General features: G+C 34.6%; 8 protein-coding genes across 14 annotated transcripts; 2 read left to right on the top strand and 6 right to left on the bottom strand.

Annotated features, from left to right (window-relative positions):
• Positions 1-15,868: 15,868 nt before the first annotated feature.
• Positions 15,869-20,458, bottom strand: LOC116113510 (probable GABA transporter 2). Of its 3 annotated transcripts, XM_031399663.1 has the most exons (9): positions 20,351-20,458; positions 20,159-20,245; positions 19,766-19,988; positions 19,449-19,679; positions 18,160-18,257; positions 17,383-17,569; positions 16,948-17,078; positions 16,543-16,779; positions 15,869-16,450 (listed from the first exon to the last, which is right to left on the bottom strand). In XM_031399663.1, the coding sequence occupies exons 3-9, from the start codon at positions 19,848-19,850 to the stop codon at positions 16,061-16,063; spliced, it is 1,359 nt and encodes a 452-aa protein (XP_031255523.1). In that variant the 5' UTR covers positions 19,851-19,988; positions 20,159-20,245; positions 20,351-20,458; the 3' UTR covers positions 15,869-16,060. The 3 variants fall into 3 exon arrangements, with proteins under 3 accessions (XP_031255523.1, XP_031255522.1, XP_031255524.1); XM_031399662.1 differs by lacking the exon at positions 20,351-20,458 and having other exon boundaries at positions 20,159-20,337; XM_031399664.1 differs by lacking the exons at positions 20,159-20,245; positions 20,351-20,458 and having other exon boundaries at positions 19,766-20,138.
• Positions 20,459-22,007: 1,549 nt separating this feature from the next.
• On the bottom strand, positions 22,008-24,383 carry LOC116113514 (high mobility group B protein 6). The gene is made up of 7 exons (XM_031399666.1): positions 23,872-24,383; positions 23,126-23,511; positions 22,866-23,037; positions 22,599-22,769; positions 22,421-22,506; positions 22,251-22,335; positions 22,008-22,155 (listed from the first exon to the last, which is right to left on the bottom strand). The coding sequence occupies exons 1-7, from the start codon at positions 24,340-24,342 to the stop codon at positions 22,027-22,029; spliced, it is 1,500 nt and encodes a 499-aa protein (XP_031255526.1). The 5' UTR covers positions 24,343-24,383; the 3' UTR covers positions 22,008-22,026.
• Positions 24,384-24,669: 286 nt separating this feature from the next.
• Positions 24,670-28,102, bottom strand: LOC116113468 (protein trichome birefringence-like 23). 2 transcript variants are annotated; one of them, XM_031399626.1, is made up of 4 exons: positions 27,598-28,102; positions 27,461-27,491; positions 26,747-27,038; positions 24,670-25,710 (listed from the first exon to the last, which is right to left on the bottom strand). In XM_031399626.1, exons 1-4 carry the CDS (start codon positions 27,845-27,847, stop codon positions 24,928-24,930), a joined length of 1,356 nt encoding a protein of 451 aa, XP_031255486.1. In that variant the 5' UTR covers positions 27,848-28,102; the 3' UTR covers positions 24,670-24,927. The 2 variants fall into 2 exon arrangements, with proteins under 2 accessions (XP_031255486.1, XP_031255487.1); XM_031399627.1 differs by having other exon boundaries at positions 24,671-25,710; positions 26,747-27,036; positions 27,438-27,491.
• Positions 28,103-29,927: 1,825 nt separating this feature from the next.
• Positions 29,928-34,782, bottom strand: LOC116113512 (protein ENHANCED DISEASE RESISTANCE 4-like). The gene is made up of 5 exons (XM_031399665.1): positions 33,905-34,782; positions 31,239-33,630; positions 30,866-30,926; positions 30,553-30,776; positions 29,928-30,222 (listed from the first exon to the last, which is right to left on the bottom strand). The coding sequence occupies exons 1-5, from the start codon at positions 34,017-34,019 to the stop codon at positions 30,168-30,170; spliced, it is 2,847 nt and encodes a 948-aa protein (XP_031255525.1). The 5' UTR covers positions 34,020-34,782; the 3' UTR covers positions 29,928-30,167.
• A 6,151-nt stretch (positions 34,783-40,933) lies between these two features.
• Positions 40,934-49,183, top strand: LOC116113500 (mitochondrial adenine nucleotide transporter ADNT1-like). 2 transcript variants are annotated; one of them, XM_031399653.1, is made up of 10 exons: positions 40,934-41,220; positions 41,576-41,624; positions 41,709-41,876; positions 44,198-44,207; positions 46,714-46,728; positions 46,938-46,988; positions 47,538-47,650; positions 47,783-47,896; positions 48,186-48,527; positions 48,731-49,183. In XM_031399653.1, the coding sequence occupies exons 1-10, from the start codon at positions 41,060-41,062 to the stop codon at positions 48,812-48,814; spliced, it is 1,107 nt and encodes a 368-aa protein (XP_031255513.1). In that variant the 5' UTR covers positions 40,934-41,059; the 3' UTR covers positions 48,815-49,183. The 2 variants fall into 2 exon arrangements, with proteins under 2 accessions (XP_031255513.1, XP_031255512.1); XM_031399652.1 differs by lacking the exons at positions 40,934-41,220; positions 41,576-41,624; positions 41,709-41,876; positions 44,198-44,207 and adding exons at positions 45,807-46,092; positions 46,448-46,496 and having other exon boundaries at positions 46,581-46,744; positions 46,951-46,988.
• A 1,539-nt stretch (positions 49,184-50,722) lies between these two features.
• LOC116113516 (mitochondrial adenine nucleotide transporter ADNT1-like) lies at positions 50,723-54,080 on the top strand. The gene is made up of 8 exons (XM_031399668.1): positions 50,723-51,011; positions 51,367-51,415; positions 51,500-51,663; positions 51,870-51,907; positions 52,457-52,569; positions 52,702-52,815; positions 53,105-53,446; positions 53,650-54,080. Exons 1-8 carry the CDS (start codon positions 50,851-50,853, stop codon positions 53,731-53,733), a joined length of 1,065 nt encoding a protein of 354 aa, XP_031255528.1. The 5' UTR covers positions 50,723-50,850; the 3' UTR covers positions 53,734-54,080.
• Positions 54,081-55,880: 1,800 nt separating this feature from the next.
• LOC116113495 (COP1-interactive protein 1) lies at positions 55,881-62,009 on the bottom strand. Of its 3 annotated transcripts, XM_031399648.1 has the most exons (5): positions 61,868-62,009; positions 61,435-61,498; positions 59,767-59,956; positions 58,752-59,513; positions 55,881-58,520 (listed from the first exon to the last, which is right to left on the bottom strand). In XM_031399648.1, exons 3-5 carry the CDS (start codon positions 59,858-59,860, stop codon positions 56,146-56,148), a joined length of 3,231 nt encoding a protein of 1,076 aa, XP_031255508.1. In that variant the 5' UTR covers positions 59,861-59,956; positions 61,435-61,498; positions 61,868-62,009; the 3' UTR covers positions 55,881-56,145. The 3 variants fall into 3 exon arrangements, with proteins under 3 accessions (XP_031255508.1, XP_031255506.1, XP_031255507.1); XM_031399646.1 differs by having other exon boundaries at positions 55,881-59,513; XM_031399647.1 differs by lacking the exons at positions 61,435-61,498; positions 61,868-62,009 and adding an exon at positions 60,233-60,430 and having other exon boundaries at positions 55,881-59,513.
• Positions 62,010-63,408: 1,399 nt separating this feature from the next.
• On the bottom strand, positions 63,409-66,470 carry LOC116113501 (COP1-interactive protein 1-like). Its single transcript, XM_031399654.1, has 2 exons — positions 66,350-66,470; positions 63,409-65,492 (listed from the first exon to the last, which is right to left on the bottom strand). Exons 1-2 carry the CDS (start codon positions 66,468-66,470, stop codon positions 63,409-63,411), a joined length of 2,205 nt encoding a protein of 734 aa, XP_031255514.1.
• Positions 66,471-69,521: the final 3,051 nt, after the last annotated feature.

The raw sequence follows: 69,521 nt of genomic DNA, 5'->3' as shown, positions 1-69,521 counted from the left end.
TTTGACCTCAGGTTGAGGTCGTTTTGCTCATTGAGCTCGTTTTGACCTCTCAGGTCGAGGTCGTTTTGATCTCTCAGGTTGAGGTCGTTTTAACCTCTTAGATTGAGGTCGTTTTGCTCATTGAGCTCGTTTTGACCTCTCAGGTCGAGGTCGTTTTGACCTTTCTAGGTCGAGCTCGTTCTGACCTTTCAGGTCGAGGTCGTTTTGACCTCTCAAGTTGAGGTCGTTTTACTAATTGAGCTCGTTTTGACCTCTCAGGTTAAGGTCATTTTGCTCCCAAGTTGAGCTCGTTATAACCTTTCGGGTCGTTTTCCTAATAGATTTCTAGTCGATTTCCTAACAGATTTCTGGTCGATTTCCTAACAGATTTCTAGTCGTTTTTCTAACAGATTTCAGGACGAGCTCCTAACAGATTTCTGGTCGTTTTCCTAACAGATTTCTGGTCGTTTTCCTACCAGATTTCAGATCGTTTTCCTAATGGATTTCAGTTCGAGACTGCAGCAATTCAGATCAAAGACTTAGTTTCTGAAGCGCGATTACACACTTCAAAAACTGAGGGGCTTCTGTTATGCCTAAAAAGTCACGCCTATGTCAGCTCATTTAATGTCTTCTTGTACCAGCTGCCAAGCCAATATCTCCAAAGATATTCTCACCAACTATATCTCCTTTCAAGAAATGAATGGACGAGAGTCTTCCATGTGTCAAGGCAACTTGCAAAACACTCATTACATTGAGTGTTTGGGTGAATAAATGGGCATTTCTCTTCACGAAGAAGGGAGGCTGGAGGCTGGGCTGAGATTGGAGCTTCATTTTCATTCTCTCTCTGTAAACACTGTATTTCTTCATCTTTGTATGCCTTATGGGCAAAATCATAGAAATAGTCAGAGATCAATAAAATAACAGTGGATGTAGGAGTCGCTTGTTGCATTCGAACCACTATAAAAACCCCTCTTGCCAATCTTTTATTTATTTTTCTGTAAAATATATAATCTCAGCTCCATATTCATATCTCATGGATCCATCACATGTGTCTCCTGAATCAGCTCAGTGTTTCTTATGTACGAGTTATTGGCGTCTAAAATCAAGCGTCAACAGTTTCAAAACGCTGCTTTCTCACCAACCATTATGTTTCGTTAGGCAAATCCGTTTTGAAGAAGGGTAAGATGGGCTATTTACTAAATCCCCAAAAATCAAAATTTAAAAATTGAAATTGCACCTGAATGGTTGTCACGTGTCCCACTAAAGTATTTATAAAAAAAGAAGGGAGAAGCCTTTTAAGCCCTAGCTGACCCTACTAAATCTATAGCCTCCTCTTCTTCTCGCCAATACCAACCATCATCATCAACCAAAAAATCGCCAACAATTATGACCTAATTGAAATATATGTTTGCCTCCCTATCAAATCTTTGGTCAAATTTAAAGCTGTATCCAAACATTGGATTTCCTTAATCTCCAACCCCAACTTCTCCCTCTGCCTAAACTTTATTCCTAGATCTATCTTTGCCCTCATTTTGCTTTTAAAAGATAGTCCTAAAAAATTGTGTCAAAAATTTTACGCTGTAGGTTGAACATGTGATATGAGAACAAAATGCTTTAGCTGCAAATAAATTCATTGAGCTATTTTCTGAGTTAATAGCGGCCAGACTTACCATCGTTGCAAATGGAAAGCTGGTGTGATATTTGCCTCCCCAAGGTCCTCAGAAATTCTAGAAATAGTGGCAATGGCCAATGAGGAATATTTTTGAGAAAAAATTATGAGAAAGATTTTGTATCTGCAACCTAATTCTGGAGTAAATCCCATGGTAATCAAACATTTATGACTTTGCAATTTGTAGATATCTCATTTTTTTAGATATACATTCCCACTATCATAGAGCTTCTCATCAAACATGTTATCAAGATAGAGATGGTACATGCAGGAACATTTTGCATATTATGCTACGTTTGGTGTGTCACAGTATCTTTTCATATGACTTAATAGTGCTTGGTTTTGCTTACAGTTAATCGAGAAACTATGTCAGAACCCCTACTGGAGAAGTGAAGTTAAAAGTGATGAAACAAATAGGAAAAGAACGTCAGATTGACTGGTACACTTGAAACCTTGGTTTGGAAAATTATGTCTCTTGTTTTGTTTTGTTTTGTGTTGTTTTTTTTTTTTTTTTTTTTTCTTGAAGCACCTATAAATACTCCTTCCTTAATATTTGATTTTGGATTGCAGATACGCTCTGATAGGACAAATGAGTGCAAAGAATGATGTTTATAGCTTTGGTCTTGTCCTGCTGGAACTCTTAACTGGGCGAAAACCTGTTGATCATACTCTGTCGCGTAAGCAGCAGAGCCTTGTGACATGAGTATGAACTTCATCTTTGTTCTTTTCTACCATTAACTTGTTTTGGAACATACATATTTTTTCTATTTTGTTATTCTCTGTACTGATAGATAACAAATTCATATATGTGTAAGCTTCATTCAAGTTGATTTTTATGCAATTCTGGATTGTTTTAGGCAACTCCAAAACTAACTGAAGATAAGGTGAAGCAATTCGTTGACCTTAAGTTAAATGGAGAATAGCCTCCTAAGACAGTTGCAAAGGTACTGAAGATGGTAACTTCGGCTGAAAATAATACATCAAATTCGAGCTTTCTTGGTGGAAGAGCAAAGGATTGTGAAGAAGGTTTTGAAGATCTAGAAAGCAAAGGAAAATCAAGCTTCAAGGAGCTACAAAGCAGGACGGTGAAAGCAAAACTTTTTGGATTTTAAGAAATGAATGAGAAACCGGAGAAACTTCTTTCTTTGTATTGAATTCCCTATTTTTATTGGGTTTGAATTGATAAAATTAGTTGTACATATGCATTGTAATTTTACAATCTTTCTGGATTCTTATTTAAGAATATAGTAATGTTGATACTTAGTTTTATTTGGATTTAAATTGACAAAATTTAAATATAAATGCGTTGCAACAACTATAGGGATAAATTGGTAATTTTATAGGTTTCAAATTTTTAAAAATCTAATTGTAACTTCATTGATTTAAAACATTATTTTTAATAAAAAAATGGAGGGACAAATTGGTAATTTGCATTTTCATATATAGTTAAGGGCATATTAATAATTTTGTATTTAAGAGTTGATATATTGGTAATTGACTCTGTTAACATGACATAAAATAATAAAAAAAATTATTAAATCAAATAATAAAGGGTATTTTCGTCTTTACAATCAAATAGTAATAGATTTTGCTAACAGAACATAACGGTGGGTGGGAAAGTGTCATTTTGAAACTTCACGGGTAGAAAATTGTCGTTTCACCAAACTTTGGTGGGAACATGTCGTTCTCCCTTAAAAAAATAAAATAAAATAAAATAGATAACTTCAAAAATATTTTAGGTTAACCATATCTAATTTGATTTATTAGTCATAAAGTCTACACTTATAAATCGTGCAAGTTAGGGGTGAGCGGTTCCGGGTACTCTGCATTTTTCAGGGGAACCAGAACCGAAACCGCACAGTGCAGGTTCCCAAAAAAAGGAACCAGAACCACACAGTGCAGGTTCCCAAAAAAAGGAACCGGAACCACACAGTGCAGGATCTTAAATTCAAGGAACCGGAACCTATTCCGGTTCCTTTCCCGGGTACCCTATAAAAAATAATTACCCCTATTAGTTTAAAAAATGACAAAAATACCTTAAAAGTTTATAAATAAACCCCTAACAAATTTTGACTACTCATTCATTTGTGTCCAATGTAACTCATAAATCCTCTAATCTCTAGGCAACACTTGAATTCAATCAATTCATCACAATTCACATAAAATTTCTCAATCAAAACCAAGACACAAACAATTATTCATCTGTAAATTGTTAATTTAATGTTATAAATTGTTAATGTTTATCATGTAATATAATAATATTGTAATTAATTAAGTAATTATTTAATTAAAATGTAATATTATAATTAATTAAGTAACCATAATATACATGTATAATATAATTTTATAATTAATTAAATTTCTAATTATTTAATTAAATATTGTACTGATGTTTATAATATAATGTTATAATTAATTACGTAATCATATTATAAATTTATAATGTAATGTTACAATTAATTAGATTTTTTAACCATTTAATTAAGTAATGTACTAATGACTAATGTAGTAAATTAATAATGTTTATAATGTAATATTATAAATTTATAACTAATTAAGTAATCATTTAACTATGTAATGTTATAATTAATTAAATGATCATAATATAATGTAATGTAATAATGTTATAATTAATTACGTAATAATTTAATTAAGTAATCATTTGTTTATAATGTAATGTTACAATTAATAAGTAATCTAATTAAGTAATCGTACTATAAATTTATAATGTAATGTTAATATGTTATAATTAATTAAATTTCTAATCATTTAATTAAGTATTGTGCTAATGTTTATGTAGTAAATTACTAATGTTTATAATATAATGTCATAATATATTAAGTAATCATTTAATTATATAATGTTATAATTAATTATATGATCATACTATAATGTAATGTTATAATGAATTAAGTAATCATACTATAAATCCATAATTTAATATTGTAATTAATTATATTTCTAATAATATAATTAATATACTAATGTTTATAATGGAATGTTATAATTGATTAAGTAATCATACTATAATTCTATAATGTAATGTTATAATTAATTAAATTTTTAATTATTTAATTAAGTAATGTAATAATGTAGCAAATTATTAATGTTTATAATGTAATGTTATAAATTTACAACTAATTAAGTAATCATTTAACTATGTAATGCTATAATTAATTAAGTGATCATAATATAATGTAATGTAATAATGTTATAATTTAATTAAGTAATTATTTAACTATAATATAATGCTTAATTAATTAAATTTTTAATCATTTAATTAAGTAATCATTTGTTTATAATGCAATGTTATAATTAATGTGTATAATATAATGTAATAATTAATTAAATAATCATGTAATTATATAATGATATAATTAATTATGTAATCATACTATAATGAATTAAGTAATCATAATATAAATCTTTGATATAATATTATAATTAATTTGTTTATAATAGAATGTTATAATTAATTAAGTAATAATTTAATTATAATGTAATGTTATAATTAATTAAGTGATCGTACTCCAAATTTATAATGTAATGTTATAATTAATTAAATTTCTAATCATTTAATTAAGTATTGTGCTAATGTTTATTTAGTAAATTAGTAATTACTAATGTTTATAATATAATGTCATAATCAATTAAGTAATTATTTAATTATGTAATGTTATAATTAATTATGTGATCATACTATAATATAATGTTATAGTAAATTACTATAAATCTTTAATGTAATATTATAATTAATTAAATTTTTAATCATTTAATTAAGAAATGTAATAATATAGTAAATTACTAATGTTTATAATGTAATGTTATAAATTCATAACTAATTAAGTAATCATTTAACTATATAATGCTATAATTAATTAAGTGATCATAATATAATGTAATGTAATGTAATAATGTAATAATTTAATTAAATAATCATTTGTTTATAATGTAATATTATAATTAATGTTTATAATATAATGTTATGATTAATTAAATAATCATCTAATTATGTAATGTTATAATTAATTATGTAATCATATTATAATAAAATGTTACAATGATTTAAGTAATCATACTATATGTCTTTAATATAATATTATAATTAATTTGTTTATAATAGAATGTTATAATTAATTAAGTAATCATTTAATTAATGTTACAATTAATTAAATAATTGTACTGTAAATTTATAATATAATGTTATAATTAATTAAATATCTAATAATTTAATTAAGTATTGAGCTATTGTTTATGTAGTAAATTAGTAATTACTAATGTTTATAATATAATATCATAATCAATTAAGTAATCATTTAATTATGTAAAGTTATAATTAATTATGTGATCATACTATAATGTAATGTTACAATGAATTAAGTAATCATATTATAAATCTTTAATGTAATATTATAATTAATTAAATTTTTAATCATTTAATTAAGTATTGTGCTCATGTTTGTAATGAAATGTTATAATTAATTAAGTAATTAACTAATTATACTATAAATCTATAATGTAATGCTATAATTAATTAAATTTATAATTATTTAATTAAGTAATGTACTTAATATTATAAGTCAATTAATTAAGTAGTAATCAATTAATGTAATGCTATAATTAATTATACTATAAATCAATTGAGTAATCATTTAACTATAATGTAATATTATAATTGATTAATTATGATATTTAACTAGTAATTAAATTTATTAATGTTTATCAATTTATCATATATAATTAATTAATTGCTAATTTATTATAGATATACGTAGAACTTGATAATTGAAGTAAATAACTAAATATATTATTACTCAATCAAATATACTATTTTATTAAAAAATGATTATTTTAATAACATTAAAACACTTTTAATTGGATCATAATTCTAATTATACACTTAATTAATCAAAACTTTAATATTAATATATTATAATATATTAAAGTTTTTAATATGGTGTAGTTTATATGTAATTAGTATCATTGTATATTTATTTAATTAGGTTATTCTAAAATTTTAACTTTTTCTATTTTAAATTTTTTATATGTAAAATAATGAAACCCCTCATTATTCACAAATATTTCATTGGAGCTCAGGTTCCAAAACATGTTCCAAATCGGATACCCGCTACAAGTTCCAAGCAAGTTCCAAACCGGGTACCCGTTTCAGGTTCTTTTTCCAGGTTCTGGTTCCTCCACACATAAGAACCGGAACCGAAACCGCACAATGTCGGTTCCAATAAGATGGAACCAGAACATACCCGCACAATATCAGTTCCAGGTAGGTTCCGGTTCTACCCGTAGGTTCCGATTCTACCCGCTACCCGTGCTCACCCCTACAAGTAATGAAGTATGAGTATACAGATATTAAACCTTAGAGAATTACTAATTACCAACTATCAAAATAAACTAAATCGAAACTTTAAGAAATGAACCAAACTAAAATTGACAAATTAAAAGAAAACCAAAAACTAAACGGAAGCAGAATTTAAATAAAACGTTGGTTGTAAGGCAATATGACTAAACCTATGACACAGATTTTACACCAATTTACTCTTATGTATTAACAATTATTTCTGACATCATGAAGTTTTTTCTAAAGACCAAACTCCATAGAATTCCAATAACTTTTCTCAAATAATTATCGGATTAACCCTTTATTACCAACCCAAGAGATCTCTAAATTGGATTTAAATCTTAGAGATCATTACGTTCTATGAAGTTTATCAAAGTCTCATAGATCGTGATTACATATCTCTAACGGTCGCTTAATCTATGATTTTACTACATTAGACTAACTAAATTTCATCTCTTGATCTCAACATAGTCTATTGAATCATTCATCTCTCAGGCCTAAAAGAATTGAAACGTTAAGAACCATAATAAAACTTAGAAAAGATATGCTTAACAATAATTAATCAACACGTATTCATAAAATTGGGCTACATCTTAGCCCTAGTGAATATTATTTAGCTCGTTACTGTCATGAGAGAAACAACTATTATCAAAATAACAAACATAGGTTCAAGAAAGGATATTAAGAAAACTTCCCTAGATGGTGAACCAAAACCCCAAGAGTTGTTTTAATCTCCAAATAGCGACTAGCCCTCTCTCTATTTTTCTCTCCTCTAAATATAGCTAAAGACTTCTATTTATAGTGCTAGGGTTTTAGAGTGTAACAAGATAACTTTTAGTCCATAATAAAACAAGGAAATTCGGACTAGGGCTTAACACAACCCATAAAGGACAAGCGATGTCTACAAAGAAAATCTTTGCTGCGACGAAAGGTCAACCATGAAATTTGCTCACGACGTAAAACACACTCGTTGCAACAACAAAATTCTCCTAAGTTTGAACTCTTGAGATAGCATCAACGCTTGGGACATCCGTCTTTTAAAACTTTATCTTTATGTTTTCTAGATTTAGCTGAGAAGTGTTAATTAGAGAATTTTTTCTGTGACACTTGTGTTTTTCTAAACAAACTAAAATTGTTTATCCAGCTTCCAATTCTTTCAGTATGAAAAATTTTGATTTGATACATTCAGATATACGAGGTCCTTCCCCAGCTGTTTCTATTTCTGGATTCAGATGATTTGTTACTTTTATTGATGATTATAGAAGAGTTACATGGAGTTATTTGCTAAAACAAAAAAGTGACGTTTTTTATTGTTTAAAAATAAATAAATTTGGTTCGAACCTAATTTATTGCTACTATTAAGGTACTTAGATATGATAATAGTCGAGAATATCTTGCTCATAAATTTCAAACATTTTTAAAGGAGCAAGGCATTCTCCACCGAACTAGTTGTGTGGATACTCCTGCTCAAAATGGGGCAGCTAAAAGAAAAAACGGACACATTCTTGAAGTGGCTTGAGCTCTTTTATTTCAAATGAACATTCCCGAATTTTACCTCACTTTTGCTTACCTTATTAATCGTATGTCTTCAAAGGTTCTATACAATAAAAGTCCTATTAAAATGTTGATAGGACAACATTTTTTTCCCTCTACCATTGGAAATTTTTAGGTGTGCATGTTTTGATTGGAATCATCAAGTTCATTGCAAACTTGAGCCAAAAAGTTTAAAATGTATTTTCTTGGGATATTCAGCTACCCAGAAAGGTTATTAGTGTTATCATCCTCCTTCAAAAAAACTTTTACTTCCAAAGATGTGATTTTCAATGAGTTTGAGGCTTACTATAATGACATTGGTAACAAACAATCAAACAATGTCCAGCCAACTTTATTTTTTGAACCTTTTCCCCACATCTCATTGTCATCCCAAGATGATCATATAGGAAAGGAAACTAAAAGAGAAAATGAGTTGCCCAAAGAAAACCTCCCATCCCTTTACTCTCGCAGAGAAAAGGTTGTGTCTAATGATTCTAACAGTGAAGACCCTCACAAGGCTACTGATGCTAACTCAGAGTCTCTAGAGCCAAGTTTTGTGGAAGATCTTGTTACTGATCCCACTTTAAATCTTCCCATCGCAATCCGAAAAGGTATTAGATTGTGTACTTAACACCCTTTGTCTCATGTTGTTTCTTATTCTTCTTTATCTCCATCATATCATGCCTTTGTATCTTTGTTGGATTTTGTGTATATACCTAATTCTTGGCAGGACGCCCTTAAACATAAGCATCGATACTAGGCAATGTTGGAAGAGATTAGAGATTTAAAAAGGAATCAGACTTGGGAACTAGCGTCTCCCTCCCCGGGGAATTTTCCCAATTGGGTGCAGATGGGTCTATATAGTAAAACAGAGTGCATATGGGACTGTGGATAGTTATAAAGCCAGACTTATCACCAGGGGCTTCACTCAGACATATGGCATTGATCATCAAGAGACATTCGCACCTATTGCAAAGATGAATACTATCAGAGTCCTTATTTCGTGTGTTGTAAACCATGGGTGGGAGCTTCAACAATTATATGTGAAGAATGCATTTCTCCACGGAGATTTAGAATAAGAAGTGTATGTGGATATACCTCTTGGTTTTACTGATAGTTCCACAACAGGCAAAGTGTGTTGACTTCATCGCTCTTTACATGGTCTAAAACAGTCTCCTAGGGCTTGGTTTGAAAGATTTTCTAAGGCTATGAAAATTCAAGGGTACAAGCAGAGCAATGTTGATCACACTCTATTTATCAAGCAGAATGGCATTTTTCCACTTTTCTTATTGTATATGTGGATGACATTGAGCTAATAGGAAATGATGTAGTAGAAATAACTCGGTTGAAGAGTGCCCTTGCCAAGGAGTTTGAAACTAAAGATCTCGAACAATTGAGATATTTCTTGGGCATAAAGGTAGCTCATTCGTCTAAAGGTTTGTTCTTATCCCAACAGAAGTATGTGTTTGATCTTTTGTCTGAAACAGGTGTGCTTGGGTGTAAACCCATTGACACTCCTTTAGATGCAAATATCTAGATTCGGGCCAAGGAAGGGGAACTAGTGAATCGTGAGCAATATCATAGATTAGTTAGGAAACTAATATATCTTTCTCATACTCGTCCTGACATTACTTACGATGTGAGCCTTGTAAGTCAATACATGCTCGATCCATATACAATTCACTTTGATGTTGTGACTTAGAATTCTTCGTTATTTGAAAAGGGCACTAGGTAAAAGGATTTTATTGAAGAAGCATGAGCACTTGAAGGTATACTGATTAGGTTGAGAGTATTGATGATAGACGATCTACTTTTGGATACTGCTCATTTGTTGGCGATAATCTCGTCACTTGGAGAAGTAAGAAATAGGATGTAGTTCCTCGATCAAGTGCAGAAGTAGAGTTTAGGGCGATATCTCAAGGGATGTGTGAACTTTTGTGGCTTCATAGTCTTCTTAGTGATCTTGGATTTCCTATTAAAAAATCAATGATGTTTAATTCAAATAGTAAGTCAGCAATTAGTATAGCTCACAATCCATTCCAGCATGGTCATACTAAGCACGTGGAGATAAATTGTCACTTCATCAAAAAGAAGATAGAAAGGGGTCTTGTCTGTACCCCATTTGTTACTTCTCCAGAGCAAACAACAGATATCCTTACAAAGGCAAGTTGGGCATGTACGATATACACACGCCAACTTGAAGAGGGGCGTTGGAATATATGATATGTTTTGTATTTGGCTGGAATCTTTTATTTTTAGTAGTGACTAAAATCAATCACATGATTATGGGGATTGATTGAAATCAATCACATGGTAATGGGGATTGACCCATGATTGGGGGGATTGATTGATTCCCTACGTATCTTGGGGGATTTAATTGATCTCTTATAGGCTATATATAATGAAATAAATCAGTCATTAAATACACAAGACAAAATTCATTTCATTTCAAACTCTCTCTTTTTCTTCCTTACAATTTCCTGTTTAATTGGAGAACCAAAACCCCAAGAATTGTTGTTTCAATCTCCAAATAGCGGCTAGTCTTCTCTCTCTTTTCCCCTTTACAAATATCTAAAGACCTCTATGTATAGTACTAGGGTTCTATTCAAAATAAAATAAGAAAATTCGGATAAAAGCTTAATACAATCCAAGTAGGACCAAGAATCCAGCCTTCGTCGTAGTGAAGATTTTCTATGCCGCAACGAACACTCAATAATATTTCGTGCTCGCCGACCCAAAACATGACCACCGTGGTGACAAAAATCTTTGTTTATGCGAAAGGAGATTTCCAAAAGCGAGCACAATCTCTTCAGAATCTGATGAAGTCAATAACAAACAAATTGTAGCCCTCTAAATCAACTCTCCAATGGAACAAGAATCATCCAAATCCCAGATCTACAACTCAAGATATCGTCAAAGTATTGACACATGTTCCTCGCTCAAGCTTACTTGAAACGCGCTAACTTTTTCGTTTCAAATCCGATTTATGTACCGTTCGTTCGCCGTCATCACGATCTTCATCACCATCGTTTTTCTTCATCTGAATATTCCTTTTAACCATTTATGGCTTGAAAATACTCAAAACACACTAGTGATCTCATAAAAGATATTTATGAAATAATTAAGTCAAATCTCACAATTTAAACCAATCTTCGAGAGTTGACCTTTTGACTCAAGAACAAAAATGGCACTGTCGTTTGCTTCTCGACCGGACACAAAGAAGCGTTTGTGAGGAGGATGTGTTATTGTTTAACGACATATATGTATTTTTTTTTTTTTAATTCTTAAAAAAGGAAGGACTAGGGCTGTAATCGAGCCGAGCCGAGTTTTTGGTTAAACAAGCTCGACTTGATTATAGAAAGGGCAAGTTCGAGTTTAGGTTGAGCCACTCGAGCCTTCTATTTTTTGGCTTGGCTCGAACTGGATTAGTGATGGGGTTTAAATGACCTTGAATGCGAGCTCAAAAAAACATGTTTTCTCAGATGCAGACAGCCTATTCCCCACTTACTCACTCACGCCTCTGACACACTCGAGAATTAAGAACTTTGTCATCATATTTCATCATTCTTTTATCTCTTTCTTAGTTCTCTCCCCCCATTACATTGAAAAAATAAGCCTCTTTGAGTCTTTTCTCTCTTTCTCAATTCTGAACCCCCATGACGGCAATACGAACATCTCTCCTCACTTTCACACTCTTTACTCTCGTTTTCTCATGCATACAAGGTACTTTCTACTTTCTTTCTCTCTCTCTCTCTCTCTTGTGGGTGTGTGTGTTTATTCAAATGTGGTTATTTTTTTTTTTCCATTTTTTGTTTAATACTTTGAGTTTCAGCCATTGTACTTACTCTATACAACAAATGCACACACCCCATGTGGCTAAGGATCCAGCCGAGCACCAGCAATCCACTTCTCACTCACGGCGACTTCAAGCTCCCACCCAACAAGGCCTACACTCTCTGCCTCCCGCCTCTCTAGTCAAGCCGTTTTGGCTTGCGATTTAGGGACAAGAGAAGTTATGGAATTGGTGATTTTTGCATTTTAGGGATTGAGTAAACGACTTTTCCCCACCCAAATAAAGGTCTAATGACACTTTTCCACCACTTTTAAAATGCCACTTTTGCTACCCAAATTACCCAAATGTATTGTAAAGATGAAAATACCCCATCGATGGTAAACCCTCAGTCGACGGCCATTGCAAATCAAAGTTTCATAGCCTAAATTCTGGTCAATTCCGGCACTAGAAATTGACCCCGTCACCACTATTCAACTCAACGGCATCCCCCACCAAAACCCATTTCACCCTCACCCACACCCACCCTTACACCCATAATCATCCCATCTTCTTCTTTTTAATCTCCCCTCCTCCCAACACAACTGCCTTCTTTGCGACAGAGAAAAGTTAACTGTGTGGGGATTTTTAACAAATAGGTGGTGTGTAGGGCTGCATTGGGGGGTGAACATCGGTGACCAGTATGGTTAATCCAACCAGAATAAACACAAGAGCACTCCAAATAAACAACCAAACAACACCTAAACTTCAAAACAAACTCTAGACTGCTCCATCAACATCAAAAAAACAAACCACAACAAGAAAATCCAAAAAAAAAAAAAACACAAAACAAAAACCACGGCGCTGCAAGTGGTAATCGGCGAGCAGGGGTGTTCGATGCGTGGATGGATTTTGAAGAGCAAGTGATGGGGTTGTTGATGATGATCTCAATGTTGATTTTTAACGCCAAACACGTTCGCTATTATACGAAAGAATGAAAGCTCAAAAAATGAAAAGTGCGATGGATGAGGTTGTTTTCGGTTCACTAAAAAATGACGATCTTTGCAGTTTAAAAAAAAAAAAAAAAAAAAAAAAAAAAAACATGGCTGCTATTATACCAATTGGTTTGAAGTTTTGTTTTCCGGTGATTGAATTTTTTTGGCCGTTTTCCTACAGCCGACGACAAACAAATTTTGTTCTGCCGATGACATCAGAATCAGGTGTCCTTTTTTAATTGACCGTCTTACGCTTATTTATAATGAATTTTTGACCGTCCTACCCTTTTTCAGAAGGAAATTTACTTAATAGAATTATGTTATGTGTATCAAAATTGTATTTTAAAAGTCTATGAGTTGGAAAATGTCATTAGACCATTATTTGGGTGGAAAAAAATCTTTTACTCTTTTGGGGGCGTTTGGTTGGGGGTTATGTGGGATTACTGAGGTTAAGTCATCTTATATTACTTGATTACCATGTTTGGTTTGTCAAGTAATATAAGATTCCGGTAATCTTCAAATACCAATAATGGCTACTGTTGATAATATTGGAGGTAATTCGATTACCTCCATTTTCTTAGGTATTATAAGATTACTTGAGTAATCTTTTTTTTTATTACAATTCTATCCCTTATTAATAAAATTTTAGGACAATAATGCCCTTATTTTTAAATTTATTTACATGAATCTTGTTTTTATTATTTCACCCCAATTAATCAATTTTTTGGACAAAATTGCCCTTGAAATCAAAACAAATTTTAGCTTACCCAAGTCACCACCCCCACCCACTTGCTACCGCCAGCCAAACCACCGTCAACCGTCGCGGGAAGTCGTCGGAAGTCACCTGGAGTCATCGTGAGCAATCTGGCCATTTCCAGCAAGATATGCTTCCGATATGGCCTTTTCGGCCATCAATATGGCCAAAAACGACCATATCGGCGCCTCTCGGTCACAATGGGCTGCTCACGGCGACTTTCGGAGATGGTTTGCAGTGGCGACAGCAAGGTGGTGGGGGGGAGTTTGTTATAAATTAAAGTTTTATATAAGTGGGGTGTTTTAGCTAAATTTGAAATATTGGGGGTTAAAAGAAACTATTTAAAAATTAGTAATAAAATAATATTATATTAATATTTAAAAAGAGGGCAATTTAGTAATTTAAATAATATACCCACCAATTTATTCCTCCTAACCAAACATATTAATATAACATACCTACCATTCCAACTAACCAAACACATTTTCTTAAAGATTTCCAGTAATCTTCAAGGTAATATAAGATTCCAATAATCCAACATTCTTAGTAATCTAACATTCTCTGAATCAAACGCACCCTAGGGGTTTAGGGATTTATGGCAATGAATATCGTGTTTTATCAATTTTAAGAATGGGTTGATTTGTTATTTTTACAAATATATTAAAATGCCGTTTTAATTCCCTATAGTTTCTAAAAGTATCTAAAACAATCCTTTGTTTGCAAACTAGCTTTGGCTCGCGAGCCTATTGAGCCAAATCGAATATTGATCGAACCTAGCTCAATTACTATCACAAGTCGAGTCAACTCGACTAGTCATTAGACAAGTCAAGCCTTTGTTGAGCCCAGTTGAGCCAGCTTGCGAGCTGCTCAACTAGGCTGACAACCCTAGGAAGGACCTCTTGGAGCCGTTGAAGCGCAGCCACAATAGGTAGCCGCTAGCCGCTTTGAATGTTGTTCACTAGAGTATGTATAACAATGAACACGTTCTTTTGTCTTTGTTACTGGATTTGAGCTGAGATAAAATAGAATGTAATGCAACAGTTATGTAGGATTGGCTTTGGAAAAACAGTGGGAAAGGAATGATGAGTATATGAAACCGAAAAGATACTTGAATGACTTGAGAAAGATTTTGGATTTGGAAGTATCATTTTGTGAAGTGAGATTACCTCATTACCCTTTGGATGTGATTGTTGGACTGAGCCTCTTTATCAATATATAAGATGTAACAAAATAAAAATAAATATAACATAGATGTGTTCACACGATTTCAGTTTGTGCATAGTTTGAAATGGTGCCGGTGGAGAGTCCTATAAATGCGGAAACAGAATATAGATAAGAGAGAATCAAGTTCACATTTGTTAGGAAATTAGTTGCTGTCAATAACTAAATCAAAAAGAACATTGAGAGCTTTCTTTTTGCTTGATTTGGGAGACCTTGGTCACCTGAAGAGCATGCAAAACTCAAGGCTTATATTGAAGAATATGGTATGAATTAATTTGTTGACTTCTTGTGGATCTTTTTGTATATTTGATCTCTTGGTATGCGTAATTTAATCCACAGGGCTCAAGAGATGTGGAAAGAGTTGCAGAATGAGATGGTTAAATTACCAGAGGCCTAACATCAAGCATGGTGGATTCTCTGAAGAAGAAAGACAGTACATCATTTGCAATCTTTACATCAGTATTGGCAGCAGGTTGAACATGAAACATTTTTAAGAATACATTTTATGGAGAGTCTCAATATGCATAGTATAAGAATTTGGTAAGACACCAGATTAATAGTATAAGAAATCGACCAATTTGGAAGACAAACATATTAGACAATATCAGTGCAGCCAGCTTAGAAGTGGATCTTGCAACTGAAAATTCTTGTTATTAATAATTAAAAATTGTTAGTCTGCAGTTTCTCATTCTTAATTGCACTAATCAAAACGTGTAGTTTTGATTCACAACAAAGGTAAACTTTCTCTGAGGATACTCGTACGCTCAGAGATTTTCATTTATGTTCAGTCCACAACATCACTACTAAAGAGCTTAAACTTGTTAGCATCGAGAATCAACTTCCTTACAGAGGAGAATGTACCCATCAATCCTGCACCTGTGAAAACAACCATGATAGTAATATTGATCCAGTAGATAAGGGATGATTTGGGAGGTTTAAAGCTCATGTTGTAAAGAAGCATTGGCAGGATGAAGTCTAGGGGGATAAATCCAATTGCTCCTACCACTCCATTAATGTCTCCAAAAAATGGAAGCATTGCTGCCATAAATCCACAGAATATCATGTACAACGTCCGAAGAATGATCCTAGGGATAAGGTTTCTTTTTGAAAACATCCCTTGTTTTACATCAGCTGATTTCTTCTCCATGATCTCAAAAGCTACTTGAGAATAAACCTGCTCACATTGTAGAAAGATTACCTCAGTTAACCAGAAAATGGAATTCAGCCTCTCTAAAGTTTGATTGCACAGTATATCTGTGAGCTTACCAAGCCAATGGCAAATAATTGAAGAAGAACAAACAAAACTGCGAGACCAACAACCAATGTTGGAGCGTAGAAAGGTCCAATATCAGGCAGCAGGCTCTTGAGAATGTTTGAATCAGCTTTGTTAACAAACGCCCAATACCCAGAAGCTGCAGCCGAATAGAAAGTAACAAAAATGACACTAAAGCACATTAGAAGACCTTTTAGCATCTTCCCAGTAGCGGGTGGAGCCAGAGTTGCCTGTATTGATAGAATGCCGAAGTTAAAATCAAGAAGCTTACAGCAATTAGCAAACATTGCTTGCATGGCTCTTCTGTGCAGTTAAATCAATTTGTCATAGTCTGGTGTACCCTATCATCATTGCTAGGCATTAAAAAGAAAACCAAAATAGATATTCCGTGAAGTTACCTGTATTTCTGGTAGTATGCCATTTCCAAAAATGGCAGCTATTATGGAGATGGAAGTGAAGGCACTAAAAAGCCTAGATGACTTTGAAGATTCCAGGGAATAGTCCTTTGACGGAGCATTTTTGGAGAAACCTGTTGGACACGTAAAATTTAGAAACATATTTAGAACATCAGCCAAATAAACCACCCAATTGGGATTTTATATATTGATTCTTGTTCCATGCACCCACAACAAGAATTTTGGACGCATTTCACCTAATTAAAGTCCACTGATCATTTTCTTTTCCATTGTTTTATACGCAAATTTCATTGCCAAATTAATTCTGTAATAATGAGTAAAGTAAAAATGTTGCATTTATTAACAGAACTTTCTTCATAACATGAAAAGATACATACATAAAATACGGAATGAAATACTGGTCAATGATTTCTATACCTGCTTTAATACAAGCACCAACTACGAGGAAGGAATAGCCCAAGCTTAGAAGAAGAGAAGCAAGGTTGATGTGTCTGAGTGAGTGGAAAGTGGGAAGCTGAGAGAGTACTATCATAACAATTGTCACCATTGCTACGAACTCGTACAGTTTCAAAGTCCCATTGGGGGAAAGGTCCGAGTACATTATCTAGTCACAGCCCAAAAGGCAAAATTAACAAAGAAACAAAGATGGATAAGCACCAAAAGATTAAAACATTGTATTTTGATATGCTAATATTGTACACAATATTGTTAGCAAACTCTTGCGTGTCCAATGTGCATTCTTAAAAGCAGTTTCGTAAAGCAAAGGTCATATATCATCGAACCAAAGGTCCAAAACAAAAATAGAACTGAATGGGACCTCTAGTCTTCTTAGAGGTAGTTGAAAGAATTGACAATACGAAAATGTATCATTATCTTTTGAGAAATATGGCTACATTGGACCCACTCATCTCCTATCAAATTAAGCAACAACTTAAACTGTTCACATTTCATATAAATCTTATATTAATGCTATACATATACAAATGTTTATATATGATATATTTTTTATCACATTATTCATTTTTTTTAGGTAGAACTCAAACTCAATTCAACCATGCACCCCTCTATCCATCCAGCCACAAATGGGTGGTCACATTATTCATCTTTATGAGATACCTATTCTAGATTTTATACGTATTCCATATTTTGTTATTCATTATCGAATTTGTACTTCTATCCATGAATTAGAAATACCTGGAGGCACTCCGATGCAAGCAAAATTGCTCCTATTCCAACTCCAGTATTGATGGCTGTTTGAATAAGTATCACGAAATAAAACATCCATCCAGATCCTGCAAGACAACACACCAGGGCAAAGGAGGCGCCAGCTTAGTTACACCGTGTGCAGCAAATTGTCCACTAGTTTGGTGAACTTAATTACAATATCTCTCTTATTTAGGCCGAACAAGGTTTACCAAAACAACAAGTTGGTATCTAAAAAGTTTTAAAACGATAAATAGGTACCTTTTGTCATGTTCTGCCAGTAATTTTCGTTAGATAATAGTGAAAAGACTAAAATGCCCTTGAAAGTTTAATATTTTAGTTTTTTATAAATTTAAAAATTTCTAAAAAACCCCCTAGGTTTGCTAATTTGACTAAAAATCCCAATATATAAAAATTTTATAAAATAACAAAAACACCCCCACCACCCGCAGTGCCAGATTCCGGCCACCACCGTCGGAATCTGGCCGAAAAATTGTGTTATGACACAGACCTGTCGGATCTGTGTCGTAACGCATCGACCTGGCATTTTTTGGCCAGATTCGTGACCATGCCAGATCTACGCGTCACGACACAAATCCGATGGGTCTGTGTCATAACGCAATTTTTTCGGCCAGATTCCGGCGGTGGTGGTCGAAATCTGGCACTACAGGTGACGGGAGTGTTTTTGTTATTTTATAAAATTTTTATATATTTGGGTTTTTAGTCAAATTAGCAAACCTGGGGGATTTTTTAGAAATTTTTAAATTTATAAAAAACTAAAATATTAAACGTTTAAGGGTATTTTAGTCTTTTTACTATTATCTAATAAAAATTATTAATAGAACATGACAAAAGATACCTATTTGTTATTTTAAAACTTTTTAAGTACCAATCCTCGTTTCGATAAACCTTGATTATGTGTAACTCGTTCTCTCCTCCTTTTTAATGAATAAAGATAAATTGATGCAGTCCATTGGGTCCTGACATCTTGGCACGTGTCAAAAGCATAATCATCTCATAATATTCCTTCAACGAGTACCCGTATTTACTGTGCATTTTTTCAATAGTAAAATTGACTAGTCAGCTTTAAGTAATTAAGCTTCATAAATTCCGGAAACTACACTCTGGCCCAGTTCTTTTTTTTTTTTTTTTTTTTTTTTTGAAAAAAACGACCACCAACCATAATAAACATTTGCAGACACATAAAACGTTTCGCTATTTCCAAAAGCAGGCGCAGTAGTATGGTTTGACAACAATAACGATAAAGTCGAGAGAGATACCTAAAACGTCGGCAGCCAGCTCGCGGAATCTGATGTGGCGACGACCAGCTTTCTCACAGTGGTCTAGCACCTTTGACATCAGATAGTAAGAGTAAAACGTCACCAACCCCATCGCCGTCAAACACATAAACCCCAGGCCCCATCCAAGCCCCCTGAACACATACGGTAACGTCAATATTGTCGGTCCCACTATCGCCGTAGTCAGATGAAACCCCGCGTGCCACCACTCCCCTATTTTAAAATTAAAAACAGAGCACTTATTTTTATAAGCCGAAAACGACGAAGAGTATTTTTTAAGAAATTGTCAGAGAGTTGACCTTTTGCCTCGAGAACAAAAACGGCACCGGCGTCTGCGTCTCGGCCGGACCCGGGGAAGGGCTCCGCGTGAGGAGGATGTACCATTGTTCAAGGATGTATATGTATTTTTTTTCAATACATAACAAGGAGAGAATTAACAAGAAGCTTCTTGGAGCCGTCGGCGAAGCGCAGCACCAATAGCTTAGCTAGCCGCTCGCCTGCTTTGCATGTGGCTCACTGAGACTATATATATAATAACGAACACATTAGTTTGTCTTAGGTTATTGGATTAGAGCTGAGATAATAATAGAATGCAACAGTTTTACAGGATCGGCTTTGGAGAAACAGAGGAGAACGATGAGTATGAGAAACCAAAAGGATCATAAAAGACTTGAGAAAGATATTGGTTTTACCTTAATATCCTTTTTGATGTGATTGTTGGATTGATCCTCTTTACTAATGAAATAATCATTGATATGATACGGTGGCGGTGGGGAGCCCTATAAATGCGCAAACAGAATAGAATAAGAGAGGGAATCAAATTCTCCTTTGTTAAGAAAAATTAGTTCTGTCAATAACTAAGTCAAGAAAAATCTTGAGATTACTTTCTTTTTGCTTGATTTCGGATATATTTTGATTCCTTCTGTCCCTTCCAGTTCACTAACTTTTTGTTTTGTTGCATATTGTGGGCGTTGCTCACACGAAATTTTGAGAAAATAGCGTGCCGTGTTTAGGATGCGCATCTAACTGAAATGATAAGAGTGTATTGAATTAGAATTTTAGGAAGTGACAAAAGTTGGTGCACATCCTGCCAATATTACTAGAATTTTTTGTGGCTCAAATTCCATTCAAAAAGCAATCAAATACAAAGTAATGGGTGTCTTTGTTTTAATATTTTGGATAGTATTTTTTATATTTTTAGAGTTGGGTGGAAATAACGAGGTAAGATTTAAAAATTATTAAAATATTTTCCTAGGTTCGTTAAATAACTGAACACCCCTATAATAAAAACATTAAAAATTATAAAAACACCCCCACCCACCCATTATTCTATCAGTCGGCCGCCACCGTCGGAGGGTGGCCGAAGTCATCGTATCAGCACACGATCAGTTGGATCTGGCTGATCGTGCACTGAAATGGCATTTTTCAACCAAATCTACCCTGGATCTGGCCGATTGTGTGCTGAAATGGCATTTTTCAACCAAATCTACCCTGGATCTGGCCGAAAAAAGCAAGATCTACGATCAGATCTGATCATGTTTGGTCGTCAACAATGGTCAAAGATATGGTCGTCGTTGATGGTCAACAACGACCAAAGATCTGGCCGTCAAATGGTCAAATCTTTAGCCATGGATCTGGCCGAAAAATGATAGATTGGTGCACTACCATCGGAGGGTGGCCGAAGTCTGGCTGAAAAATGATAGATCAGTGCACTACCGCCAGAGGGTGGCCGAAGTCACCATATCGGCACACGGTCAACTGGATCTGGCTGGTCGTACGCCGACCAGACGGCCAAAGATATGGTCGTCGTTGATGGTCAACACCGGCCAAAGATCTGGCCGTCAATGGTCAAATCTTTTGCTGTGGATCTAGCCTTTTCCGACTGGCCAAAGATATGGTCGTTGTAACAACGGCCAAAGATATGGTCGTTGTAACAACGGCCAAAGATCTTTGGCCGTCAATAGTCAGATCTTTGATCGTGGATCTGGCCAAAAAATAATAAATCAGTGCACTACCAGCCATATCCAGTCAGCAGTAGTGCGCCATCATACCAAATTCTGGCCACCTTCTGACGATGGTGGTCAGAATTTGGCAAATGTGCGAGGGTGTTTTGCAATTTCTAAAAAAAAAATTTCTGAGGATGTTTTGTCAATTTCTAAACTTTTTTTTTTTTCTGAGGGTGTTTAGTTTAAAAATTAATAAACTTAAGGGGTTTAAAATATAATTGAAGAAAATATAATAGTATTTTCAGAATAAGAAAACAAAAACAAACTGGTATTTTGAAAATAGTATAAATAGGATAGTTAAAAATATTTAAACAAACAAACCCGACAACATTAGTTGCTTTAAAATTGGTGCACATCCTGCCAATAATACTAGAATTTTTGGTCGCCCAAATTTCATCGCAAAGTTAATCCATTCAAAAAGCAATCAAATACAAAGTTAGATAGCAATAGACACTAGCCTATGCCATCAAACTGATGGCCAGCTCCTACCACAAGTGTGTGAACAGTTGATTGAAAATTAACATAGTTTTATTTCTTTTTTTAAAAAAAGCTTTTCATTGCTGTGCTTTGTCATCCATGGCTGCAACAACAGACTTGTTGTACTCTTCCAATTCCTTCTTGTATGCTTCCATTGCCACAGCTGCCTTAGCATTCCACACTTGCTTCTCTTCTTCATTGAGTTCCTGTCACCCAAAAAAAAAAAAAAGCATGTCAAAAACAATATAGGAGATAATTCAATACAAACTGCTCTACCTAAGAGGGGTATACAAAATTATACCTTCCATTTCACTGCAATCAGTGCGTTAACGGTAGAGTTGTTAGTCCCTGGCCGCTCTTGCAACAAAGCTTGCCTTGCTTCTTTGCTGCATCAACACAAAAGCACAACTAAGCAATGCTCCCATAATACAGCATTAAGTAACTTAGAAAAACTTACTGCTGAACATTTACCTGAACAAAAGGAATGAGGAAGCAGGCTTCTTAGGCTTGTTAGGATCAGTGTTCTGCTTCTTCTTTTGGCGCTTCTCTTTGGTTTTCTGAACATAATGAGTATAGTAATCGGTTAGCTGCAATGAAATTACAGAAACGAGAATAATCAATTACAGTTTGTAATAACGCAATGACAAACCTTTATTATGTTTTCAGTTTTCTCTTTCTTCTTAAGCATTTGTAAGGCTTCCTGTTTATGAAGTTTCATCAGCTCCTCCTCTTCCTTTTTGAGATTGTTAGCTTCCTCATCCTTCACTTGTTTGTAGGCCTCCATTTCTTGAGCATATTTCTCCTTGTTCTTCTTTGCCAACTGTTAGTTTCAAAAGAACACAAAATATCAGGCTAAAAAGCAGAGCTTTGTTAAGAAAGAACCAAAGAATTGTTTTTATGTGCCTATGAAGCGAACCTCCTCATAAGGCCCTCTTTCTTTTTCAGTCATGTTCTTCCATTCTTCGCCGGTTATCTTAGCCACCTCCAAAACATTCTTGTTCTCAGCTAGAAGAGCTGCCCTCCTCTCATTTGTGAAGAGGAAAAATGCAGTCATAGGATGCTTTGGTTTTAATGGATCCTTCTCTTTCCTTCAAACAAACAATTCCAAAAAGAAATAAAAATTAGAAATGTAAGGGTATACTACAGATAGACTGAGAGGGAGCGGGGGATATTTACTTTGTCTTCTTGTTCTCCTTTTCTGCTTCCTGTTTGAACTGAAGATACTGATCAAGCAGCTCCATAGCTGTTTTCTGTTTCTGGTCCTCCTCTAAGAGCTTCATTGCTTCACTTTCACGCTTCCCCTTGGCCATTACCTGCAGATAGGCTTCCTTCTCGGCCTGATATATCTCCTCATAAGGCTTCTTCTCTTCTGCACTAACATTCTTCCATTTGGCTCCCAAAATGTTTGAGATCTCTTTAAATTCCGCCTCTGGGTTCTCTTTCTTCACCTCTTTCCATTGATCTTTGCACCACAGAATGTAAGGAGGAGATGGCCTTTTCTTTTCAGGACATCCCTTCTTCTTGTCCTTCTTGTCTTGTTCCTTGTTTATAATAGGAAAAACCTGAAGAAACAGTTTTCAGAATTAAACCTTTGAATAACCTAAAAGAACCAGTCAAGACAGCTTCAATTACATCACATATTCGAGGTTCCAAAGATTAGTTTAACTTAAGCTCTACATAGACATTACAGATAAGAGCAATTCGCTCTCCAAATTAGTCAAACCCTAACCAAATCACCAGTTACTCCCCCATTTTTTACCAATTTCTTGAACCCTAAACAGAAAATAAATGAACCATAAATTAAAAGGACACCAGACATAAATCAGGTTAATCATCAGTCAAAACAGTAAAATCTATTCACCCTCAAATATAACCTTTTTGTTGGCAAACAAACAGAGAGAAAAGGAAACCAAGAAACATACCATGTTGGGCTTGAACTCCTTCATTTTCTGCAATTTCTTCAACTCCATCTGAAGCTTCTCCTGCTCTTTTTCCTTCACATCAAGCTCCTCGTCCTTCATCTTCAGCATCTCATCCTTCTCCTTCAACAGTTCCTCGGTCTTCTCCTTTTCTATTTTCATCTTCTCAAGCATTTCTTGCAAATCTTGCAAATCTTTCTCAAAAGAATCTTGATTTTTTGTTGTCTTCTTTGCTCTTCCCTTGGCAGCTGCTTTTTTGGGCTCAGAGCGAGGCTGAGAAAGGCTCTCATGGTTCTCCTTTGAAGGGTCAGTCTCTGGGGATGGGACCGGCATCGTAGATTGAGAGAGGGTTTGTGCGATGATGTTGGCTTCATTAGTGGAAGGATTTTTCTGTTTCAAAGCTTTTCTACTGTTGTTTCTTGCTTTCTTAGGGACGTTGTCGGTGGCCATAGGAGCAGTAGCAACACTAGCCATGGCTTCAGATTTGCAGAAAGAAAAACGAAATAGAAGCTTAAACGATTTGAATAGGTTTCATCATCAAAGAAGAAGGCTTGCTTTATATATAGCAGGGGAGCCAAGACTCTGCAACGGTCAGAATTTTCAAATTTCAAATGAATTCTTAAGATTTAATAGACTTTTGAAATCCGGTTAAAATTTAAAAAGAAATGACCGTTGCTGGTTTCCAGTCCTACCGTCATTTTTTTTTTTTTTTCCTTTTATTACCATAAATGGGCTACGAATCATTGAACTCCCGATATGTCAAAAAATAATAAATAAATAAATAAATAAAATAATGTTCAATTCAATAGCTATTATGTTCCCAGAAAATGTACTATGAAGAATAAATTTCAAGAATTAAAATCAACTATTTCTACTCACAGAATTCAACTAATCTCGGTACAGATGACATGGCATTTATACATACAAAAATAGTGAAGAGAAAAACAAAAAAAAAAAATTCATCATCCATATGCTTTTCATCACCGGACATCATTAACGTTCTTAAGGTTAATGCTTCTTTCAAATGAAGAAGGCAGATTCCAATCATCTAAATTCCAGTTAATTTTCTAATGTATTAACCATCATCTCCATAATCAAATCATTCCAAGCATCTAATGGTCCAGGTAAGCACCAATGCAAGCAATCATTCTGAACGGTAGCATTTTTATCCTCAGCAAATGGATGAAAACTTCGGTATGGACCTGGGTGTCCATCAGGCCTCAGTAACAAAAGATTAGTGAAGTCGAGAAGTTTGAATTTTACCCCATTTTCAACTGCTTTTGCAGCTGTATCCTGAAATGCTGCTAATTCGATGTTGCGCAGAATCCTGTGCAAGTCCTTTATTTCAATCTCACCTTCGTTAACTGGCGATGTTTTCTTACAAGTACCCCCATTATGCCATTCCCCATTTTCAAAGTGATCCGGTGTGCTTGTCCTGAAAAAAACCAACCCTTTGTGTTTGGAAGTTGCTATGAAATCCATAACATGATAGAGGGTTTTATTATAAGCATAATCAAACCCCAACTCTGTCAGGTTCCTTTTAGGGCAGTAATGGCAGCCCACCACTGTATCATTCTCATAGTAGATTGCAGACTTGAGAAACCATTTCCCAGTCGAAATTATCATGTAGTCGATGTTAAAGTACTGTTCAGTCCATTTTTTATCAAGCTTGTCTAGATGAAGCTCAACCTCAGATGTTGAAACACCGTTAATGTCTTCAAAAATTGCAGCTTTAGCAAGGAAGGGGGACCAGACCACTAACAAGGAGAAGTTGTAAGAGGGGAACTGCCATGTTTTAGATTTGAATTCCTCATCATGATAAACTTCAACAGCTTTTTCAACCTGAAGATGATAAGAGTTCAACCTAGTAAGTTTTCTTTATAGGTAAAAGTAATAAACTTGGGACATGGTCGTTAAGAGTGTAATCAAAATATTATCCAATCACCGCAAGAGAGCATAATTAATCAAAACCAACAACAATCAACATTAATTCAAGTTGCACAACTCACCAGGGAAAACAACTAAGTCTCAAAGACATTAACTGACAAGTTATATTATTCATTATACAATCGCAACATCACTTGGGTCAATATCATTTGTGAAGTTAGCATGAACAATATCATAGACCTTCCGTATTGACAAAGCAATGTATCATTTCATTACAAATTGAACAATCAGTCAATGAACCCCTATATTTACTTGTTTCAATCACAAAGCAGGACAAACTGGAGACTAGCAAGGTTTTACAATAAGATATTATGGACAAATATGCAGATTAAAACATGGTGACACACCTGAGCTAACAATGGCACACGCCCAAACACTGGCTAGATAGCACCAGATCAACTACTTACTTTATTATACACTTTTATTTATGCTCATTCAAAAGATAAATAGGAATTTGGAACAACTGAAGATCAATCATACAACATCAAATTATATGGTGGAATCAACAGCAACTCGTTAAAACTGAAAAACATAACAGTTGAAGAAATTCTTTATGATAGCTTACGTGGTGAAAAGACATTGAAAGAACAGAGTCTCCTAATACCAATAATATTAATACATAAGGGCTTTTCCAGAAGCTCTTTGCTATATTGGGGTATCTCAACAACTCCATTACAAAACTTTCATGAAGATCACAATAGGGAAAAACCATTAAACAGGTCATTCACATCACAATTATATAAATGTGCTCTATGTTGGATTAGAGAAATAAACATTTAGGCATCACAAATTTAATAGCTCATCTAAGTAAAGAATTAATTCCATCATAAAGTACTAAGCAATGGAAGGAAAAAAGCCAAGCTTGGCTCTTGTTCAACCATCCAAAGCCAACATTCAAATTTGCTAAAACAATCTTATATCTGCCACGTACCGTTGAGAGCATACACAGCAATGACTGCACATGATTACGAGAAATTGAATCACCAATCAAAGCCCATGTTTTATTCCTCATCATGCTGAGAAGTTTCTCTGCATTAAACTGGGGCAACTGGCAGTTTCGTGGCTTCCACCGCCAATATAGATACCCTGTATCAGGCCTCCCATTTCTCATACAATTCTGGTGACCCTCAATGAAGGCACAGCTCGCATTGGTATAAACAGGTCCTGATTGGTCCGGAATCCAATCCCCAGTGAAAATATCACACTTTTCTTCTCCGCTATCTGGTAACAACCACCAATCACTTCAATCAAATCAGAAACTCACAACATGCGTATAAGTCTCAAAAAACTAAACAAAAATAAAAGATTCTAGTACCAAGCAGAAGGGCCACTAAATAAGAATAAATGGCAATGGATAAATACAAAATGCCATATCACAAAAATTTGCACAACTACCAATCTTCATGAGTATCACGTTTAAAACAAATAAACAGAGAAACCCATCCCAATTATCAGAATTACAATCACAAAATAATTATTGGTTTGGAGATATCATAATAGTAGTATCACTCCCAGCTGAGTTAATGACCTGGAGCATTGCAATACTACAATAAAGCAGAATATAAAAATGTAAAAATATCAAAAACCCAACCCCAACAAACCAAATTTGATTAATTCATTACCTTTTTGAGGCGTATCATTCTCTTTTTGAGGCGTATCATTCTCATCATCCGGCTCTGAAGCATTGAAACATCAACAAAAGAGACAGCTCATTAATTGTTATCATGCACGCTATATTGAAATAAAAACAAAATCCCAATTCAAAGAAGCCAATATAGTTACCTTTTTCAGGCTCCAGATTCTGATCTTCATATTCTGAAACATCAATAGTAAAATTATCGGGTGGTGTTGCTTCTGCCACATCAGTTTTAGCAACAACGGGCGTGGTCTCTAGATCAGGCGATGAAAACTCTTGGGAGCTAAAAAATAAAAACCTAAAAGCTAGACCCATCAGGAGAATGGCAACCGCTAATTTTAAAAGCAGCTGGTTGTATTTGTTAACAGACGGACATAGCTTCCAATTCAACTTCATTTTCCAGTGATTCAACAAACTCTTTCTCTTCTCTAAATCAATCTATCCCACTTAAAGCAAGTTTTTGAAACTAAATTGGGCTCACACTATAACTTACTGAATCTGGGCACTGAATTAAATCTTGGTATTTGCATACAAAACTGTAGAAAAAATTGACAAAAGTAGATCAAAGTGACTGACATTGAATTCTTCCAATAAATGTGAGTGTCTGCTTCTTGCAAGAAGGCGAGTGTTAAATCTGTCTCTGTTCGGCCATCGATGTAGTGTTTCACCTTTTTTTTTTTCTTTTTAAGTTTTAGTTTGTTTATTTTATTGGTTTTGGTATGCCGACAGGTGTGCTCTTGATTGGTTAATCATTTTCATAATCATAGGTTAATTAACGTAGATTTACCCATTTTTATATCAATTAAAGTAGTAATTAATAATTATAATGATTACGTAGCATATCAAATAATATAACAGTTAGTATGTAACTATGTATCAAACTTTTTTAGGGGGTGGGGGGAGGGATAATAGACACAGAGAAAATAACACGCGCGATTTATTTTAATTCATCCAATATGGGTTACGAGTCAATATTGTTGCAATATTTCCTCGCCTCTCTCGTTTACAATGAATGAATTGTCCTATGATTTACTATCACACTCATAACAAGAGAAAAATATGTTTAAGTGACAAAACCTAATTTTACAAGGATTCTTATTCCTAAACCCAACCCAATAAGGAATTAATAACTTAAAGAAATCTTACAACGGCTATACATGGAAAATGCCCAAACAGCCTACAACGGGACCCCTGAATGCATCTATATAACCCAATAATGCTGAAGTAGTTGATAACTCCAACAATCTGGCTCTTTGAGCCAGTTTTTGCGTACCTCAACTAATATCCAAGGTCTATTGAATACCCTACAAATTCAATGGGTTAGATAGGTCACGAAATAGAGACAGCAACGAGAACAAAACAACAATAAAGCAAATCACAAATAATAAACACAGAGAAAATAACACATGCGATTTACTTTGGTTCATCCAATATGGGTTACGTCTAGCCGAGTCAATATTATTGCAATATTTTCTCGCATCTCTCGTTTACAATAAATGAATGAATTGTCCTATGATTTGCTATCACACTCATAACAAGAGAAAAATATGTTTATATACTAGGTTTAAGTGACAAAACCTAGTTTTACAAGGATTTCTATTTCTAAGCCCAACCCAATAAGGAATTAATAACTTAAAGAAATCTTATAACGGCTATACATGGAAAAAGCTCAAACCGGCTACAGCGGTCAGCAGGACCCCTGAATGCGTCTGTGTAACCCAATAATACTGAGGTCTATTACATACCCTACCAATTCAATGGATTAGATCGGTCACAATTTTGATCGATAATCACTTTGTGGACTCTAGATAACCTATCCAGATAGTTAAAATCTTATTGTCGGACTACAGGACTAGGGGTTAACATACATTAAACTAATACTACTGATAAATTACAACTCTTTGCAAACAAACACAAATCTAAATTTGCGCCAAGATTGTGAATTTTCCTGTCAACTTTTGCGTAGTTGGCTGATAATGACACAATCTACAAAACTTCCCCTTTATAGAACTGCGATAGCACAACAAAGAATCAATCACCCTTTCGAAATTGACCCCTTGTCTTCCCACAGAAAAAAAAAAATGCAGCAATCAAATAACTGTATTGAGAAATGAGAATGTTGACCTACTCAAACAATCAATCTCTTGTTCTATTTTGTTTCTAATAGCTTTCTTTCAAGTTCTTTCTCATGTTTATGTTTTTTAAATGCAATATGGTAAGACTTTGTTTGTCCTATTATCTGGTTATTTATTTTAGTGATGTAAGATGAGCCACCAACCTCATGTTTGTTTCCTTGTCACTGTATTTCAGTAATTAGAGTCTCAAGCCACAGTTCCTCTCTGGCTCTCACCATTTTTAACTTCGATTAAAGAATTCAAGTCAATGTCTATTGTGCAAGTTCAGGCTACTTAGTTGAGTTGTCACCACGGAATTAAACAATCAACACAAATTAACTAGTACCAATCTGCCATTCTCATATCAAATTTAGGCAAGCACAAAATGGATCCGAAAGGTAAGTATTGTCTGGAGATAACATCGATCACAAGTATCCACAAATCTATAAACAAGCATGTATACTACTCATTGAGCTTTTTCGGTTACAAATACATGAAACGAAAGATATGGACATAGTACATACTGATAATGTGCAGGGGAATTGCCCCATTGTTTACATTATTACAAGAAACAGACGCTACAAAAGCTTTGTATAGCTGAATTACAAGGTCACTTTGGGAACACGCATGCCGAATCCACGCTTTATCTTCTCAACTCTGTTCACAAGTGCCAACGTTAAACAACTTATCAGTGAGAAAACAAGTATGGTGGTTTTGAAAGTAAATTTTACAACCTAACGCATATCTATCCATGAAAATATGCGGTCACTAGAATATTACTCAAAACGAAATGAAAATTACTGAACTGTAAGTCAGCTGGCTAATTGGATTTATCTAATTACGCTAATATATGATTTTCTAAAAACTGGGAACCTAAAATGTTGATATGTTTTTCATAGATTCAGTACTCGTAAGATTTTGTTGCATACTTCCTAACAAAGTTTCAAGGGCATATTATAATCACTTGTTAATGATCGCAAGACTTACGTTGGAGCGAGTTTGCCAAGGTTATCTAATTCTTTACCAGAGTCCTCATCCACAACTCTCCCAGAAAACTCAACAATGTAACTCTTATCTCTCGTAATTGGTAGTCCTCTGCTAGCAAGTAGGTCCAAATCTGTCTGATGAAGCTCTCTACCATTTACAAATACACCTGTGTTTCCAGCAGCACAATTTTCTGGCATGGGGTAATCGAATTCTTCGATAAATGGCTGCAGAACAACAGGAACATTTATGCATATATAGACGTGACATTGTTACTAAATAAAAAATTATAAACCAAGAATTCAATTGATCTCACAATAAGTATGCCCGAGCAAGGTTGGCCCACCACACCCCAGAAACCAACTCGAAAATCATACCTAATGAATGCAGATAGGAATTATAAGAACAACCATATAATTTAATCAAAAGAAAACTAAGAGAATATCACACATACATTCTTTGACAGCATCATAAACGCAGTTACTCAGAATGATCATAAATCTTCTGATTATGCCTTAATTAGACAACCAATTTTGAATATACACATGCTTCATTTTTGAGTAAAGAAGTAATTCACTCCTAATTGCACTGTGTATTCACCTTACACTGAAGATATATACTAATAAAGTTAAGCACACTGAAAAATATATTTAAGGAATTAAAAACATTATGTGACCCAATAAACTCACCAGTAATCTCCAGGTTCAATCGGACCAGCAAGCTTTTCAGCTTTCTTAACCAAACGATTTGGTATAAGCTGCCCATTAACTGAAACATTAGGTCTTTCATTCCCACTGTTTTGATTAGATCTTGAGAAATCTCTAAAGCTTTTCTTGATAAGACCTATCAAGAAGGTTTTTTGCCCCTTCTTGTTTCTGGGTTGGTCTTCTTCTCTGCTTACATCAGAGTCATGAGACACATATTCGTTGAAAGATACTTGCACCTTAGTTTCCATTGCTGCATCGTTCTCACCAGAATGTTGGCAGGAAACATTGTTAAGGATAACTTTCTCTTGATCTAACCGTTTACTCCTGTTTCCCCTCCCAGTATTGCTCACTGAACGGATAGAAAAGAAATCATCAAGATGATCACTGAAATTTGAACCCGCAATTGTTGGCGAGATGTTCTCTTTGGAAGGCAGCTCATAAGAATTGGAAACATCTCTGTGGACAATTACACTATCTGGGCTCTTCGCTTCCTCAGTAGAAATAGAAGATGAAGATGAACAGCCTTGCAGTTTCTCAGATTCACCCAAGTTCAACATTGGGCCTCCTGATTGGAAATTCTGTTTGGTATCAGCAGAGTGAAAATAAGAACCAGCATTATCAAAATCAACAGAGCAGGAGTTCATGCCATCAGCATTTGAGTAACCATAAGAAATTATGTTTCTGTTAAATAGGCCACAAGGACCATCATCAGCTTTGCCAGATATCCGCTCAGTTTTGGTAGCAACAGAAATTATGAGACTCTTGTTCTTCTTTTCACTTGAGTAGATAGTTGAGCAACAACCACATTGTATTTTCTGCATATTATTTGCCATTTTCATGACTTTCCTTGGCAATTTTAGCAGCTCTAAACAATTAGAGCATGTTATAAATGGAGCACCACCTGCTATGGGACGAGAAAGCCGCCTATTCCCATGGGCTGCCACCACTCTTCTTGGACGACTGTGATAAAAACCTTCAACATCTGAATCAATGTCAGCTGGCCATCTTGTGTGGGACTGAGGATCTTGAGAGTGCAATGGAGGAGGATTGGCACCTAGAGGATCATAATTCCTTGGACCAAGTGTAACAGATCTGATATGATGGTAGGAATTGGATCTCCTTTGGTCCTTTACAAACCTTCTATTGCTAAAACTAGAGCCAGTGGCTTTTGGAGGAACTTGCCAATTTTCGTTGCAGCAGTGTAAACATGAGCATGCAGGCTGATGAAAAAATGGTTCCTGTGAATGGGATACGAGAACATCATGATTGAAATCCATGTACCGCCCTGAAATGTAGTCAGGAGGTAGTTGTTGCGGGTATTGGAGGGATGTTTGATTGGGCGGCCACCGGAGCATTTGTGACTGAAAATAATTCTCATAGTTGGACCCTGGGATCATAGTTGGGGCATGCCTCGGAGGAGCATAGAAGTTATGCAAATCCAAGTCATGATCATTCATAAAAGGAGCAGGTCCACGGCTATGTCTGAAATTAGGCGGTCTTGGGACATGGTTACCCCTGGCAAATGGTTGAGTTGAAACATTAAGAGCAGCACGCCTACAATTAGACTCAGGAGGAGCCATTTTCTTGTCATCTAGAATTGTTTCTTTTGGTTTATCCTCTAATCTACTGATTTGTTCCTTCAACTCATTCAACTTCCTAAGAATTTCAGGTTGGTTCGGTTCTAAGTTTTCAACTATATTAGGCCTATCCTGGTACCCAAAGTTCTTCATTGGTTTACCATACCTATGGGCTGAATTAGGCTTGTAGTTTGAAGGTCCTGCATCAGCAAAAATTTTGGATTGAACTGAAACTTCTCTGGCATCTTCATCAAAACCCCAAAACCCCACTCTTTCTACACCTGATTTGTCCACTACCACCCTTGAATTCATGAGCTCTGCAGAATTTTTGGATTTGGCTGAAACTTCTCCAATTCCTTTTACCACACTAGAATTAACAAAATTAGACCTATTCAAGTTCAAATCCTGATCATCTCCACCAACCAAAACGTCAACTGGGTGCTTCGGAGACTGAACGGGTATATCAACATTCTCAATTTCTATCTCAGGATTACTTTGATTGAGTCTCAAACCATTTTTATCTTCCCCAGCATCGATTTCCTCATTAACAATTAAGACCTCTTTGTCTTCTGTTCTTGAAGAAGAAACACTAACTGAATTAACATTTCCTTCTACCAAAATTTTATCTTTTCTCCTACTGACCTCAACCCCATCACCCTCCTTCTCAGTCTCGGAGGAATTGCCTAAACTACCACTCGCTTTTTGTGACACAGTTTCAAGATTTGCGTCACTCTCTACATTCTTTTCCCTATCAGATCTCTCCCACAATCCATCACTTGCCAACACTTTCTTCTTCGCTGCATCATCAACACAACAACTTAAGTTCACACATAAGCCCAATTGGCTGGTTGGCTTTTCTTAGAAACCAAAGAAAGAACAATAAACAAAAGCAAAACTTCACAACATGTTGGAGACATCAGTCCAAATCGAAAAGAACAAAGCATGGAACAGACAGATGTCAAAACTATAGTAAATTTTCTTCCATTTTCCTTTGATTTCTCAGCCAAACAAACAAAGCAAAGAAAACTACGAAAAATAAACGTTAATGGTAAGAAATAGAGAAACACTTACCTCTAAGAACAGTACCACATCCTCCACACTCATATACAGAGTAGTCCGAGTACTCTGGAAGCAAATTCCCACACTTTGGGCAACGAACTAGCCGAATCTTGGATGCTTCAGCCATTTTAACGCATAAAAAATGACGACCCAAAATCTTAAAACGGATCAAATTCTGTAACGAGTATGAACAACCTCAGTTCACAACAAACACTTAAGACAATAACATAACAATGACCTCTTCTACTATAAGATCAAAAAAACAAATCTTCGAAACCGACAACAGAAACAACTCAAAACATTAAAAGTAAGTGTATAAAAAAAAAGTTTTGACATGTATAAGATTCTATATTGAGTTTCTTTTTGTTTGTGAACATTGAGGTTTGAATGAATTTCCCACATTTTTCTTGTTTGACAAACAAAACCAGGAATATGACATGATTACAAATCCAATTAAGATTTAAGAAACTTGGACCGTGACTTACAATAAACAAGAAGACAAACAACAAACTTGTCTCTTTTTTGGCTTTTTGTTTTCTCGGCAGAGAAAACGATAAGAAAATATATATAGAGAGAGGAAAAAAAAAAAAAAAAAAAACTAAGATTCTTTAGTTTCCCATAAAAGGAATAGTTTGGAGGGAAGTAATAACCTACACAATTACCAACAATTTTCCTGGAAAATGGACAGGAAAGTGAGATGTATGGTTAACACAAGGAGTGAGTTAGACGGTAACATATTGGACTTTCTGTAATTTGAATAACAAATACTGTAGGTAAGGCTTTGTATTGTATGCTAGCTGGTTTTTGAAAAAGCAGTGATGTGTTTGGTGTTGACGAAAGGCAGGACTCGCCTTGAGGATTGAAGAAAATAGACAGACATTTACACACTGTGATTGGGATTTTTCATTTTTGGTTGCTTGGGCCTTGGAATTTTTGAAATAAACTTGTGGCAGAGAATCACGGAAGCTCAAGACCATGTCAAATACTTTTTAAAGGATCCTTTCCAGTGTATCAGACTTATCAGTAAATTTGTATATGAATTAAAAACATATTTAAATATTCATTGAATAATTAAATATTGTCAAATGAGTTCAGGCTCCAAGATTTGCTGCTCATTAACATTCTCTCAAGAATCTTATAATGCAAACAGACTCACCTGCACCAAATTTTTTTTATTTTTTTTTTGGATTATATTAAAGTAAATTGACTTTGTCGCAGGCAGATTGATTAAATTATAATTGACATATGATAATCAATGGGTGGGCTGGGGGGGTCAGCTTCCAGAAAAGCTTGTTTAGTTTACTGATTTATATTTCATTTTCTCCAATCAATTTAGTAAATTCATCCTTCTTTTAATTGCTTAATTGACAAGGGTAATTATCTTGCAGTCTTTATCACGAATATAATTAAATTTTCTACGGTGTTGAAATTTTCTATGGGGTTGATTTCTTATCTAACAAGTTTGATAGTAAAAGAACAAAATGAAGTTTTATAAACTTTATTGAATTCGAGTCTTCACAAGTTGAGTGACTTATTTGGTCGTCAACTTCAGAGTCCTGACGTACAAACAAATCCGAACACTCCATAAAAAAAAAATAAAAAAAAAAAGTTGAGGGAGGACACTAGGTAAATGTCAAAATACGAGCTGTTCTTGGCTTCTTGCCAACAGCAGATCTCATTATTCACGTTTTAAAGGAAAGAAAAGGCTGGCATTTTGTGTTGCGAGTCTCAGAACTAATCATGTGGCAAACAACTAAGACCCTCCTGTTCATTGCAAGCGCAATCTGAAGGTTAGTATAATATACCCGTTTTGATTAAGTAATCCAGTGGTCAAAATGTGCCATGACAGACTTCTTTCTTATCAATATTTGAATGGACTCAATATTGGAGAATGGTGGGTCAGAGGCCTTTTATAAAGATGGGCTCAAGCCCAATAAGGGACATTAATCGTACTAAAATACTAAGACTGTGTTTGTTACATTATTCAAAATCCTGTCCAATCTAATCATATTCAAAATATATATATTTGTTTCAATATTCTTAAACTCAAACTCTATTTTATTAAACTCAAAATATTTAGATTTTTTTAATTATCTATGTTTGTTAATTTAACTAAACACCTTCAACGATTAAAGTTTATAAAGTGACAAAATCACTTTCACCCACCCATATATTCTCGACAGCCTGTCACCACAGTCGAAAGGCGGCTAGAATTTATCATAATAGCGCACGACGAGCTAGATTTGGTAGTTTGATGGCTAGATCTGGTCGTCAACGACGTTAAATATTTTCAAAAAATATTTTCCAAAAATTTACCGAACACATTTTTTAATTCAAATCTTATTCTTATAATAATAACTCAACTTCACTTTTTCAAAAATACAATTCTAAATACTCTACCAAACACAGTCTAATAATTTTGTAACATGATTTCACGACCATTGATTAATGATAATTAACATTTAAGGAAATTGATTGAGATAATATCTCAACTAATCCTTTGGGACGCTAAAATTATTGATCAAGTGAGAGTTTCAATGATTACCCTTATTCATAATTGAGGAGATATAAGAACTCACGGTATCTTTGATAATACAAATAAGAATCCGTATCGAACCACCACCCAGAAATAGTTTCTTAATTGCTCTGTTAGCTTACACTTATATGTCATTCATATATTCTCGCTCTTTTTCATTCTTCTATAATCTTCTAGTAATCTTTTGGGTCTTTCCCGATTTAGCTAAAACAGATTTTTTGTTGGTTCAATTCGACAGTAAGAACTAAGACGCACACAAATCTGATAAGCACCAAGTATTTATCTTATATATTTGTGAGCTTTGCATTGGATGCCATGAATAAGACATCTTAGCAAGACTTCCTTTTTCATAATCAGCCCATTTAAAAGTGGCCATGGCTTCGTTTTCTGGAACAATCAAGACGGCACACGTATGCTTTGGTTCCATCACCTTCCATTAGACAAATTCTGTTTCTATTTTAAACCAGGAAAACTACAGCTTCAACTTGTAGCGAAAGAAAACATGAAACGGGTTCCATATATATTCCTTTTCCCTTCTAGGCAGAATTAATAAAGATTTATTTCATTCCCCTCTTACTAATATCTATAGTAAGAAAATGCTACAATGATAGTTCCAAACATTGTGTATGTTAAGAGATCGTATAACAAAAAGTATATATTTGAAATTAATAATATAGGAATATAATCACACAATATAAAAAGATACAATATTTATATGGTTTGATATAACTAAGATAACAGCTGAAAATGACCAGATCGTTTCCAGGCCAGTTATATTGCAAAGTGTAAAGCTAAATTAATGGAATCGTGAATAATTAGAATCGTCAAAATGAAGGCAAATAAAATCCAAGAAAGATGGATGTGTTTGTGGATGACACCGTATCCTAAAAGAAATCTTTGAAAAATAGCGATTTTTAGCATTAATATTGGCCACGTGTCAATATATTTGTAGTTGGATTTGGACAAAGACATGAATGGAAGAAAAAAAATATGTGGAGCTGTCGAGCAGATGGTCATTTTTCGAAATTGCCGGTAAGTTTGGCTTCCAGTTAAACGACAGTGACATACACATGACCCTCCAGATAAGCCCTTGAAAGGAGGAAATGCTTATCTGAACACATTTTATGCTAAAGCTACCATCACCCATGCCAAATAGACCAATTGACAGACAGCAAATCTTCATCTTCGCCATTAGCAGCAACTAACTCTGCCACTTGGCCATCACATTTTGCTGTAATACAAATGAATTTGCGCAGCAAAAATCGTACAAACTTTTAAAATATCATTTTACTATCCAAATTTATATTTCATTTTCGACTCCGACATCGTTGCTATCCCATACCATCACAATTTTTTTTCACAATCATCACTCACCAAAACCCCTCAAACCTTACTCTTGTCAACAATCGAGCGATTATGATTTACTAGAGGTGTTCGGTTCCGGGTACTCTGTATTTTTTGAAAAAATTGGAACCGACGGTTCCTTGAAATTTGGAACCAGAACCAAAACCGACGGTTCTGGTTCCTAGGTACCCAAAATCAGAATCTGTAACAACGGTTCGGATTCGGATTCTGGGTACCTTGTAAAATTACATGACCCCCCAAAAGTTTTTAAAATGACAAAAAAATACTTAAAAACTTACAAATACCCCCCCTCCCCTGGCACTTGTTAACAAAAATAAAATTACAAATTATAAATTTAAAATTACAAACTCCATTACTTTGTAAAGGTAGATTCTCAAAAATAAAACCAACTTACTTTAAATGTTATGAAATATAAATATAAATGTATTCACATTACTTTTTCTACAAAAGTTTGTATTAATCACCCTAATCTTTAATTTTATTTTATATTAGTCTCGGTTCCTGATTCCTGATTCCTGATTCCTGATTCCTGATTTCTGATTCCTGATTCCTGATTCCTGGTTCTGGTTCTGGTTCTGGTTCTGGTTCTGGTTCCTAAGTATAGGAATCGGAACCAGAACCGTAAAATAACGGTTCCAAAAATTTGGAATCGGAACCTACCCGTTGACGGTCGGTTCTGGAAAGAAACCAGAACCAAACCCTGGGCACCCGCCAGTTCCTGTTCCAACCGGTTCTTTTGAACACCCCTAGGATTTACACAGCCACCCTTCCCAAGTCAAATTCCAATCAATCCCAACCACCAAAATCTAACTTTTCACTACTAAAAGACTTATTGACCTCTCCTCTTCAAAAACCCTAACAACCTGAACCGAGTTTGCTCTTTGTTAGCCGTTATAATATAAATGTGGTAATAAAGTGATATTTTAAAAGTCTATAAGTGAAAAAGTGTCATTAAACTATTATTTAGGTGGAAAAAAGTCATTAACTTTATGTTATTAAGCAAAGCAGTGAAGTGTTGCATTAGAGATTTATTATAGGTTAAATACTTGAAAGTGATTGATAGCAAAGTTGTACCATAAGGGGGAAATTGTGAAAAAAAAATGTCTATCGAAGAATGATATAGAACATGAAGCTACAAACTCCCAAGTAGTGGGAATAGACCAAGACTCTAACTATGGATTTATTGAAGAATAATTACACAACTTTAAATAGATATGATATACTTAAGGGCATCTCCAAAATAGCGTGAAACTTACCTCTAACCCAGAGCCAATTTTTGCACCAATTTGGTGCCCATCTACATGCCACGTTCATGCACACCAATTTGGCATGGCACTGTTCAAATAGTTTTTTTTTATTTAAATTTTGTTATTTGTATTTAAATTAATTTAATTATTATTTATATTAATATTTATAATAATTACATAATTCACGATCCACGTGGTCAAAAAAAATAATTTATTTGCAATAAAACAATAAGGATGTAGAAAAGATGTGGAACGTCTTTAGAGTTCTCCAATCGCGGTTTGCAATTGTGGGAGGACCGACACGTTTTTGAGAAAAAAAAATATATTACATGATATAATGACTGCGTGTATTATTATGTACAACATAATAATCGAGGATGATCGTAATGTTGATGTATCGATTTAAAATCAAATGGAAGCGCCAACTCCCGAAGTTGAAATTGTCATAGTATGAAATGTTTGATTTAAATTTTCTTCTCACATAGACAAATCAAGGATACAGAGCTCACCATACTTTTCGAAATGCATTATTGATCATTTGTGGGAAGAATATACTAATTCGGAAAATTAAATTTCTATCAATATAGAATTTACTTTTGTGTTGTTGTTGTTTTTTTTTTTTTTTTTTTTTTTTTTGTATCATTTATATTAGAAGAAATTTTTCTATATTAAATGTAATGTTTATTTGATTAAATAAATGTTTGATTTTATTAAATTTGTATAATTTTCAAAGTAATTATTATTTAATAAAAATATCATTTCCAATATTTAATTAATATATATAAAAATAATGAGTGAAATAGATTAATTGTTGATTATTACAATAAAAGAAAAAGAAAAAGAATATTTTATATTCTTTTTGGTGTAATATTTGATGCAATGGGTTAGAGATGTAATAGACACACCAATCTGGTGCAATGGGTTGGAGATGGTCTAAGAGTAAACGATTTTTTCCCACGCAATCTTTGCCTTAAAGACACCTTTCCACCCAAAAAATTTCAAAATATCACTTTTCCCGTCCAAAGTTAATGTTATGTTACTAACCAAAGTTGATTTCGATGGTGAAAATTTTCTCTATTACCACCATTTGAACTTTTGGTCTCCTCTCTATAAAATCCCTCTCACTCTCACATTTGATTTCTCACCGATTGTCGGCTACCACAAAACTAGTTTTCTGTTCTTAACTAACTTTCGGTTGATTCCAATCACGAATATTCAATCGGTTACTATCATTTGACCTATTGACCTCCACTCTACAAAAACCCTCATACCCTGACTTATAGTAACTCGCTGAACGTTGGTTGAAAAAGTGAAATGTATTTTGGATATTAACAGAATATAAACATTGGATGAGAAAATAATATTTTGAAACTTTTTTTTGAGTGAAATAGTATTGGTAAGGCAAACCTTTGTAGGGAAAAAGTCATTTACCCTATACTTAAATATAATAATTTATAAATATGTTAATGGACAAATCACAGAGACATCACATTGATTGTATAAAATGTCATGTATTTTAATTATCCGAAAAAAATATTAGCTTGACTTGACTGTCACACTCTCCCCATGAATTATGATACACGAGATGATTTGAAAGGACCCTAGATCCAACTGCCTCCAATGAAATGAACCTAAAATTAAAATAAAATTACTTAAAACTTTTGTTTTGTTTTAAATTCCCTTACCCTAATTATACCCTCACAAACCCAGCGCGTCGATAGTACAACTGAGTTCTGTTTTATTTTCCTTTTCCTTTTTAAATAAAAGAAAAAAAATAAATTTTATATTATTGATATAAATATATATAAACCTATGCGAAATGTTTTTTGTGTTTGAACAGCGCCTCCGCCCTCACTTTCACTTGGTGTCTCTCTGAAACCTCAACAAATGATAACTCCGTTTTAAATCAAAAAAAATAAAAAAAAAATTACAACGATCGCCGGCCACCGGTCAACGCCGTGAGTTTGACCAAGGAGCTTAGGTCTGTGTTTTTTCTTTTTTACTTTTATTGGAACAAGGATGGCGTCCAGAGAAGATGTGAAGAGGAGTGAGGCCGCGGTTTCGACAATCGTGAATCTTGCTGAAGAGGCCAAGCTCGCCAGTGAAGGAGTGAAAGCGCCAAGCCACGCGCTTCTTTCTATCTCCAAGTCTCTCGTCGCCGGTGGCATCGCCGGTGGAGTGTGAGTCTCCTTTGATCTATTTTTATTTTCCTTGTTTTTGTTACGAAGTTTATTCATTCATGACAGTGTTGTTGAGTTTATTGTTCAATAAATTTATAATTTCAGTTTTTATGAATATATTTCTACTCGGTTTTTCATTAAACTTGCTCTTGTTTTTACTATGTAAATTATTTAACTGTAGCATTGCTAGATATAAATTAATGTTTCATAAATATCATACTTAATCGTAGTGATCACTTCACATTGCCTTCACAAAATTTAACTGTTGTAAAATGCACACTTGTAGTGAATTTTTTAAATATTATAATTAGCAATTCGATTGTCGAATTTTATCTTAATCGACTATCTGTTGTAGGTCGCGTACTGCTGTTGCCCCCTTGGAGAGATTGAAAATTTTGCTGCAGGTAGTTTATCATTATAATTTGTCTATTAAGTTATATTATCTTATATTTGTTAAGAGTAATAGAATTTGGTTCTGAAATATGCAGGTTCAAAATCCTCATAGTATAAAATACAATGGAACAATTCAGGGCTTGAAATATATATGGAGAACTGAGGGTTTTAGAGGGTTGTTTAAAGGCAATGGCACTAATTGTGCTCGCATTGTTCCAAACTCAGCAGTCAAGTTCTTTAGTTATGAGGAAGCATCTAAGTATGTTCTGGTGCTTCCTTTTCCTCTGGATTAGTATATTATTACTGATTTATAGTGGCATTTGTTTTAGTATTTAGGATGCAAATGCTTTTTCATCTTTTACTAGAAACTAGAAACTAGAAACTATTATGTAGGCATTAGAAATTTGTAGCACTTGTCCATTCGATTTGATAAATTAACACTCTCTTCTTACTTTTTGTAAATAGGGGTATTTTATGGTTTTACCGCCAACAATCTGGAAATGGTATGAATCCTATTTTCTCAATTTCTTTCTTACTTTCTTTCTTCTACCTCTCTCATTGCTCTGAATTCATTTTGTGAACTCTCACGACGTTTATAACCAATTGCTATTCTTCAGTTTCAAAGTTTAATTGTTTTTTTGATGTTGAGTTTGGTGCATATGTATTGACATAATGTAGCGGGTTTGGTGTAAATGATTTGTTTGTGCATCAGTACGTTTTGTGTGTGTATGTGTGAGTGTAGAATATTTTGATATTGTTTAAGCTGAACTTACATATATAAGATTTTTAGTCACAAAATGAGTTTTTGGGAATGGATCTTATCTTTTATGCTATATTTTTTGTTGGCTTGAATTGTTGGTTTTTCTCGTATATTGCAAAGTGTAAAGCTAAATTAATGGAATTGTGAATAATTAGAATCGTCAAAATGAAGGCAAATAAAATCCAAGAAAGATGGTTGTGTTTGTGGATGACACCGTATCCTAAAAGAAATCTTTGAAAAATAGCCATTTTTGGCATTAATTTTGGCCACGTGTCAATATATTTGTTGTTGGATTTGGACAAAGACATGAATGGAAGAAAAAAAATATGTGGAGCTGTCGAGCAGATGGTTATTTCTCGAAATTGCCCATAAGTTTGGCTTCCAGTTAAACGACAGTGACATACACATGACCCTCCAGATAAGCCCTTGAAAGGAGGAAATGCTTATCTCAACACATTTTATGCTAAAGCTACCATCACCCATGTCAAATAGACCAATCGACAGACAGCAAATCTTCATATTCACCATTAGCGGCAACTAACTCTGCCACTTGCCCATCACATTTTGTACCATTAAAAATCGTTATTGAATTTATGCTAAGGTCCTCCTTACCCATGATTTACTGAACAAAACCTTGCCCTAATCTTGGTAAAGAAACGATTTAGGCTGATTTTCATACAATTGAAAAAAAAAAATATATATATATATATATAGAGAAGAGTATTTTAATTATTTTGTTATGGAAATTTTTTATAAGCACATTATATTCAATAATTTTTTTCTATTTTCTTTATTATAATTATATCAAAGTTTATTTCATTTATTTCTATGAGATCCCTGTAATACAAATGAATTGGCGCAGCAAAAATCGTGAAAACGGGATTGCAAAAAGCAATACAAGCACTATGTTATTGAGTAAACAACTTTTTCCCATCCAAATAATGGTTTAATGATATTTTTCCACTTACAAATTTTTAAAATATCATTTTATTATCCAAATTTATATTTTATTTCTGACTCTGGCATCGTTGCAACCCCATACCACCACTATTTTCTTTCCCGATCATCACTCACCAAAACCCCTCAAACCCTACTCTTGCCAACAATCGAGCTATTAAGATTTACGCAGCCACCCTTCTCAAGTCAAATTCCAATAAATCTCAACTACCAAAATCTAACTTTCCACTACTCAAAGACTTATTGACCTCTTCTCTTCAAAAGTATCAACAATCTAAATTGAGTTTGCTCTTTGTTAACTGTCAGAATATAAATTTGGGTAATAAAATAGTATTTTAAAAATTTATGGGTAGAAAAGTGTCAATGAACTATTATTTGGGTGGAAAAAAGTCATTAACATTATGTTATTAGGCAAAGCGTCGAAGTGTTGCGTCAGAGATTTCTTACAAGGTAAAATACTTGAAAGTGATTGATAGCAAAGTTGTACCATAAGGGTGAAAAAAATGTCTATCGAAGAATGATATAGAACATGAAGCTACAAACTCCCAAGTAGTGGGAATACACCAAGACTCTAACTATGGATTTATTGAAGAATAATTACACAACTTTAAATAGATATGATATACTTAAGGGCATCTCCAAAATAGCGTGAAACTTACCTCAACCAGCGCCAATATTTGCACCAATTTGGAGCTCATCTACAGTACCACTTGTTCAAACAGTAAAAAAAAATATTTAAATTTTGTTATTTGTATTTAAATTAATATTTATAATAATTATATAATTCGCGATTCACGTGGTCCCAAAAAAAATTATTTGCAATGAAACAAGAAGGATATAGAAAATACGTGAAACGTGCGTTTGAAGTTCTCCAATCGCGGTTTGCAATTGTGGCAAGACCGACATATTTTTGAGGAAAAAAAATGTATTACATGATATAATGATTGTGTGTATTATTATACACAACATGACAATCGAGGATGATCGTAATGTTGATGCATCGATTGAGAATCAGATGGAAGCGCAAACTCCCGAAGTTGAAATTGTCGTAGATGAAAATGTCTGATTTCAAAATTTTCTTGCTCGACATAGACAAATCAAGGATACATAGGCTCACCATACTCTTCGAAATGCATTAATTGATCATTTGTAGGAAAAATATACTAATTCGGAAAATTAAATTACTATCAATATGGAATTTTACTTTTGTGTAGTTGTTGTTTTTTTTTTTTGTATCATTTTATATTAGATGTAATGTTTTTCTATATTAAATGTAATGTTTAGTTGATTAAATAAATACTTAATTTTATTAAATTAGTATAATTTTCAAAGTAATTATTATTTAATAAAAATATCATTTCCAATATTTAATTAATATATACAAGAATAATGAGTGAAATAGATTAATTGCTGATTATTATAATAAAAGAAAAAGAAAAAGAACATTCTAAAGAATATTCTTTTTGGTGTAATATTTGGTTGAAGATGACCTAAGAGTAATAGACTTTTTCCCACCCAATGTTTGCCTTAAAGATACTTTTTCACTCAAAAAGTTTCAAAATATCACTTTTCCATCCAAAGTTAATGCTCTGTTACTAACCAAAGTTGATTCCGACGGTAAAATTCTCTCTATCACCACCATTTGAACTTTTGGTTTTCTCTCTATAAAATTTCTCTCACCTCACACTTGATTTCTCATCGATTATCGGCCACCACAAAACTAGTTTCCTGTTCTTAACTAACTTTCAGTTTATTCCAATCACGAATATTCAATCGGTCGCCACCAGTCAATCTGTTAGCCTCCATTCTATAAAAAATCCTTTTACTCTGGCTTATAGTAACTCGTCGAACGTCTGTTGAGAAACTCTGGCTTATAGTAACTCGTCGAATGTCCGTTGAGAAAGTGAAATATATTTTAGATATTAATACAATATAACCATTGGATGAGAACGTAATATTTTAAAACTTTTTAGATGAAAAAGTATCTTTATGGCAAACCTTGGTAGAGAAAAAGTCATTTACCCTATATAATAATTTATAAATATGTTAATGGACAAATCACCGAGACATCACATTGTTGTATAAAATGTCATGTATTTTAATTATCCGAAAAAAATATTAGCTTGACTTGACTGTCACACTCTCCCCATGAATTATGATACACGAGATGATTTGAAAGGACCCTAGATCCAACTGCCTCCAATGAAATGAACCTAAAATTAAAATAAAATTACTTAAAACTTTTGTTTTGTTTTAAATTCCCTTACCCTAATTATACCCTCACAAACCCAGCGCGTCGATAGTACAACTGAGTTCTGTTTTATTTTCCTTTTCCTTTTTAAATAAAAGAAAAAAAATAAATTTTATATTATTGATATAAATATATATAAACCTATGCGAAATGTTTTTTGTGTTTGAACAGCGCCTCCGCCCTCACTTTCACTTGGTGTCTCTCTGAAACCTCAACAAATGATAACTCCGTTTTAAATCAAAAAAAATAAAAAAAAAATTACAACGATCGCCGGCCACCGGTCAACGCCGTGAGTTTGACCAAGGAGCTTAGGTCTGTGTTTTTTCTTTTTTACTTTTATTGGAACAAGGATGGCGTCCAGAGAAGATGTGAAGAGGAGTGAGGCCGCGGTTTCGACAATCGTGAATCTTGCTGAAGAGGCCAAGCTCGCCAGTGAAGGAGTGAAAGCGCCAAGCCACGCGCTTCTTTCTATCTCCAAGTCTCTCGTCGCCGGTGGCATCGCCGGTGGAGTGTGAGTCTCCTTTGATCTATTTTTATTTTCCTTGTTTTTGTTACGAAGTTTATTCATTCATGACAGTGTTGTTGAGTTTATTGTTCAATAAATTTATAATTTCAGTTTTTATGAATATATTTCTACTCGGTTTTTCATTAAACTTGCTCTTGTTTTTACTATGTAAATTATTTAACTGTAGCATTGCTAGATATAAATTAATGTTTCATAAATATCATACTTAATCGTAGTGATCACTTCACATTGCCTTCACAAAATTTAACTGTTGTAAAATGCACACTTGTAGTGAATTTTTTAAATATTATAATTAGCAATTCGATTGTCGAATTTTATCTTAATCGACTATCTGTTGTAGGTCGCGTACTGCTGTTGCCCCCTTGGAGAGATTGAAAATTTTGCTGCAGGTAGTTTATCATTATAATTTGTCTATTAAGTTATATTATCTTATATTTGTTAAGAGTAATAGAATTTGGTTCTGAAATATGCAGGTTCAAAATCCTCATAGTATAAAATACAATGGAACAATTCAGGGCTTGAAATATATATGGAGAACTGAGGGTTTTAGAGGGTTGTTTAAAGGCAATGGCACTAATTGTGCTCGCATTGTTCCAAACTCAGCAGTCAAGTTCTTTAGTTATGAGGAAGCATCTAAGTATGTTCTGGTGCTTCCTTTTCCTCTGGATTAGTATATTATTACTGATTTATAGTGGCATTTGTTTTAGTATTTAGGATGCAAATGCTTTTTCATCTTTTACTAGAAACTAGAAACTAGAAACTATTATGTAGGCATTAGAAATTTGTAGCACTTGTCCATTCGATTTGATAAATTAACACTCTCTTCTTACTTTTTGTAAATAGGGGTATTTTATGGTTTTACCGCCAACAATCTGGAAATGGTATGAATCCTATTTTCTCAATTTCTTTCTTACTTTCTTTCTTCTACCTCTCTCATTGCTCTGAATTCATTTTGTGAACTCTCACGACGTTTATAACCAATTGCTATTCTTCAGTTTCAAAGTTTAATTGTTTTTTTGATGTTGAGTTTGGTGCATATGTATTGACATAATGTAGCGGGTTTGGTGTAAATGATTTGTTTGTGCATCAGTACGTTTTGTGTGTGTATGTGTGAGTGTAGAATATTTTGATATTGTTTAAGCTGAACTTACATATATAAGATTTTTAGTCACAAAATGAGTTTTTGGGAATGGATCTTATCTTTTATGCTATATTTTTTGTTGGCTTTTCTTATGGATTTCCTTCATCGAAAGGTGTTTTATATTTTGCATGTAATCTTTTTGTTTTTCTTTGCTGTCTTGATATCCCCCATTAATGATTGTAGTTTGGCTTATGGTCAACAAAGAATGAGACTATAGGAGGAGAAAGAAAGAAACAAAGAGAGAAAGATGATGCGAGATTTCATAGTAATTTTTTTGTTTCTCTTGCAGAAGAGGCGGAGCTCACTCCTGTACTACGCCTTGGAGCTGGTGCATGTGCTGGAATTATTGCCATGTCAGCCACTTACCCAATGGACATGGTACGAGGTCGGCTAACTGTTCAGGTATTTTTTGGAATTACCATTCGGAAAGTGAGTTTATGAGTTTGATCCCTAATCTACTCTTTCTGGTATACAAAATTTTCACCCCTCATGTAAACATTTTGATGGTTTAACTTTGTCCATGTGTTTTCACAGACAGACAAGTCACCTCGCCAGTATAGAGGAATCTTCCATGCACTGTCAACAGTCCTCAGAGAAGAAGGTCCCCGGGCTTTGTACAAAGGATGGCTTCCTTCTGTCATTGGAGTTGTAAGTAAATGTCGTGCTTTTATTGGAGGACATGTTGCAATATTAACTAAAATTTTGTTACATTCATATTTTTTGTGCATTTGCATTATAGAAGTCTACATTTACATGGTTCATGCATGTGGACTTCTGTTTTTGTGATGAGTTGCTTTTCTGATGGGGCAGGACTATGCTCTGTGTCTTTTCAACATAAACTGGAAAATTATTTTTATGTTGTTCTATATTTCATAAAAATCCTTGTCATCCTCATTTCTTTATGTCGGGGTCTTATTATATTCTATGATGTTTACAGATACCATATGTGGGTCTCAATTTTGCCGTTTATGAATCTCTGAAAGATTGGCTGATCAAATCTAAAGCATTTGGGTTAGTTGATGAGAACAATGAGTTGGGTGTGACAACTAGGCTTGCATGTGGAGCTGCTGCTGGAACTGTTGGCCAGACAGTTGCTTATCCTTTGGATGTCATTCGAAGAAGAATGCAGATGGTGGGCTGGAAAGATGCTGCTTCTGTTGTGACTGGGGATGGAAAGAGCAAGGTTGAATATACTGGCATGGTTGATACTTTTAGGAAAACAGTTCGGCACGAGGGGTTTGGAGCATTATACAAGGGTTTGGTGCCTAATTCAGTGAAGGTCAGTATAATAGCTTAGACTTAGTAATCAGCTTCATTTGATAAATTGTTCAACTCGATCATCAGTTTGAGAAATATCTATTAATTGGTAATTTGCATGGCATTAGTTCACATCTCACTGTTCTAGCGTAAATTATTTCATGCCATAGTTTCTAAGTAATCTGGTGTGCAAAAACATATAATGCTCTTCTGCATTTCCTTCAGGTGGTTCCTTCCATAGCCATTGCATTTGTGACATATGAACTGGTGAAGGATGTTCTCGGAGTTGAGATGAGGATATCTGACTGAAGCAAAGAGGTGCTCCATGATTTTCAAAAACTTCTCTGTTCATTCTGCAAGCAATTAGAATATTATAAGGGAACTGTCAGGTATTATCTAATTTGGATGTAGGGGAAAATTTAGAATCCCATATTTGGTCAATGTTGATATCCCTCCCTGGTTATACCTATTTATCAGGATCTAAACTCAACTTAGTTTTTAGTATTTATTCATACATGCAATAAAGTATTTATGAGGAAATGATGCAGCAGATGCAACCCAGTAGTTTTGTTTGGAGTTTGAAGTTAATTATTTCCCATGTCTATTTGTGACTGGTTTGTTAGTAGAATCTAATGCTCTTTGAACTTATTTGGTTCCATAACACTTTCTTTCCGCGAACTTTTGTGTATGCTTTAAGTTGGGCTTCTCGAGAATCCTTTGATTTTTTTACGACATGATAGGTGATCTATTTTATGATTCCTCTTCTTGATCATTATATTAGAAGGATAATAAAGGGGACATGTTTGTTTTCATTTTCTTTATGATAAAAATATGGGAATGGAGTTGAAAACAAAAAACATAGGAAACAACTTTTTTCATGTTTTGTGAGTTTTCGATTTATTAGGTATCCAAGTATAATACATTTTACGAGATAAAATAAAGAAGGAAATCGGAGAATGACACTGGAAACGATAGTAGACGCAACCAAAATGTTTCTGGATACTATACAGATAGGACTTTGGCTTTTTGCTGGAAGATTGATGGAAATTTCTTTGATTGATCAAGCAGTTGGATTATTAATGTTTCTGACTTCATCTATTCTGGTGGTCCTCAACAGTGTGAAATGCTATTTGATTCCTGTATGTGTGTTGTTATATCAGAATAATAATAAGATTTATATTCTTTTTGGTGTAATATTTGATGCAATGGGTTAGAGATGTAATAGACACACCAATCTGGTGCAATGGGTTGGAGATGGTCTAAGAGTAAACGATTTTTTCCCACGCAATCTTTGCCTTAAAGACACCTTTCCACCCAAAAAATTTCAAAATATCACTTTTCCCGTCCAAAGTTAATGTTATGTTACTAACCAAAGTTGATTTCGATGGTGAAAATTTTCTCTATTACCACCATTTGAACTTTTGGTCTCCTCTCTATAAAATCCCTCTCACTCTCACATTTGATTTCTCACCGATTGTCGGCTACCACAAAACTAGTTTTCTGTTCTTAACTAACTTTCGGTTGATTCCAATCACGAATATTCAATCGGTTACTATCATTTGACCTATTGACCTCCACTCTACAAAAACCCTCATACCCTGACTTATAGTAACTCGCTGAACGTTGGTTGAAAAAGTGAAATGTATTTTGGATATTAACAGAATATAAACATTGGATGAGAAAATAATATTTTGAAACTTTTTTTTGAGTGAAATAGTATTGGTAAGGCAAACCTTTGTAGGGAAAAAGTCATTTACCCTATACTTAAATATAATAATTTATAAATATGTTAATGGACAAATCACAGAGACATCACATTGATTGTATAAAATGTCATGTATTTTAATTATCCGAAAAAAATATTAGCTTGACTTGACTGTCACACTCTCCCCATGAATTATGATACACGAGATGATTTGAAAGGACCCTAGATCCAACTGCCTCCAATGAAATGAACCTAAAATTAAAATAAAATTACTTAAAACTTTTGTTTTGTTTTAAATTCCCTTACCCTAATTATACCCTCACAAACCCAGCGCGTCGATAGTACAACTGAGTTCTGTTTTATTTTCCTTTTCCTTTTTAAATAAAAGAAAAAAAATAAATTTTATATTATTGATATAAATATATATAAACCTATGCGAAATGTTTTTTGTGTTTGAACAGCGCCTCCGCCCTCACTTTCACTTGGTGTCTCTCTGAAACCTCAACAAATGATAACTCCGTTTTAAATCAAAAAAAATAAAAAAAAAATTACAACGATCGCCGGCCACCGGTCAACGCCGTGAGTTTGACCAAGGAGCTTAGGTCTGTGTTTTTTCTTTTTTACTTTTATTGGAACAAGGATGGCGTCCAGAGAAGATGTGAAGAGGAGTGAGGCCGCGGTTTCGACAATCGTGAATCTTGCTGAAGAGGCCAAGCTCGCCAGTGAAGGAGTGAAAGCGCCAAGCCACGCGCTTCTTTCTATCTCCAAGTCTCTCGTCGCCGGTGGCATCGCCGGTGGAGTGTGAGTCTCCTTTGATCTATTTTTATTTTCCTTGTTTTTGTTACGAAGTTTATTCATTCATGACAGTGTTGTTGAGTTTATTGTTCAATAAATTTATAATTTCAGTTTTTATGAATATATTTCTACTCGGTTTTTCATTAAACTTGCTCTTGTTTTTACTATGTAAATTATTTAACTGTAGCATTGCTAGATATAAATTAATGTTTCATAAATATCATACTTAATCGTAGTGATCACTTCACATTGCCTTCACAAAATTTAACTGTTGTAAAATGCACACTTGTAGTGAATTTTTTAAATATTATAATTAGCAATTCGATTGTCGAATTTTATCTTAATCGACTATCTGTTGTAGGTCGCGTACTGCTGTTGCCCCCTTGGAGAGATTGAAAATTTTGCTGCAGGTAGTTTATCATTATAATTTGTCTATTAAGTTATATTATCTTATATTTGTTAAGAGTAATAGAATTTGGTTCTGAAATATGCAGGTTCAAAATCCTCATAGTATAAAATACAATGGAACAATTCAGGGCTTGAAATATATATGGAGAACTGAGGGTTTTAGAGGGTTGTTTAAAGGCAATGGCACTAATTGTGCTCGCATTGTTCCAAACTCAGCAGTCAAGTTCTTTAGTTATGAGGAAGCATCTAAGTATGTTCTGGTGCTTCCTTTTCCTCTGGATTAGTATATTATTACTGATTTATAGTGGCATTTGTTTTAGTATTTAGGATGCAAATGCTTTTTCATCTTTTACTAGAAACTAGAAACTAGAAACTATTATGTAGGCATTAGAAATTTGTAGCACTTGTCCATTCGATTTGATAAATTAACACTCTCTTCTTACTTTTTGTAAATAGGGGTATTTTATGGTTTTACCGCCAACAATCTGGAAATGGTATGAATCCTATTTTCTCAATTTCTTTCTTACTTTCTTTCTTCTACCTCTCTCATTGCTCTGAATTCATTTTGTGAACTCTCACGACGTTTATAACCAATTGCTATTCTTCAGTTTCAAAGTTTAATTGTTTTTTTGATGTTGAGTTTGGTGCATATGTATTGACATAATGTAGCGGGTTTGGTGTAAATGATTTGTTTGTGCATCAGTACGTTTTGTGTGTGTATGTGTGAGTGTAGAATATTTTGATATTGTTTAAGCTGAACTTACATATATAAGATTTTTAGTCACAAAATGAGTTTTTGGGAATGGATCTTATCTTTTATGCTATATTTTTTGTTGGCTTTTCTTATGGATTTCCTTCATCGAAAGGTGTTTTATATTTTGCATGTAATCTTTTTGTTTTTCTTTGCTGTCTTGATATCCCCCATTAATGATTGTAGTTTGGCTTATGGTCAACAAAGAATGAGACTATAGGAGGAGAAAGAAAGAAACAAAGAGAGAAAGATGATGCGAGATTTCATAGTAATTTTTTTGTTTCTCTTGCAGAAGAGGCGGAGCTCACTCCTGTACTACGCCTTGGAGCTGGTGCATGTGCTGGAATTATTGCCATGTCAGCCACTTACCCAATGGACATGGTACGAGGTCGGCTAACTGTTCAGGTATTTTTTGGAATTACCATTCGGAAAGTGAGTTTATGAGTTTGATCCCTGATCTACTCTTTCTGGTATACAAAATTTTCACCCCTCACGTAAACATTTTGATGGTTTAACTTTGTCCATGTGTTTTCACAGACAGACAAGTCTCCTCGCCAGTATAGAGGAATCTTCCATGCACTGTCAACAGTCCTCAGAGAAGAAGGTCCCCGGGCTTTGTACAAAGGATGGCTTCCTTCTGTCATTGGAGTTGTAAGTAAATGTCATGCTTTTATTGGAGGACATGTTGCAATATTAACTAAAATTTTGTTACATTCATATTTTTTGTGCATTTGCATTATAGAAGTCTACATTTACATGGTTCATGCATGTGGACTTCTGTTTTTGTGATGAGTTGCTTTTCTGATGGGGCAGGACTATGCTCTCTGTCTTTTCAACATAAACTGGAAAATCATTTTTATGTTGTTCTATATTTCATAAAAATCCGTGTCATCCTCATTTCTTTATGTCGGGGTCTTATTATATTCTATGATGTTTACAGGTACCATATGTGGGTCTCAATTTTGCCGTTTATGAATCTCTGAAAGATTGGCTGATCAAATCTAAAGCATTTGGGTTAGTTGATGAGAACAATGAGTTGGGTGTGACAACTAGGCTTGCATGTGGAGCTGCTGCTGGAACTGTTGGCCAGACAGTTGCTTATCCTTTGGATGTCATTCGAAGAAGAATGCAGATGGTGGGCTGGAAAGATGCTGCTTCTGTTGTGACTGGGGATGGAAAGAGCAAGGTTGAATATACTGGCATGGTTGATACTTTTAGGAAAACAGTTCGGCACGAGGGGTTTGGAGCATTATACAAGGGTTTGGTGCCTAATTCAGTGAAGGTCAGTATAATAGCTTAGACTTAGTAATCAGCTTCATTTGATAAATTGTTCAACTCGATCATCAGTTTGAGAAATATCTATTAATTGGTAATTTGCATGGCATTAGTTCACATCTCACTGTTCTAGCGTAAATTATTTCATGCCATAGTTTCTAAGTAATCTGGTGTGCAAAAACATATAATGCTCTTCTGCATTTCCTTCAGGTGGTTCCTTCCATAGCCATTGCATTTGTGACATATGAACTGGTGAAGGATGTTCTCGGAGTTGAGATGAGGATATCTGACTGAAGCAAAGAGGTGCTCCATGATTTTCAAAAACTTCTCTGTTCATTCTGCAAGCAATTAGAATATTATAAGGGAACTGTCAGGTATTATCTAATTTGGATGTAGGGGAAAATTTAGAATCCCATATTTGGTCAATGTTGATATCCCTCCCTGGTTATACCTATTTATCAGGATCTAAACTCAACTTAGTTTTTAGTATTTATTCATACATGCAATAAAGTATTTATGAGGAAATGATGCAGCAGATGCAACCCAGTAGTTTTGTTTGGAGTTTGAAGTTAATTATTTCCCATGTCTATTTGTGACTGGTTTGTTAGTAGAATCTAATGCTCTTTGAACTTATTTGGTTCCATAACACTTTCTTTTCGCGAACTTTTGTGTATGCTTTAAGTTGGGCTTCTCGAGAATCCTTTGGTTTTTTTACGATATGATAGGTGATCTATTTTATGATTCCTCTTCTTGATCATTATATTAGAAGGATAATAAAGGGGACGTGTTTGTTATCATTTTCTTTATGATAAAAATATGGGAATGGAGTTGAAAACAAAAAACATAGGAAACAACTTTTTTCATGTTTTGTGAGTTTTCGATTTATTAGTTATCCAAGTATAATACATTTTACGAGATAAAATAAAGAAGGAAATCGGAGAATGACACTGGAAACGATAGTAGACGCAACCAAAATGTTTCTGGATACTATACAGATAGGACTTTGGCTTTTTGCTGGAAGATTGATGGAAATTTCTTTGATTGATCAAGCAGTTGGATTATTAATGTTTCTGACTTCATCTATTCTGGTGGTCCTCAACAGTGTGAAATGCTATTTGATTCCTGTATGTGTGTTGTTATATCAGAATAATAATAAGATGCTAGAAGCCGAAACTGTTAATTGCTGCTGTTAACAATAATGAATAATATTATATACTTATATAAAATTATTCCAATTGATATCAATGTCTTAAAACCTGGCCCGGCCCGGCCGGTTGAACTGGTTCAACCGAGACCCGGAAGCTTCAACGGGTAGGTTTAATTTTTTCCTATTTACCCAATACCCTAGGATTTTTAGTGATGATCGACGAACAATTAACTGTCTGAATGTTGGGTATTTTGAAGAGCAATTTCCGGTGAATGTAATGGTGGTGAAAGAGTTGATTTCTAGTAAGTAAATCGATCGAAAATCGAACAAAACTGGCAGCGGCAACGATGAGATTTTTCCGGCGATTGACGAGGCAAATGGGGGTTGGGTGAGGTGGGTTTTGGTCGGGAGTAAAAGGGGAGTAATTCTAGGGTGATGGGGAGGGTTGTTGTTGCTGGAATCGACGGGATCTGGCCTAGAATGCTGACGTCGACGTCGGTGAGATCTGGTCGAAATCGAACCTATTTCGGCTAGATCGTGGATATATTTTGATGGAAATGGGCTCAAGGGACGATTGGGGTTGCATCTGGGGTGTCGTTGCCGCTAATCAGTCGCAGGTTGATTTGTAGTTGGGGTGTGTTTGATAAATTTCAAACCTATAGGGACTTAACTAACATTTTTAGGGGTATATTTGCTGAATTTTAAAAGTTTTTGTCAACCCGTCAACCCGGGACCCGGAAGGTTTGCCGGGTTTCACCCCGGGTTGGGTTTTAAAACATTGATTGATATTGAATGGTTATAAAATTATTCCAATAATATTATACATATATTATTAATGGTTTCAGAAGTGTGTTATTGTGAAGTGATGCATAACTATAAGTAGGTTAGAAGAGAAAGCAGTTGAAAATAGTCCTGTTAATTTGTAATGGCTACCGGATGTCCGTCTGTACAATCATATTGCTTGCTGGGTGCAAATCAAATGGAGAACAAAAAATTAAACGGATCTCTGCGTTGGTGAGGCAGAGTCGAGGATTATGATGGTAATTGCTTGTATTATTATTATTATTATTATTATTTTTTGTTTGTTAATGGAGTGTTCAGAGTCTATTGAATATCTTATAAATTTAATGAATCAGATAAATCATAAATGTGATAAATGATCACTTTGTGAGACTTGAACACCAAATCTCTGGATAATCCACCTAGATAACTAAAGTTTTGCCTGTATTGGGGTTTTGGCGAAAAAGCAAATTAAACAAATTTACAAAGTTTTGCAATCTGACATATTACACAACCCAAAACCATATTTATAAATTAAAGGTAAGAAAAACTAGAGCATGACTTCTATACAAAATACAATGCTGGATTAACAAATATAAAAGCAAATCTTGCAACCAAATTGAATGAAATACGCCCAACCACTAGTAACGTTCAATCATCACCTATCTTCTTATGGACCGCCCTCTTTTCCAAAAAATGAAATAATAAAATATTGCCCACAGTACAAAAAAGACACAATGAACGACTAAACATACATGAATTACAGATACCAAAGACTTCTATGTTGCTCTCTGCCCTCTAACAGGCACCACCTTTGAGAGTATTTCCTTGAGATAATCATAGCGGCTCCGATGATAATCAATCCACACGCACAGTTGCCTTATGGCCTCCCTCTTCTCCTCTCCGATACCCAAGATACCCTCGTCCTTCTCCTTCATCGTCGTCTCTAAAACTTCCACTTTCTTCTCAAGTTGATTTATGGCTTTGGTCAGGTTCAACTTCTCTGCTTCTTCCTTGCTTGCCTTGACTTCTAGCTTCTCAAACCGTTCTCTCAATGTCGATTCTTGTTCTTTCTTATTTTGCAGTTGCCCAGCCAGTTTGCTTACTTCTAGCTTCAGTTGCTCCCTTTCGTTATTTGCCTCCACGACCCAACTCCTTGCAATCCGAAGCTCCTCTGATTTTTCCTCTATACGATGCTCATAGCTTCCATAGGCCTCTTCAAACCTGTGTATCACAGTTTCTAGCTCAGTCAAAGTACTTTTAACTTTCACTGAGATATCTGTGATCATCCTGTGATGGGCCTCCTTGTTGGCAGCAATAGTTCCAGACAATGTAGCAATTCTTTCTTCCAGCATTCTCTGTTCTTCTAAAAACTTTGCCTCTGCTTTTCTGAAGCTCTCTTCCTTCTCAGTTAGTAATTGTTCTGTGACCCGAAGCTTCTGGTTTGATAGGCGAAGCTTAACTTCAATTTGGCGGACATTCTCAACCAAAGTACTCAGTTCGTCTCCTTTTACATCTAGATCTCTTTTCAGGTCTTCAACTTTTTCTTCCAAATCAGCCACCCTCTGATCATTGGACTCAACATGCCTACTGAGTTCATCTGTCATTTCTTTGATTTTCCTTTCTGCAACTTCAAGATTTGCCCTGCATTCCTGGAATGAAACTTCAACTTGTTTATACTCCTCGCTCAGCTTCTTGTATGCATCTTCCTGTTCATTGAGCTGTTTCTGCTGATCTGTAATCTGATTCAGCAACTCATTTTTCTCATTTTCCATTTGGATAACACCTTCTGAAGATTCTTGTTTCTCTCTTTCAAGTTGTGATTCCAATTGACTCTTCTGGGCCTGCAAGGAATCCAAGCCCTGTTGTAGACTGTTAACCTGCGCTGCTAAGGCTGTTATTTGAGCAGAGACTTCATTTTCTACATTTATATGTTTCTCCTGCAGAGAAGATAACTCAACCTCCCTCTCTGTTAATGCTATCTCCAATTCAGATATTTTGTCATGTAACTCTGCATTTACCTCTCTCAAATGACCAGTCTCTTCAATTTTACTTCTTATCTGCTCTTCCATGTCAGTTTTCTGATTGCTTAGAGAAGCCACCTCCAGTTCCAGGCTCTCAATTTTGGCTGTCAAACTTTCTTTCTCTTCCAGAATTCTCTGCTGAACCTCAGTCTTGCTCACTATCTCCTCTTTCAGTTTTTCTACCTGAATCATGTATTCTGAAATATCTTTGGTTTTCTCCTCAAGTTGCAATTCCAAACCAGCTTTCTGGCTGTGCAGAGATTCCAATTCCTGCTGCAGTGTGTTTACCTGATCCAAAAGACCCTTGACCTGAGTTGATGTTTCTTCACTTTTGAATACTATCTGTCCTTCCAATTCAGCTTTCTGAGAGCGTAAAGAATCCATGTCAGCTAACAGATTGCTGATCTGTGCTGTCAAATTCTCTATTCTAGACATTGATTCACTTTCATTAGCATCAAGTTTCTGCTTCAGAGAAGAGAGTTCATCTTCTCTATCTTTCGACACTGTTCCAAACTCCAAAATTTGGGCTTGCAGTCGGACAATTTCATCTCCCAATTGTTTCACTTCAGTTGTTCTGCTCTCAATCTGCACTTCCATATCTCTATTCTGGGATCGCAATGCTTCCAGCTCTAGTTCCATGCCTGTTACTTGAGCCTCTAATTCCTTTATTCGAGCTGATGCTTCATTTCCATGGACCTCATGCATCTCCGCAAGACTTGATAGTTCCCTCTCTTTCACAACAATTTTCTCATTGAACTGACTCGATTCAGTCATGAGTTTTTCTATTACATTCTGTGCTTGCTGAATCTCATTAGAAACCTCTGAGACTTTCAAAGTCAGAGATTTATTGTCTTCCTCAGTAGAATTCAGTGATTGACGTAAATCTGAGACTTCCTGTTTTGCAGATTCCAGTTGCTGCTTTAAATTGGAAGTTTCCCCTCTAAGAGTTTCTACTTCCTGCCCGAGAATTTGTTTTTCATCATTCAGCCGATCAGCCACAGCTCTTAAGTCTTCAGCAATCTTCTCTCCCTCTTCAATCCTTGCAAGGGCAGCCTTTTTCTCAATGATCAAGTTATCTTTATCTCTAATAATATCTTCCAATCTTTGATTTAGCTCAGCTTCAATCTTACCTGCAGCTTCTAGCTTCTGAGTCATCTCTGCATTATCAGCTGAAAGTTTCAACTTTTCAGCATTTAAGCTTTCAACTTCAAGCTTCAAATTTCTGATGATTTCCTCCTCTTCTAGTGTCTTGCTCAAAGCAGTTTGATATTCCAAATTTAAAGCTTCCTTTTCTTCAATGGTAGCAGTCAACTGCCTCTTCATGTCAGAAATTTCTAGATTTCGCTCAGCGTCTATCTTACCTGCAGCTTCTAGCTTCTGAGTCAGCTCTGCATTATCAGCTGAAAGTTTCAACTTTTCAGCATTTAAGCTTTCAACTTCAAGCTTCAAATTTCTGATGATTTCCTCCTCTTCTAGTGTCTTGCTCAAAGCAGTTTGATATTCCAAATTTAAAGCTTCCTTTTCTTCAATGGTAGCAGTCAACTGCCTCTTCATGTCAGAAATTTCTAGATTTCGCTCAGCGTCTATCTTATCTGCAGCTTTTAGCTTCTGATTCATCTCTGCATTATCAGCTGAAAGTTTCAACTTTTCAGCATTTAAGCTTTCAGTATCAAGCTTCAAATTTCTGATGACTTCTTCTGCTTCTTGTATCTTGCTCAAAGCTGTTTGGTATTCCAAATCTAAAGCTTCTTTTTCTTCACTGGTAGTGGTCAACTTCATCTTCAGATCAGAAAGTTCTAAATTTGCTGCTTCAAGTTCTTGCTTTATGCTGTCTGTTGTTTTCTGGAATTCACTTTCAAGTTCTCCATTTTTGCTGCGTTTGCCCTTCGAAGAATAATCTGAGTCCGAGTCTGAGGTCGACGACGAATCAGCCTCCGTCCCTTTTTTGCCATGTATTTTGTTCCTCAGCTCTCCTCTAAGATTATCATATTGTGCATAAAGCGATTGGTATTTTCCATGGAAATCTTCTATTAGTTCAACAAGTGGTTCTTTGATCCCATCTTTTTCTTCATGATCCTCACTTTGGATAAGTTTCAAGATCTTTTTGACCTTTTCTTCAATTTCTGCAGGAAACAAGAAATTCAGTCCTCTCTAAAATAATGATTAAAGTTACAAAGGGAAGAGTGATAGCGTAAGATGCAAAAGAAAACCATGCAAATCAACCTGCAGTTTATCTTAAGCCAATCACTTGAAATTGCAATCTGTCATGCAAAAGCAAATTTAATCTGGAGTTCATCTAAACCTATAACCTCCATATGTTTGTAAAGAATCAGATTTATCTTTTTAGATAGAAGAATCAAAATTATCTTATATTACCTGCTTTAGTTCCTTTCAGCTGTTCATCATTTTCTGGATCAACGTGACTCCCAAAGAGGGACTTTATGGACTTTCTCCAATGATGCTTCCCCATATCCTCTTCAGATTATCAACCAAGTATCCTCAATAAGTGTGTTTCAAGAGAACTCAGTTTCCATCTTGAGCTCAGAACCTCAGAATTTAAAGTATCCTGTTAAAATCCAGACACTGTCAAGCAAAATCCATTCAACATGATAAAAAGTGAAGCTGCTTGCCAAGGGTTTATAACCGAGAGGATGTATAAACAGTTTAAATAAGATAAGGACCAGGTCACAAAGTAAAACTTATACAGGAAAATACTGATAAAAAGTGGCAAGATAGATGCTTATTGGTGGATTTAAGAGTATATAAAAGTGTGACTCAAAAGGAAAGCAAACAATTGAAAATAACATTTTTGCGCAATTCTGTTATTATTATGCTATGATACCTGACATCAGACCCGTTAGGCATACTGATTGCTACCATTCCGAAAAAACTGTACCAAGAATGTCTGTCAAAATAAAAGGTTCGACAAAAATTCTCTCGCCCCCAGAAGCAAACTGTTACAGCTTACTATATATTTCAATCACTGATGTGTGGAGGCTGCTCTTTATGGATACGAAAAATCATCACACAGAGCATTGCTCCAAACTCTCATCAGCACTGAAAATATGTCGCAGATTGACTTCATCAAATCTTGCACTAAAGAGTACTTTCTACAAGATGATTCTAGAGACCGTATATCTCCAGATGGCTCTCTACCTAACACTTTCTAAGTTCTGTGTAGTCAAGGTTCAATAAATGCGTTAGTTCATGAAACTGTAGTGGTAAAGCATTGCTGTTAGCCTAAAAAAGTAATGGTCCCAACCCCAATTCCTCACCTTCATTAATGACAAAAACATAAGGTCCTTGATGCATTTAATCATATACATAGAACTTTACACCATAACACGGCACCAATAAATAACTTGCACACTAATGAGGATAAATATTTTTACTTTATTTTTCTTCAATAAACTGATTTGCTATTTACAGTCAGAAGCAAGAGATGTCTTTAATAATAATACATATTTCACCTTCCGTTACATAACCAAAACTACCATCCTTGGTCAGAACCTCAAATAATACAATGATAGTAACAGCCGTACAATGTTTAGTAAATTGTCAGTAAAAAAATATGTGTCCATTGAATGAAGAGTTTGGTTTGAATCCATCTTATGAAAAAAAAGATAAGCATAAAATTTCCATTTTTAAAATTTTGGGATGAACCATAAAACAATAAATGGGAATAAAATAAAACTTGAAAACAGAAAAAGAGCTTAACGTCTAGTGCGTTTTGATTTACTCCACGTCACTATAATAACGAGTAGCATCAGTTCTAATCTGGCACCACCTCATCATTCATCATCTCTGGGGAATTTCCCAGAAGCGTATTTAAAACGATAAAAAAATACAGCTATTGTATCTGTTAGAATGAGCTGTTTCTTTTTGTTTGTTTTCCCATTAAAAAAACTAACACAATTACTTCATAATCACTCATTTTACAGTTTTTCCTAACAAGTCATCCAAAAACATGCAATAAATTTTTTCTTTCTTATCTTTTACCATCTAAATTAACGAAAAAATAATAGCAATTATATCATTATTTACCTAAATCAAATTTCTGAACTTTCCCTTTCACTCTTCTTAAGAAGCTTCCTCGATTTGAATCAATCTGCAAGGACGTAATTCAATTATAAACAAAATAATATAAATTTAACCAAAATTATACCGGAAACAAAGAACAATCGATCAGAACTTTGACAAGAGCCAGAAATCATGATCTGAGAACAATGTTTCTGTCACAATTCATTTTCTAAACTCAATCGAAATCATCTGGAATTCAACAAAACTACTTTAACTAATGAATCAAACCTTCAAAATCGAAAGAAAAAATAAAATAAAATTACATTGAAACAATCCAGAATAGTATCGAACACTACAACCAAAATTAACAGAAAAAAGTTACATAAAACACTCTCCAGCAGTAAAAGAACAAAGCAATAATCAGTTAATCACTAATCAGTTCATAATCAAAGCTTACCTGCAAGTCAGACAGCTGAAACCGAAGCAAGAATCCGAGAGCAAACGCAGAGAAAGAGAGACAGAGAGGGAGAGAGATGGTGTGAAAGGAGAATTATTAAAAAATTTAAAAAACAGTTCAAATGAAAAAGTGGTTTTGTTTGGATTAGGATTTAGGAGCAATCTCAAGACGCAAAGTACTTGTACAGCATTTGTAGCTTCAATTTCAGGGGAGGGGACGGAATCTTTGGAGCTTCTTTTCAAAAGAAATTACCCTTTGAGTTTATTGTTAATTACATTATCGCCACCTACTGTTCAATTTTTCGTCTTCCCAGTCAATGTTTCCCTATTTGTTTGATGTATCGTTGTTGGACAAAACCGCGCGATATATTGAATTTGGGCCCTGATACGAGGTAACTAGGCCCACCGATGTGGTTCCCGCGCTTGTTTTTCTCATGGTTTGAATCTGCTGCCGTTTGCAGTACGAAAATGTTACAAATCATTAAATTTTATTATTTATTTATTCTTTTGGTAACAAGACCTTTGAATTAAATTAATATTATACTTATAATCTAACTTTATAAATTTTTTTCACCCGTATGATGTGAGAGCTCATAAATAGGTTTCGTTTGCTCATTATAGATTTCTTCTGCCCAATTACAACATAATATATTGAGATTATGAAAAAAAGTTTATAAGATTGAATTATAAATTAATCTTTATCCTTGAAATAAATTCATCAAATTCATTCAAAAAACATTAAATCCGTCTTTTTTAAAGAGTTTTTTGTTGATTTTGTAGGGAAGTGCAAAACGGATGAGTTAATTCAACACAATTTCTCACAAAGAAAAGTGAAATAAACCCGTTATCAACTCTCTCCTTATATCGGATGACAAATCCTTTAGTTACTGAAACTAGTTATACCCAAAGGTCTTGTTTTAGAGTCGCATGCATTTAATCTTAAAAAAATTCTATTAATCAACGTAATGGACATCCATGTTATATAGAGAAAGACTCTTAATATACTGATTTAATATTTTTTGTATTCATGGTTAACTAGAGATCTTACTAACGTGAAAAGATTCCATCCGAAATTCCTTCATCTGTACGCAGCATAATTCATCTGAGGCAAGATCTTTATGAGGTAGCATGATCTGAGAGAATTTTATCTTAAATTCTTACATCTATACGCAGTATAATTCAATCTAAGGCAGGATCTTTGTAGGGTAGTGTAAATCTAAGTAAGTTCCTTCATTTATGACTATACGCTTGGCCATCTTAGAAATAATCCCTATTGAATAGCCATAAAAAAACCTATTTGATGGATAACTCGGATGTTTAGGACGAATTAGTGGTACTGTGAATAAGTAGGATTTTGAACCTGAACACCTTGGTTAAAAAAAGTGAGTGTAAAAGGAAAGGTAATTTACATTATTTTCAAAGTATTATTCGTTAAATGTACAATTCGAATAAAAAAAATAGTGTTATAACAAAATACACACAAAAAATGAAAAATAATAATGTAATACAATATGTTCAAGACGTTTTAGGAGAACAAATGTTTTAATTTTTTATTTGAAGAATCTTCTTGGAGATTTCGTCCTTGAGATGATAGTAGTCGCAGCGGTAATAATCAATAAAAGTGCAGAGCTGCCTTATAGCCTCCCTCTTCTCTTCTCCAAGATTCAATAATCTCTCTTCTTTGGCTTCTATATTGTTCTGTAATTCTTCTAACAGTCTCTCAAGTTGGCTCACAGATTTTAATAGATTCAACTTCTCCACACCTTGCTTTCCCAACTTCTCTTCCAACTTCAATACCTTATCCCGCAACAATGATTCTTGTTCCTCTTTATCATCAAGCTGTTCAGCTAGACATTTCACTTCTCGCTGCAATCTCCTTTTCTCATTTAGTGTATCATTGACCCAATTCTTTGCAAAGACAAGTTCTGTTGAAATTTCGGAAATGCGGCTCACTAAGTCTCCATTGCCCTCCACGGTCCCCACTGCTAAGTCCAATCCTGACAATGACTTGCTTCCTGGTTGGAAGAAATCCCTCAGCTTCCTCAACTCAATTTCATGAGTTGCAATCTTTTTTTCAATCGTTCTATGTTCTTCCTCCAGCCTCTCTTTTGTCTTCCTATAGCTGTCTTTGTTTTCATTATGTAATTGTTCTGCAACCAGGATTCTCCGGTACAATACACGGATGTGATCTTCAAGTGTCTTCCGAAACTCTTCTGCCAACTCCGACATCTTCCTCTCTGCAGTTTGTAGGTTAATCTTGGACCCGGAGATCCGTCGTTTGTCTTGTCTCGACTCCTCAGATAGTTTGTTGATAGTTTCCACTTGTTCCTTCAGAATTCTCTGTTGATCGGCAAACTTGGTTGTCAATTTAATGATGTGTTGATCCTGCTGACTTTTCTGTGACTGCATATTATATAACTCCTGCTGCATATTGTGAACTTGTGCATTTAAAGCTAGAATCTGAGTAGAAGCCTCTTTCTCTCTACCTTCATAATTTCTTTGAAGAGCAGAAAGCTGATCACTCAGTTCCGCAATTCTCCCTTGCAATCTCTTCTTTTCCTCTCTTAACAGTTTCATGTGGTGAATTTTACTATCTAACTGCTCTTCTAATTTGTGTTTCTGGTCGCTTAAAGATTCCAATTCCAATTCCAGGTCCTTCACCCGTACGAGAAAGCTTTCTTTCTCTGTCAGCATTCTCTGCCCGACTGCAGTCTTTTTGGTTTGTTCCTCTTTTAGATTATTCACCTGAATCTGGTATTCGGAAATTTCTTTGTTTTTCCCCTCCAGTAGCAAATCTAAATCCCGTTGCATTACATTGATCTGATCCGTTAAGCCTTTGACGAGACCTGTTGCTTTGTTTTCTGAAGCACGTGAAGAATCTAGCTCCGATTGCAGATAGCTGACCTGTGCCTTCAATACCTCGATTTTAGATTTTAAATTTTTCTCATTGTCCTTCAGTTTTTTCCGCAGATCACTTATCTCATTTTTACTCTCTTTTGATATCAATTCAAGTTTCGAAATCTGGCCTTGCAGTCCTTTATTCTCCTTCTCTAACTGCTTAGCTTCAGTTGTTTTCTTCACACATTGCGATTCCAAATCTGTTTTCTGGCTACGCAAGGCTTCAAGCTCATGCTTTAATCCAGATATCTGGCCCCCCACGCCCTTATCCGATGCCTGTGTTTTGCTAAATGCTTCCAGGTTTTCATCAGAGTCTGAAGCTTCATTTTCGTCGGTCGTAGACACCGAGCTCTGCTTCCTGTCATTAACTTCTGAATTTTCTGTTCTACGTTCTTTCTTCCTCGAGGCATTTGACATCTTCTGCTCCCCATTTGTCAACGTGTGATTATTAATATCTATGTCCTCGGAGGAGTAATAGTCTGAGTCAGAGCCGGAGATTGGTGAAGCTGAAGCTTGTCTATCTTTCCTGCCACGACCACGAGATCTCCTCCCAGACTCTCCTCTAAGATTACTGTATCGAGTATGGAGCGATTGGTACTGATTGTGGAATTCCTCAATGAGACCAACGAGTTCTGAATCCGTTTCTGAACGTGATATGTTTCCATCTTCTCTCTCTTGTTCTTTACTTTTCACAAGCTGCAATATCTTTTCGACTTTAGCTTCAATTTCTGCCAAAAATAAAAAAATAAAAAATTCCTGAATCTGATACTAGTCATTGATTAAACACTAGTCAAATTCAAGCATGCCGGTATCTAGCCAAAATAATGACGCTCAACCATGATGTGTTTACAGATTTGCTTATTAGAGGAAAAAAATTTACAAAGAATTATATAAATTTCTGCATATAAAATGAGTCTGGTTGAAAGCTAACTCAAGTGAGAAGAGAGTCTAACCATAACAATCCACTATTGGGACGATGTGGGATAAATTCAACTTCACAAAGTCGAGTCTAAGGGAGAAAAGAGCACAACCCCATATACACCATTATCGTCAACCCAGTATTGGGTCGATGTCGAGGGAGTCCAACTACATATACACTATAACAACCCACTATTGGGGTGATATCGTGGGAGCCTAACCACATATGTATCATAACAACCCACTATTGGGGTGATGTTAGAGAGTCCAACCACATATATACCATAACAACCCACTATTAGGGCGATGTCGAGGGAGCCCAATCAAATATGCATCATAACAACCCATCATCGTCCCAATCAAAGAGAGGAGAGAATGTGACTCTCAAAAAGTGAGTTTGAGTAGAACTCACTCTCAAAACTTAGCTCAAAAGAGAAGGAAACCCAACCACATATATATATTATAACAGTCTATTATTAAGACGATGTGAGACAAATTCAACTTCAATACTGAATTATTATATTATCAATGGAATATTATATGAATCATATCTTAAAATTATTACTGGGTTCTTCTTTTGTTTAATAGATTTTAAAAAGTTTATTCAATCAACTCGGCTCCATCCTTTTTCAGAAATCTGGGTAATTGTTTAAAAGAAAAACTGCACCTCTTTTACTGCCCGCCATTTGCTCGACTTTTTCAGGATCCAGATCACTCTCCAAGGACTTGGAATCAATTAACTTCAATAATCCCGATTCGCAAACCTGTTGAGAAAATGCATTCGACATGAATGCCAAACACAAGAGACCAAAGATCTGAATATATAATGAAAATAAAATAGTACTAAAGACTGCGGAGATATTTTCTAGTTTCAGTTTACTTCGTTCGAATCTGAAACGTGACCATCTATAAATTCAAGGAATAATTAATTGACTAGTTCAACTCCAACTACTTGTCTAACGATCAAAATTTATCCCATCCAGCAAACAAACAAGCTGGCCCTTGATGTGAATCGAATTTTGGCATTATGTATTAACAGACAAGGTAAATGATAAACTTGAATACACAAAATTTAATGAAAAAATATTCGGATCATTTGCACTTCTATCTGGAATTTCTGGCTGGCCCTCAATGAAGAAACATATCATTTTCCCATGAATCCCATTCATGAGGGTCACAATTCAATACCCAAAAGAATATTTTCAAAATCTGTGAACTACAGATTTACATGCATGCATATTATAAAAATTAATTATTATGATACATAATCCCAGAGGAATTTTTCTACATTGAGGATCACATATATGGTAGATTTGATAAACTGGCCCACCGTATGGGGCCATGGGGTTCATTAATAAATTGATTTCAAATCCAATGGGTATTTTACATGACATTTTGAATTGTCATTTCAGGCGGAACAAAGCGCCACCGTTGATACATTTTAGCAACAATTCAAACAATTATCTCATCTATTAACCACCACATATTGCAGACTGACAACTATATCCACCACCGCAATTGATGATCATCCTATTTTTATTACAAGAAAATGCTATTAAATAATATTAATTATATATATGAGAGTGACTCACAGGTAATGACATATGGGAAAAAGGACGAGAAAGAGATTTCAACTTCAAATTCAGCTTCTAATTTATAATCGAGCATTAAATAAATCTAATAAATTCATGCGAATTTTAATTTTGCTGTCAAAACAGGAGATGAATCAATATTCTTTTCTTTTATTTTCGATCAACCAAACAGGACGATTGTTTCTTGATAAAGTCAATAAAATACCTGAGCGGACAGCGGAATCTTAACTCACGCGATCCGAATGTAATTAAAATAAAAGATTTATTGCAGATGGAAAGAACTTTGAAGGAAACAAAAAGAAATCAGAAAAGGAAATCAAAACAATCACCTTTTTTTAATTACTCCTTTGTCCATGACAGGAAGATGAAATTTGGCGCTTCTTCTGTAACAGTTGCCCTAATTTCCAATATTATTACGCGAAACCACTGAATAGGAACGCAATCTTCTCTTCATCTCGTGAACAAGAAAGCGCGATAATGGATTTCGTGAAAATTATTGGCTGCTCTAGCGTGATGCACGTGGGATTTTCCCGCGCTTGTCTTTACTCTTGTCTTGTCTGCCAATTGAATATCCTGCGGCCAGGCCAGAGTCAGTCAGTTAATTAATAAATTAACGGATGTGCTTCAATTGCAAGTAATCCAACGGTTGATTTAAACTAAGTGGGATCTTAAGTCTTAACTGATCTAAGACTGATCCAACGGTTGATTTAAAAAGTTAGTTGATATTTTTTTTAACTCAAGGTTAGTTGAACAGCAGGCGACTGACTAGGTGTTAAGTTACAGCTACTCCCCCATTTGAATTTGGCATTAAAAAAAAAAAAAAAAAAAAAAAAATTTGAGGTTCCCATCATCAATACATACATAATTGGTGAATTTGTTTTGCTTTGATGAGAGCAATGAAATTTTACCTATTTATTGGGAAATTTCATAAATAGGATGAGGCTTGTGCTCATTGTGGCATCTATTGGGATTTTAACTAATTTTATTATGGAATAAAGATAGTTTAATAAATACTTTTCACAAGTTTATCTCATAAACGTTGACGTAATAGTTCATAATTATTTAATTCTCATTTTGTCAAGCGAGACTCATTGCGAGTTAACCAATTACGAACTGACATGTTACGTTTGTAAAAGAAAGTTAATGAGAAATATTTGCTAGTATAATATTATTGTTTGATTATGTGGTCAATCTAGTTCCTTATCAATGATTTTTAAGCTGAACTAGGACGATTACAAAGATAAATGTCTACAATATATTTTTTTTTTTTTTGTGGTTGTAATCAAGTGTTCAAACTAGTTTGTGTATATTTCAATTAATTATCTTGGACAATAAAATTAATGATCAATAAACTCCCCAATGGCCATAAAATTTGTGATTGTATTAGAAGTAAAAACGGGAGCAAGATCATCATTAACTAAGGAAAGGACAAAAAAAAAAAAAAAAACACAATTGTAGACCGCGTGAAAAGATGGAGCTCAACTCTAATGAGATTTCACATATTGTTTGGTCATATTTTCACAAGCAATGCTACAGTTATTGAAGAATACATATCGAATTCATGTATCGAATGACGTGACATAATTCTGACCATTGATTAATATTAATTCATAATTGATCGACGATTAATATTGCGTCCGTTATTCGGCATACGAATTTGGTTCACATTTTCCGATAACTATATTATTTTTCTATTCTCTCGTGCAATTCGAGATAATCATGTGGCCGTGCTATTTCTCAATACCATAATGAAATAAACTAAAGAAAAATAATACAATGACAGAAACAACTTTGGTCGCTTTTTTGAGAAATAGTTTCGCCCTTCGGCCTTTTCCAACGCCTAATACAGTATTTATTTAGACTTGGAATCATTTAGAGTTGAAAACTTGATTCTTAAAAAGAATAGCCCTATAATCTTATGTACCACCCAAAATTTGGCATCGCCAAATTTGATATACTGGTTATTGCTTTTCCTTGATAGGCAATTGCTGACTATGGAGTTGGAACCCATGCGCACTTGTGTGCAGAAGATCTTAAGTCTTCCCCCTTAACCTCTCGGGCAAACCAACCAATTTGTTGGGGTTTTGCTTCAGTATTATGCTGATCAAGGATCACGGCTTTAGTTTGAGGGATTAATTTTAAATTACTCCTTTTGTCCATGACAGGAAGATGAAAATTTTGGCGCTCTTCTGTAACAGTGCCCTTAATTTTCCAATATTATTACGCGAAAACCACTGAATAGGAACG

Source organism: Pistacia vera, unplaced genomic scaffold, assembly GCF_008641045.1.
Source record: "Pistacia vera cultivar Batoury unplaced genomic scaffold, PisVer_v2 Contig68, whole genome shotgun sequence".
Taxonomy (NCBI): Eukaryota; Viridiplantae; Streptophyta; class Magnoliopsida; order Sapindales; family Anacardiaceae; genus Pistacia; species Pistacia vera.
This window is presented reverse-complemented; position numbering and strand designations above follow the sequence as displayed.

Coding starts and splice junctions, on each gene's coding strand:
- LOC116113468 (XM_031399627.1), bottom strand. CDS start 27,847: ATGAAGTTGAATTGGAAGCTATGTCCGTCTGTTAACAAATACAACCAG. Junction 27,037..27,437: donor GAATGATACGCCTCAAAAAG/GTAATGAATTAA, acceptor GGTTGTTACCAG/ATAGCGGAGAAGAAAAGTGT. Junction 25,711..26,746: donor TGCTGTGTATGCTCTCAACG/GTACGTGGCAGA, acceptor TATCATCTTCAG/GTTGAAAAAGCTGTTGAAGT.
- LOC116113501 (XM_031399654.1), bottom strand. CDS start 66,470: ATGTCGAATGCATTTTCTCAACAGGTTTGCGAATCGGGATTATTGAAG. Junction 65,493..66,349: donor AATGGCGGGCAGTAAAAGAG/GTGCAGTTTTTC, acceptor TATTTTTGGCAG/AAATTGAAGCTAAAGTCGAA.
- LOC116113510 (XM_031399663.1), bottom strand. CDS start 19,850: ATGGTACATCCTCCTCACGCGGAGCCCTTCCCCGGGTCCGGCCGAGAC. Junction 19,680..19,765: donor TTTTGTTCTCGAGGCAAAAG/GTCAACTCTCTG, acceptor ATTTTAAAATAG/GGGAGTGGTGGCACGCGGGG. Junction 17,079..17,382: donor TGGTGCTTGTATTAAAGCAG/GTATAGAAATCA, acceptor CGTGTCCAACAG/GTTTCTCCAAAAATGCTCCG.
- LOC116113495 (XM_031399646.1), bottom strand. CDS start 59,860: ATGGGGAAGCATCATTGGAGAAAGTCCATAAAGTCCCTCTTTGGGAGT. Junction 59,514..59,766: donor GCTGAAAGGAACTAAAGCAG/GTAATATAAGAT, acceptor TGTTTCCTGCAG/AAATTGAAGAAAAGGTCAAA.
- LOC116113500 (XM_031399653.1), top strand. CDS start 41,060: ATGGCGTCCAGAGAAGATGTGAAGAGGAGTGAGGCCGCGGTTTCGACA. Junction 47,651..47,782: donor GAGGTCGGCTAACTGTTCAG/GTATTTTTTGGA, acceptor GTGTTTTCACAG/ACAGACAAGTCACCTCGCCA. Junction 47,897..48,185: donor TTCCTTCTGTCATTGGAGTT/GTAAGTAAATGT, acceptor TGATGTTTACAG/ATACCATATGTGGGTCTCAA.
- LOC116113512 (XM_031399665.1), bottom strand. CDS start 34,019: ATGGCTGAAGCATCCAAGATTCGGCTAGTTCGTTGCCCAAAGTGTGGG. Junction 30,927..31,238: donor ATTGAACCTGGAGATTACTG/GTGAGTTTATTG, acceptor TGCATTCATTAG/GTATGATTTTCGAGTTGGTT. Junction 30,777..30,865: donor CTTGCTCGGGCATACTTATT/GTGAGATCAATT, acceptor GTTGTTCTGCAG/CCATTTATCGAAGAATTCGA.
- LOC116113514 (XM_031399666.1), bottom strand. CDS start 24,342: ATGGCTAGTGTTGCTACTGCTCCTATGGCCACCGACAACGTCCCTAAG. Junction 22,507..22,598: donor AAACTGAAAACATAATAAAG/GTTTGTCATTGC, acceptor CATTATGTTCAG/AAAACCAAAGAGAAGCGCCA. Junction 22,156..22,250: donor TGATTGCAGTGAAATGGAAG/GTATAATTTTGT, acceptor TTTGGGTGACAG/GAACTCAATGAAGAAGAGAA.
- LOC116113516 (XM_031399668.1), top strand. CDS start 50,851: ATGGCGTCCAGAGAAGATGTGAAGAGGAGTGAGGCCGCGGTTTCGACA. Junction 51,012..51,366: donor GGTGGCATCGCCGGTGGAGT/GTGAGTCTCCTT, acceptor TATCTGTTGTAG/GTCGCGTACTGCTGTTGCCC. Junction 51,416..51,499: donor GATTGAAAATTTTGCTGCAG/GTAGTTTATCAT, acceptor TGAAATATGCAG/GTTCAAAATCCTCATAGTAT.